The sequence below is a fragment of the Populus alba genome, chromosome 7 (assembly GCF_005239225.2).
Source record: "Populus alba chromosome 7, ASM523922v2, whole genome shotgun sequence".
Classification (NCBI taxonomy): Eukaryota; Viridiplantae; Streptophyta; class Magnoliopsida; order Malpighiales; family Salicaceae; genus Populus; species Populus alba.
In genome coordinates, this window is record NC_133290.1 from 6,680,981 (window position 1) to 6,752,418 (window position 71,438).

Genomic DNA, 71,438 nt, shown 5'->3' on the forward strand with positions numbered 1-71,438 from the left:
AGTTTTGTGGTGTCTTCTATACTTCTTATTTGTGTTTTTTTATAGGCATTGAGTGAGAGTTTAGTTACTTATAGTCTTTATATTTCAATACGAATTATTATTATGTAAAGTTGAATTCCAAACATAATCTTAGGTTTTTTGAAAAAAGTCAATTTAAGTATGAATTTATAAATTTTTATATCTAGTGGATTTACGTCACAAGTAGTTTATGAATGTGTGTACAATGATTTTGCCCCCTCTCTTAGTTTTTTATTTATACAATACATGTTTCTTGGTGTAATTGATGATGCGGCATACTATAGTTACACTAGTTTCTTATAATATACAAAGCTTAAAGGGTGTCAAATCAAAAAAGCATACATCAATCAAGATCAGAAAGTACTTGCTTATGACATTATAAATAAATGAATACCTTAATTAATAAAAATTAAAATCATGATATGCTTGTACAAGAAAAGGTTCGGTTTTGTACAAGCTGCAAATTCATTGGAATGTTGTTCTCTGCCTTGCTTGACCCTGCTTATCATGGCACCAAACAAGCCAGTAAGAAAGTTTATATACAAATGAAAAAAAAAAAAAAAACATTCAGACATATGGTACCATTCTATCAAGAAGTTGGTGCCTCCGTGTCTAAGTAACCTTTTTCCCTTTGGGAATGGTAATTATTCAATTAATGGATATGAACATCACAACCACATCTCTTGCATTTTTTATAATCATCCCTTTTAGTTAATTATTAAAATATTTTTAAATCCATGAGGGGTATAGCTCAATTGATTACACCCTGAGTTTGCTCCTTAAAGGTCATCAATTTGAGTCTTACAAACCTTAGGGTCACTAGAGGCTTACATAGTCGTTAGTTTTAGGGGTCATGAAATTAGTTAAGGTGTTCGCAAGGTGGTCTAGACATCCATGTTAATATTCAAAAAATACTTTTAAATAATATTCAATTAATCATATGTATTTTCTTTTTCACAGCCTTAATTCCAAGACATATAGCTAGTAAACAGTGATAAAGCGCTAGATTTGTGCACATCACCGCCCTAAAAAGGCATAGAAGGGTTGTGAAATTGCTAAGAAAACAAACGAATTTAGGTGATGTAAGGCTAAACAACCTTCATAACCAACCCAACCCAACCACCCTTTTATCTCCTTTCTACTCCACCTAGGAAGCCGACTTTTGGTCCCAATAAGGATCTTTGATTTCCTTTAGGTATGAAATAATAGTGTGCAAATCATGTTTTATTATTTTTTTTTTTTGTTTAAGATTAATTTTATATTGTTTTGATGTAAAAAATATTTTTTTAAAAAATAAAAAATAATCATCACGGGAAAATAATTTTAGATTTATGATTTGTCTTTATCATTTATGTGCTCAATAATATGTAAGTTACTTTATCCTTTAATGACCGCTCTATATGGTAGAATAATGGCATTATATATATATATATATATATATATATATATAAATCAATGCACCAGGAAATATCAGGAGTAATTATAATTTATAATGATCCATAGAAAATCACAACATCTAAAAGTGATGACCTATTTCATCATACCATACAAAATTTGCTTTTGAACATTATTTGGTGAGTTGCAGGTGGTGGCTTTTGCACTGGATAGAAACCCTATATTTTCAAGACCTTTTCCACGTGCTTACCAATTTTAATCTGACGACTCACCTTCCCTACTAACCGTTGACCTAACTGGATTCCAACGAATCTCGAGTAAAAATCAATAGGAAATTGACTATCCAAGATTAGAAAATTAATATTAATATTAATTATTTTATTTTATAAATGGCTTTTCACCTAGAAATGTCATAATAGGAATTTTCTTCAATCTTTTAATGATTGTGGTGGTAAATCTGTAATTTTCAGTGGTTTCTTTTTAGAAAACAAGATTTTTTATATTTTTTTCTCTTTATATTTGATATTTTTATCATTTTATACTTGGTTTATTTATCACTCTTTTTTCTTATTTTTATTTTTTGAATTTTCATTTTATTTTTTTTCTTACAATTTTTCAACATTGTCCAATTTTTTTTATTACATTAAAAATGAGCTTGAGATCTTATAAATTTTTACTAATGTATATGATTTTTATTACATTTTATTATATCTAAGTATTGACTTTTTTTTGATTCACAGTTATATTTTTTATTCCCTATCAAAAAACACATTAAATAACACCTACATATTAGTTTATTTGCATTAGAAAAATAATTTGTTGTGTAGACGCACTAACAACTTCCTTTTTTTTTTTTTCATTTATTGGCACAAATAGTTTTTCATTTATTTAATTAAATGTATGTATAGAATTTTTTTATTTATAATTAGATTTTTTTTTCATAAAAACACATTTTAAAAAGCTTGCATATTTTTTTTTTTTGCCGAAAAAAGCTATCCAACTAGCGGAAAAGTTTAGATCAAATAACTAGTAAAAAGCCAAAACATTGTACACACATGCACTGTTCACCCTCTTACATTTTATTGTGGGCCCATTATTTCAAATTTTAATTTTTTAAATTTGATCCTCAAACCTTTTTTTTTTATCGATTGCATTCTTATTTGGCTAAATTCAAGGATAATTCAATCAAATCTATTGACCAATGACAAAATTAAAAATCAGGGAATCAAAGTAGAAAAGACGCTACAAATGAGTGATGGTCTCAAAGTTCATACAAAAAGTTTAATTATTCCTCAAACTTTACAAATTATATATATTCAGTCCCTTAATATTTTTTTCAATTTAAATATGGTATAAAAATTTATTTTTTTTTATTATTTTTTAGTCCCTGGTTTGAGAGAGAAGAAATGGAAAGATCCTTAGATTTCAACAGTAAACAAAGAAAAATCTCATTGACACCGATTCAAGCTATCAAAATGATCGATTTTTGTGCCAAATAATTTCATTTGATGAAAGGAATTCAACTTAGGTGTTTATTTTTATTTTTCTACCTTGAGTGCCTAAAAAAATTTATCTCAGCCTAAGAAGATTTTCATTTCGAGTTTTGAGATGGTTTTTTGGGTTTTTAAAACCATGGATGGATTTATCAACATTCTTAAAATGTTTTTTTAAATGTTTTGAGTAAAAAGTGGGTTGAAAAATGAGTTTTGAAGTAAAAAATATTCAATCTTGATTTTCCAGCCACCATATCGGTCGCAATCAGGTTTAAGAGCACTGCGTTCTCAAAAAAATTGAATTTTTTTTTGCTTAAAATGAATTTTTTTTTTATGTTTTTAGATCTTTTTGATATGCTGATGTCAAAAATAATTTTTGAAAGATAAAAAAACTTTATTTGATGCATTTCTAAGTGAAAAGCATTTTGAAACCGTCACTGCTACCAACAATTCTAAATATGCCCTCAGTCAAGCTTCACACTTAATGTTTTTCAAAAAACTTAGTAGTTCAACCCAACTATGTTTTTTTAAAAAAGGGTCCACGCTTAGATCTGCTTTTGCAAGCCCTCTTAAATGGGCCAAGCCTAGTGGAACCCTTTCTTTCTTTTTTGGTAATTTTTTTTAATCATGTTTTTTTTTTTTATCTTGTATTTTAGTATTTTTTTTTTAAAAACATAGTGGTTGTTTTTTTAAGTATTTTGTATATATTTTATTTTTTTAATATATTTTTCTAATTCATTTATAAGTTTTTATGTTTTATAATTAAAATTTATTTTTAAAATAAAAAATTTTTTTTTTGGATAGTATTTCTAATAAGTGCAATATTACAAGATATTTTTTCCTTTATTTTATGCAATCAATTTTATATTTGTCTATTTCTACTATTATTTAATTAAATAAAAAAATAATATTAATAAACAGAGTCATTAAATATAATCAAATAAATAAACCGTATTGGGATATCAAATATCTTGATTTACATTCACTTCTTGACTATTTTAGATACATATTTAGTTAATGTTAATAATTTTTTTTATTTGCTAACATATATAATTCTCAATTTATTTAATTAGATGTATGTATAAGATATTTTATTTATATTTGATATTTTTTTGTAAATAAATATATCTAAAAGCTTATGCTTAAATTTTTTTATTGGTTAAAAAAATATCCAATCCGTAATGAAACGCGTAAAAATAGCTAGTATTTACCATGTTGGTGACAACTTTTACTTCAAAGGTGAATAATCAGCTCAATTAGCCTTTGTGTTCCCATTTTTAAAAGAAATAAAAATTATTTAGGAGAAAATGATAGTTATTTTTAGTGAAAATAATCAGTTAGTGCTACAAATTAAGTAAGTAAAAAATAAAAAAAGAAATAAGTAAATGTAAACAGATAGGAGTACTATTTACTGGATCCCAAAAATTAAGCCAAAAAATAACTAATTGTCCTAAACGAAACAATTAACAAATCCAACTGGCCCCTAATCATGACCGCTCCCCCTTCCTTCTCATCAGTGTCCGCTCACTGTCTTTATTAGGTACCAAGACAGCAACAGCAGCAACAACAACAATAAAAAATAATATTAGTAGTAATAATAAAAAATCAAAACCAACCAACAAATTCTTTCTTCAGTTTCAATTCAAAGAAATCTCTCTTCTTCTTCGTCTTCTTCCTAAAAAAAATAAAATAAGAATACAAGCACACCTTAGCAAGCTTGAAACAAACTCAACAAACACCTCTCCTTTCCTTCTCATCTCACAAATCCTCCACTTTCTCTCTCTAAACTAAACTCTAGCACTTTAGAGAGAGAAAGAGAGCCACGAAAAATGAAATTCTCCTTGCTACAGCAGAGCTACAACAACCGCCGAAGCGGCAGTTTCAGAGGATCATCTGCGCCGTTAGATTCATCACCGGACAACACAATCAAATCACCAGCCGCTATTTTCTGGCTCTTTTTACATGGCATTTGTTGTCTCATCAGCCTCGTCCTCGGCTTTCGCTTCTCTCGTCTCGTTTTCTTCTTCCTCTTCTCTACCTCCACGACCACAACTCTCTATGTAACGACACCGTTTCACCCTCTCAGCAAAACATTCGACATTTCCAATCCCTTAACCAGTAGTGCTAATGATCTTCCGGTGATTAACAAAACGGTGAGTTCGAGAGTTGTTGTCGGGCGGCACGGGATCCGGATCCGGCCATGGCCGCACCCGAACCCGAGTGAAGTAATAAAAGCGCATCAGATAATAGAGAGAGTTCAAAGAGAGCAGAGTAATCAATTCGGTGTGAAGAGTCCTAGGAGTCTTATCGTAGTCACGCCTACTTACGTGCGGACTTTCCAGACTTTACATATGACTGGTGTTATGCATTCTCTGATGCTGCTCCCCTACGACGTCGTCTGGATCGTGGTGGAGGCCGGTGGGGCCACCAATGAAACAGCATTGATTATTGCGAAATCCGGCGTTAAGACTCTTCATATTGGATTTAATCAGAAAATGCCGAATTCTTGGGAAGGAAGGCACAGATTGGAGACTAAAATGCGGCTTCGCGCTTTGAGGTTAAGTTTTTTTTTTTTTTTTTTTTCGCAGTCAACTTTAAAGTGAACTGAATTGCTGATTAATAATGGATTTACTATTTTATTTATTTTAATGTAAATTTTGGTTGCTGTGGAACAGAGTTGTGAGAGAGGAGAAGATGGATGGAATAGTGATGTTTGCGGATGATAGTAATATGCACAGTATGGAGCTGTTTGACGAGATACAAAACGTGAAGTGGTTTGGTGCGGTTTCAGTTGGGATTCTTGTTCATTCAGGTGGTGCTGATGAGACGTTATTAACTGCTGCTGCTATGGTTGACAAGGAGGCGGAAGAAAATTTGCGTAATCCGGTAGTGCCTGTTCAGGGTCCGGCTTGTAATGCTTCAAACAAATTGGTTGGTTGGCATACGTTTAATTCGTTGCCGTATGAGGGGAAGAGTGCGGTATATATTGATGATAGGGCTACGGTGTTGCCTAGGAAGCTGGAGTGGGCTGGGTTTGTGTTGAATTCGAGGCTTCTTTGGAAGGAAGCTGAAGATAAACCAGAATGGGTTAAGGATTTGGATTTGGTTGATGAGAATATAGAGAATCCATTAGCTCTGCTGAAGGATCCTTCCATGGTGGAGCCACTTGGGAGCTGTGGGCGACAAGTTTTGCTCTGGTGGCTCCGTGTTGAGGCTCGTGCTGATAGCAAATTCCCTCCAGGGTGAGTTTTTCTTATTCTTTGTATTGCCGATTTTTTCAGTATTGCGAAGGGCTGCCTGTCTTGACTATATAATATCAATTGGAAAAAAGTTTGCGGTTATCTTTAGCATTGTCTATTCATTTTAATTGTTCAGTGTCTAATTTCACAAATTTGTAGACAGTGAGGTCCAGGAAGTTAAATCATAGGAGGGCGTACATTAGAATTTTTGTGTGAACTTCTATTGTGCTGCTCCTGTGTAATTTTGGGCTACAGTTAGTCAACAAGTTACACCTCAAGTGTCATAGCTGGTAAGGATAGTTTCCAAAAAAAAAAAGTTAAAGAAGAAAAGGAAGAGAAACCTAAAGAAATTCTGTAAAGTAACTTGTCTGCCAATTTATGCCACCCAGCCCGTGACATTGTATTGAAACATAATTATAAATGGAACATATCCTTCTACTACTTCAGGTAGGCAGGGATGTTTTGAAATATTGATGATTTGGGACTCATCCCCCACAACAACTGCTGACATGCCTTGAACTTATGCATCTTAGGCAGGCTGTTTTTGGTTCTTGGACCTGTGGTATGGTACATGACATTGTGTAGAAAACAGAAAAGAAGAATGGCTCCTTGCTGAAAAATTCTCCTCCTTGTTATTGTGTCAATTGTGTTGATGAACCAAAATGTTGACGAGCCATTTTAGGCATGCTGCTATTTGTGTCACACCCCTAAAATTGAGCATAGACATGCCTGTATCATTTAGCATTCCACCCTAGATAATACAAAGGCTAACTTTATAAGGTTCACCAAAAACCACAAATGCTAAACCAAAAAGTCTTAAATATCTTCATTTCAAAATGATCACTTAACAATATTAAGTCTTAAACATGATAAAATCCTACTAAAGAGAAAGTACTTTAAAAAAAATATTCCTATTACAAGTCTTTAAAACTATTAACAATGAATGTCTAGCAAGAAGTTAAAATATATCCTTCATTAAACAAAAATCCTACAGCTCAGCTAACAACTTAAATTAGCAATGTAAACTCCATAGCTCAAAACTCTCTAGCACCTCACTTTAATCATCTACCTGTCTAGAGAGGGAAAAGAAGGGGGTAAGCTAACAACAATTTAGAAAGTAACACACACACACACATGATTGACAATAATGAAACAACAACTTAAAATAATTAAAAAAAAAAGTTAATAGTTTATGGTTCATAAAACATGCCATAAAACAAGTCATCAATACATGCTTTTACTTGGCATTCAATTCCATAAACATGACTTCACTCTCATATCAAATTACTACCGCCATACTATACATGTGATCAGGCCATTAGTTGACTATTACTACCGCCATACTATACCTGTGATCAGGCCATTAGTTGACTATTACTAACCACTATTGTAACCTGTAGGCAAGGGTCAATGCTAATTATTATAACCCATTGGCGGAACATTAAAACTAGTTCTAGTGTCGATTACCCCTCTTACTAGAGGTCATTATTTCATTCATAGCCATTTGAGAACCATTATGAAGCCATTTACAATTCCATTCCAAAACACTTTCTTTCATAGATATAGTTTATAAAACACTCTTACAAAATTTCAAAACCATGCGTTCACAAATATCACATATAAGAAAATTAATTTGAACATAGCATGTGCTTTATCTTTTTTTAAAGAATGTAATGCATATAGCAGAGGAGAAATGCACATTTAAGAAAAATACTTATTATGTTTAAAAATAATAGATTGTGTGAAGATTTAATTACCTCCATTGCTTAAACAACCAAAGTACAAAATCTCAACTCGAACAACCTATTCACAAGCATATAATCCGTTAAAATCCCTCCAACACTTGATTATAATAAAATGTCAACTACACACGGCCAAATTGACCATAACTCCTAGAAAATCTAGAATTTCATTTTGCCTTTTGGATTGTAAACTAGTCTCAATTGTTTCCATCCATATATAATTCACTAAATAATTCCTTTAAATAGAATTTATAATAAGCCCCAAAATCATTCCTCGAGGTTGCTGTCAGACAACCTGCACTTCCTTTACTATTTTTACCATAACTATTTGTACAAAAATCGAATTAATGCACCATTTATGGTTAGAAACTAGATAGAATAAGCTTTTCCTATGTATAAAATTTGGGTAAAAAATTGCATCTATTTAATATAATTTTTGGGCCAAACAGAAGCCTGTGTCAAACAATTAAACTAACAATTTCTCATGTTTGTACCTAATTGTTAACCTAATAATTAAGCACGCTTAATCCATTTTACAATATCATAAAATCTATCATACTTATTATATTTGATCATTCATACAAATACCATTTAAATTTCTTAATTTTATGCTCCTTTCATATAGAAAAAAAACCTTAATCAATCCAAAATCTTTATAAATAAAAGAGATTCATATTCTTACCTTGAAATCAAGAAAAATAAAATGGAACTTCAATCATTCAAGGTCAATCTGGTTCAATATTCTTTGCACCCATAGAAGAACAAGTGACTCTGAGGATATGTTTTGTCTAGACTATAAAGTTTGTAAAACTAGGGTAAATAAACTCTATGATTCCATCTTTTCTTTAATGCAGATATAGGACTATACGGGCCTACTTTTATATATATATATATAAATATATACCAAGTCTAAGATAAAATTATATGTAAATTTAGTTCTTAAAATACTCTAGCCTAAAAATATTTGGGTTAGGGTATTACAATTTGTTGGTTGATTTCTATGCAAATTTAATTAGGGTATTACAATTTGTTGGTTTATTTCTATTCAAATTTAATTTAACTAATTAATGCTTATAGATGCGTTGTTCCATTAGAGTACAATTTTGCAATTATTTCATGATTTCATGAACTCCCTATTGTTATAGTCCGGATTTTGTATTTTCTAGTTGGTTAATTCTGTGCATCCACAATGTAGTTGATTCATCATTCTCTTTGTCCGGCAAAGAGTGTCCATCATACTATTTTAAGTTATTCCAAAATACATATCTAGTTAAAGAACCAATCACTTTTTTCATAGTATACTCCTTAAAGTTCCAAATATAACCATTTCTTACTGAAAGAATAAAGGGGCAGTTGTGGGAAAAATGAGCTGGAACTGTGTTTATTGAGCTCTTAAAATGCGTGTGAAGTCAAACAGGACACTCTTTGTGAGAGGGAGGGAGTGGTATTCATCTTTTGGTGAAAAAATATAGACTCGAGGCTACTGGAAAATGTGAACAACTAGATGTCTGAAGTATAGGCTTTAGAATGATTGTTTTGTTAAATGTTGATGAAATATCACATTCATCTTTTATTGCTACTGAAAGAGATTGTTGGTACCTGGGCTCACTTAGAGGTTTTCCAATGAAATACTTCGGCCCTAGTGATGTGTGTTTACCTGGCTGGGTGTCACTAAGTATGGTATTAGACTCTTACTGATACCATTCTGGGCCTTGCATTGCAATTTCATTGCTGAGGCCATCCTGACATGGCCCTTTATAGTCCCCAATTTAATTGGAGGTATATGCTTCATTGTGAACCTTATTTTACTAGTTGTCAAACAAGCTCAACATACCTGGTTTACTGACCTTACCCGTAACATGTTTACTTATATGGATCTAATTGTAAAGATGTCACCCAACCAATATTGTGAAATCAGTTATATTCCGACCAGTACCTGTTTTGCTAAAATTGCCTATGGAAAGAATAATTGATATCATTACATTAGTTTGGGGCCAGCTTTGTAACTAGATTGTATATACATATAGTAAATATGTTTATAAAGACAATTTTAACAATAATGGCAACAGCAACAACACACACATCACTTCCTTTGGTGCAGAGCAAACATCCCAACATATTCTTTGAAATCTTCAGTGGCTGCTTCATAACTAACTAGTATTTAATTTGCTGTAAAATCCTAAAGAAATGGTAGTTGTTTAACTAAGTTATTTGCTAGTTTTCTTATCAAGTCATGATTTGCTGCGCGACATGTTCTTCGAAATTTTCAGTCTTGCTTCACAACTAACTAGCATTTGATTTGCTGTAAAATTCTAGAGAATTGTAGTTGTTTAGCTGAATATCTCTCCTAAAATTCTTATTATCTCATATTTTGTGTGCAAAACTCAGGTATTGACAAACCTAACTGGGTTTTCCATGAGCTAGAGAAGGAACTTAACTAACCTTGTTTCGACAACTGTTTACTTCTTTAAATATTGAATATAAAGGCTGAATCAGGTGCCTTATTCTCAGCTCATATCAAAAAACATCCCCACATAAAACATCGATAGTAGTTCTTTATGTGATGATACCCAAGTTCTCAAGCACTTGTGCCCTCGTGTCAATAGAAAACTTTTGATGATTATTGTACCACCGGCTGCAATCTGTCTTATTTGTTTTGATAAAATAAGAATGCTCCTTTTCATTCAATACTAGCTTGTTCCCATCCACTGGTGTGTTTGCATGAGCCCAGCTCATTTCACGAGGATGACGGTGCTTGGCTACTGGATGAAGAGATTTCAAAATTTAAGTAGTCCTTTCTTGGTGCTCATTTGTAGCTTTATAGTTATCCCCACCATTTGAGTTTTTGCAAAATCTCCAAGCAAACAGTTTCATGTTGCTAAAGCTTCTGTATCTAGGTATTAGTTAGTGCCCACTAGTTTGCTCCTCTTTTTTTTTTTTTTTTTATCATGGAATATAATCTTGGGAATGCTAAATAGTTTCTCACCCCATATTGTATTCTCTTACCAGTTTCGGAAACTGGGTTAGTTTCCTAGAAGCTTAACTCTACTGCTGTCTGCTTACAGGTGGATAATTGACCCACCTTTGGAAATTACTGTGCCATCAAAGCGAACACCATGGCCCGATGCCCCTCCTGAACTGCCTTCCAATGAAAAGATATCAATTAACCAAGAACAGACTGCTAAGCGTTCTTCAAAGACTCGATCACCCAGATCAAAACGCAGTTCAAGAAGTAAGAGAAAGCATGAAGCAGTGTTGGTGGAGACACAGGTTTCTGCAAGGCATTCTGAACAAAACTGAAATGGCAGCTGGGGCACACATCAGAGATACTGCCTTGTGAATTTGACACTGCTGGCCTTCAGGGTGAAGATATTTTATTGATAAAGCAAAAGGCACACGATCTTAATTACCAGGTGGGTGGCAAGTACATCTGGAAAGAAATTTATTAAAGCCAGGCCAGTTGAAAATGTTCGTCGGAGCTTGAATCCACCATTGTTTTGGTTCTTTTATTTTTTTTCCTTTTCTTTTCTATATGTTGGGGTTGATTTGTTGATATTCTATGGATAAGGTATGTCATCACAGTCTCGTTGCCTCTGCTGCCAAGAAACACCAGGTTCTTGTATCTGATAAGCGTCAAATTTCATACATAATCTTCTAAATAGGAATCTAGAGTCTGTTTAGGTGCTGGATTCAGTAAAAATGAACCTCATTGTAATAAATTTTTTTATTTCTTGCAAGCATGATGACGATGATTGTGATGTGCTTCTCCCATTTTGTCTGGATTGATACAAAAAGAGTGAAATCTGGCATGAACCTTGGAGATTTTGGCTAAATCTAAAATTGGTTGTCCAATATGAAACATAATCTTGACTACAAAGGAACGGTCAAGATTCCATGTCTACAGTTAAAATTTTTTGGGCTATGTTTGATCTCTGGAGATTATCAATTCAAGTTTTATAAATTTTAGGGTTGCTGAAAGCTTACATGGTCTTAACTTTAAGGTCCGTAATATTAGTTGAGGTGGTGCAAGCTCGTTTGGATACTTAAATTAATAATAATAAAAACATAATTTGTGATGACAAAAAAGACTTGAATTTCTCCAACTGATTTTTAGGGTAGAGAAAACTAACAAACACCACTTGTAATTGCCAATTGAAGGACTCGGTTTGGTCTTGTATTTCTAGTGACAAAAAATGACCCACGAAACAGCCTTAAGGCGTCATCTTACTCCAATCTTTATGAGATATGGCTTTATTTGCAAATTAGAACCAGACTTGGATTATTATGATCAAGGTCAAGATCATTAATTTCCTTGCCTTTATAAACTCGTAGAACTGAACTCCCTCCTCTTCGTAAAAGCTATCTTCCTTCACCATTATTCTTTCTCCAAACCAGTATTAATTCTTCTTTAGCAACACCAAGTACGGCACTTGCCATATCAACCCTTCTCTTCCTTTTCTTCATTGTATCATCCGCCTTTTACATGTCAGTCTTTAACCATGATGACAATCACCTAAACCATGATTAGTGAAGCTGGAGAAGCGATGAGAAGGTCATAAATATATGGTATATACAAATGATGGCTTCAAAAGCATAGTAAAGCATACAACAAGCTATGAGAGAAGGCAAAAAGGTTTGAAATCTTTAAGAACAATTTGAGATTCATTGATGAACATAACTCTCAAAACCATTCGTACAAAGTTGGTTTGACCAAGTTTGCTCATTTTACCAACCAAGAGTACCATGCCATGTTCTTGGGCATGAGGAGTGACCCAAAGCATAAATTAATGAAGTCCAAAAACCCGAGTGAAAGGTATGCTTACAAGGCTGGAGACAAGCTGCTAGAATTTATGGATTGGAGAGGAAAAGGAGATGTCAATCCGATCAAAGATCAAGGAAGTTGTGGTATAATACATAATTCATTTACTTTTGTTTCTTGATTATGTAATTGCTTTTATATATATATATATATATATATATATATATATATATATATATATATATCTTCTTCTCCTTTGTATTGTTTTAAAGAAATTATTAGCCTCAAGAGTCCTTTCTTGGGGAGGGGAACGTTCACAACTATATGAGCTAGATTTCTTCGTAACAGGTGTCATTTTTAGAAGAAGGAAGGTTTCATGGCCAAATAACAATCACAATACAAATCTTGCACCCCATGTTTATCTAGATCATGAATTCTAGTTTTGTTGTTTGAACTCAAGTTTTAGATTAAAGATGCCATGTTATGTTGTGATTGAAATTGAATTGGTAGGAGTTGGGTTGGTGGCAAGATGCTAGTTATTTTTCTAGACATGAAAAATAATAGTTTTGAGTGGTAGGTTTTTGACCTTTTGGTTGGAATAACCCTTTTTTTTTTATGAAAAAAATAAGAGATAGTTAAGTTAATTTAAATTCTGATTTTTATTTAAATATAGTATTGATAAAAGAAAAAAAATAATGTTATTAAGTGAGAATTCAAGTTGGTGGTAGGGTTTAAGAACTTCTTGAAAAACTATCTCTCTCAAGTTTTATCATATTGTTTAATAAAATTTCTATTAGTTTTTTTTTTTTTTTCACAAAATTTCAATTCTCTCTCTCTCTCTCTCTTTGTTTTTTACTTAGATGATATTAAGATATTTCATAGATTTAAAGGATGAAATTGAGTAAGGGGAGAAAAATGGATAAAAGTAAAACATATAAGGACTGGTTGGAACAAAAATAAAAGATGTGGGGATTATTAAAATAAAATAAAAATAAATATTAGAAAAGAGACAATATCCATAAACATAAACCTCGGGTCAAATTAAAATTTACCCAGAGACAAATCACATGAAATGGGTCGGATAGCCTTATCACAACCCATATCAAATCTTAAAATTTTTGAGTTCCGACCAAGTTTCTGACAGCTTATAGTTTGCAACAACTCGATTTTTAAAGAATTATCCAAAGCTGAAAAAGATCAGATTTTGAGGTAATAAATCCTTAAAAAACTCTAAAAATATTTAACAGGATCCTAAGGACCCCTAAATAATTTTGTTTCATAGTTTCTGTCGCGTGTATGATATTCAAAAACCTAACAAGAACACGTTCTCCTTAAAATTTTATAGGTAAACCAGATAAAAAATAAAAATCATGTTATTTTTAAAAGATATTGATGTGTATATTCAACAATCTTATTTTATTGTGGAATATAAATATATGATAATTGATGCAGTATGCCATGATTATTTAAAAAAAATATTGCATATTGTTAAGTCAATTCATGTCCATTGTTACATTTAACTCGCTTACTAATATGATTAAATTGAGTTTTGACCATATAATAAAAGGCAATGAGAAAAATGACGAGAGTCAAATTTGTGATGCATCAAAGCTTTCATATATAATGAGTACAATTATTAATATTAGTAAGAAAAAAATAGCACTTAAATAAGATTAATGAACCATGTTTGCACAATTTTATATGTAAGTTTTTTTGTGGTTTATTTTTATGATGTTTTGATTTATAGCAATAATATAAAGGAGCATGTTAAACATTTAAGAAATGTATTGGTTGTTTTGCAAAAAAAATGTTTATATGCTAATTTAAAAATGAATGATTTTTACGTGGAAAAACAATTGCGTGTGTTTAATTATTCTATGCATGAATTACTAGTTTGTGGAGTTTATAGGAACGGATTAATAGAACACTTTGGGGTTGTTAAGACTTTAGATATTTTGCATGAAAATTTTTATTGGTTTAAGATGAAAAGAGATGTGTAGGGAATTTGTGATAGATGTATAAACATGTAGATACACTACGTCTAAAATTTTACCTTATGATTTATATACTCTTTTACTATTGTCTAATAAACCTTTGGTTGATACATCTATGAATTTTGTGCTAGGTTTGTCTAAGTAAAAAGGAGTAGGGATTCTATTTTTGTAATTGTAGATAGGTTTTTTAAGATGACATATTTTATATATTGTCATAAAACTGATAATGCAACTAACAAAGTAAACTTATTCTTTTGAAAAATAGTTTAGCTCTATAGGGTGCTTGGGAGCATTATACATGATCATGATGTTATCTCTTAACTACTTTTGGAAGGTTTTGTGGGTGGGTAAATTAAAAAAAAAAATTGTTATTTTCTCCTACTTATCATTCATAAATAGATGGTCAACTAAAATAGTTAATATAACTTAACTATATTTTTAAGAAACTATCATTCAAATTTTTTTGAAAATTGCTTGTCATTTATTGAATTTGTTTATAATAGGAATGTATATTTTACTACTAATCATTCTCCTTTTAAAATTATCTATAACTTTAATCATTCGACTCCTTTTGTGTTTATTTCCTTTATCTATTGATGAAAGTGTTAGTATTGATAGCAATAAAAAAACACAGGTAGTAAAGGCTCTTTATGAGAATGTGAGGCAGAATATATATAATGAGCAATATGCTTTCAAAGCTAATAAAAAGAGGCAAAAGAGTTATTTTTTAACCAAGTAATTAGGTTTCGATGCATATACAAAAAGAGAGATTTTCTAAATAAAGTAGATCTAAGTTGATGTTGAGAAGAGATGGACCATTTCAAATTCTTGAAAGAATTAATGATAATGCCTATAAAGTAGATCTATCAGGCGAGAATGATAATTGTGCTAATTTTAATATTTCTGATCTCTCATTGTTTGATGCAAGTGATGATTCATGGACAACTTTTTTGAAGGAGATAGAGGATGATACAATCAAGACCACACCAAAAGATCTATCAAAATATCCATTGCAAGTTTCAATTAGGCCAATTACGAGATTAAGGGCAAAGAAACTTAAAAATTCATTCGATGGGCTTATTCAAAATATTTGGATCAGGATGAATTTCAAAAAGCTTATATTTTCAATAAGTGATGATCAGATCTTAGTCAATCTAATATATCAACAAGAGGGGTATTATTCATCTACAATATGAGCTTAATTATTTTGCAATAGTGGGTTAATTAAGTTAACCATTAAAGGCGATTTTGGGTTTATTTTTTCTAATATATGGTTTTACTTTAACAAGTTTTGCTACCTATTTTTGGGTTCCCACACAAAAATAAAAAAAAATACATACATACATACATACATACATATATATATATATATATATATATATATAAAATAAAATAAATTCAGAAAAAATTTAAAAAAATAATAGGAGCGTGAAAAGGATGCTGGAATGCCAAAAAATAGCCAAAAATTGGTTGAAGAGGTTCAAAAATGCAAAAGGTTGAAATTTGATAATTTATCATTAACTGATAAGAGTCCTGTTCACAAAGAAAATTCAATTTTAAAAAAAATATATTCAAAATCAGATGTTTGTGAACTCAATTAAATTTTATCAAAGGTTTAATTGAATTTATAGAGGGTTTGATTGCAAGAAAAATTGATTTTTAAGTCAATTTAGGCCTTTATTGGAAGAAATTAAAGTTCTGGGGTCCAATTATAATTTTGAAGAGTTGATTTGGTCAAATTAGAAGCTTAATTGCATAATTATTAAAATTTGATGGCCAATTAGGGACTTGAAACAATTTGAAACCAAAGACCAAACAGGAAAAGGCACTAAAATCAAGGGATCCAATTATAATTTATCCTGGGCTTGATTACAAAATTGTGAAAAAACATCCAAGGACCAAATCATAAATATCATTTTAAATTGCAAAAACGGTGTCGTTGCCTTGAAACACTATTCACTGTCTTCTTCCAGCTATTTCAGTAACAAAGGCCGAGAGACGTTTTCTTGCAGCTACATCGCCAATTCTCTTCAATTATGGGGCATGTGTCACAGCTGTCATCCCTCTGCAAACTGTTACCAAGCCAGCCGTTACCAGCACAAAGCCTTCTCTGACCTATAAAAGCAGCAAAAGAAGACTGAACCAAAGAGGGGGGGGACAGGGACAATAAAAAAGAAACGAAGAGCAGCAGTGCCAGCCAATGCACGAGCATTAGCTACACCAGAGGGGAAAAAAGAAAAGAAAAGAGGGAGGACGAGACAGCGAGGAAAAAACACAGGAAAAAAAAAAAAACGGGACAGAGAGGGAGAGTGTAAGGTGACAGAGGAAAGAAAAGGAAAAAAACGAGAGGGGACAGAAGGGAAAGGAAAGGAAAACAGAGAGAGGGGAAAGTTGACAGAAATTTTGAAGGGAGATAGAATAGAGAAAAAGAAAGAGGGGACGATGAATTGAGAGAAAGCAAAGAAGAGAGGGTAGACTTGAGAGAAACAGAAAGAGAAACAGAGGGGTGAGAACAGAAGAGAGAGAAGTGAGAAACTGAAAAAGAAAGAGAAAGAAGCAAATGAATTAAAACAGAGGAACAAAGACGTGAAGAAGAAAGACAGAGACACCAAAACAAGATAAAATCAAAGACGAGCAGAAGCAAAGACAAGGAAAAACACAAAAAAAAATAAAGGAAAAAAGGAATAGAGGACGAATGTCTTTTACGCCGCAGCAGCTGCCCCCCACCGTCCACGACAGCAACACCAACGCCTGCAACCACCGCCTAACCAGTCACCAGCATCACCGTCAGCTCATCTATCCAAGCTCATCATCCAGGTAATTCTTCCCCTTTTCTCCGTTTACAGGTCATCTTCTTGCATGCAGAACGTCTGCCATATGCACGTTCTGCAAGCAAGAAAATAATTAACTAGTTATTACACTCATGCACAGTAACCAATCTATAATTACTACGGGCAATTAACTAGTTATTACACTCATGCACAGTAACCAATCTATAATTACTACGGGCTGGATCATCAATCCTCGTAGAAAATAGGCCTATTTTATTTTGGGTTGATTTCAGTTTAGTTTATTTTTGGATTGGATCTAGCCTAGTAAAAAAAGATATATATATGTTGGAAAAATTATGATTTTTTCCGCCTATTTTTCTACTGAGTTTTGCTTAATATTAGTTTGTGTTTGTATACCGTAAAGATGCAAATCTAGTATTAAAATATCCTGGTTTTCATCAAAACATTACAAAATAAAAAAAAAAATAAGTTTTTATGCATATAGCCTAGTCTTTCAAAAAAACAAAATCATATCATATTTTCATAAAACAAAGATTTAAAATTTGTATTAGCATGTATTTTGGCTTTAATGACCAGTTTATTAAAGTCACAAGAACTAGGTCAATATTTTAAAAATTTCAAAAAAAATTATTTTGTTTTCTTTTAATATCTAGGGTTATGATCTTATACGTATGACGTATTCCGGATATTAAAATTCTTTTGTTGACGTTATAACAATTAGGTTTTACCTGATAAGATAATGATTTCTTTACTAAAGATGACTTTCCTTAAACCATAGATGGACCAACAACTAGAAAACACGACAAGACCTTAGATTTTATCAGACAATTAAACTATGTAGCCTACCTTAGATAGGGCGTATATGGGGTGCTAAAACATTTCTTTTACGCAACCAGTCCATGTACCTGATCTCTAAGACCAATTAGGGTTCCTAGTAACCAAAATACTAAGTGGTGACTCCCATTCTATTTTTCCACTAATAAAAGAGAATAATTCCTTGTCTCCCTATATTTTCCATATTTTTAGATAATACAAAAAACATATGAGAGTGGATGTTTTCGCCGCAACGTCGCACACATGCGACAACAAGCATAATTTTTTATCATATCATTGACTCAGTTTGAAAGTTTACAAGAAGTTTTCAGAGATCTTGTTTTTTATTGGACTAAATATTTAGGAAATCAGACATTGAAAAGGCCTAGCGATAAGGTCTAGAAATTATTGTGCAATAATTATATTAGTTTCCTAGTTAATTTAGAATTATTTTTTCTATTTTATTTATAACTCTTTTACTATTTTTTCAAAATTATTTAGGATGTTTATCTATTATAAATATGGTTATTTAGCTTATTAATATTGACTCAGTTTTTTTTTTTTTTTTTTTACAAACTTTGATTTCAACAATTAATATTGTGTGTGAGGATTTGTTCATACTTTTTGGTTCTTCATTGAACTACCATGACTTATCAAAGAATTAACCAAGTTTTGTGGTGTTTTCTATACTTTTTATTTGTTTTTTTTTTTATATAAGTATTAAATAATGGTTCGGTTACTTATAGTCTTTATGTTTTGATAGAGATTATCCTTGTGTAAAGTTGAGTTCCAAACATGATCTTAAGGTTTTTTTTTTTTAAATATCAATTTAAATATTAATTTATAAATTTTTATATCTACTAAGTTCACATCACAGTAATTTGTGAATGTGTGTACAATGATTTTGTCACCTCTCTTAGTTTTTTATTAATACAATACGTGTTTCTTGGTTTAATTGATGATGTGGCATACTAGAGGTGCGCTAGTTTCTTGTAATATGTAAGGCTTAAATGTCAACATATATCAATCGAGTCACTTACTTATGACATTATAAATAGATGAAAATCTTAATTAATAAAAATTAAAACCGTGATATGCTTGTACACGAAAAGGTTTGGATTTGTACAAACTACAAAATCATTGAAATTTTGTTCTTTGCCTTGTTTGACCCTGTTAACCACGACACTAAACAAGCCAGCAAGAAAGTTTATATACAAATGAAAAAAAAAAATTCAAACAAATGGTACCATTCTATCAAGAAGTTGGTGCTTCCCTGTCTTTGTGTCCAAGTAACCTTTTTTCCCCCCATTTAGGAATGACAATTATTCAATTAATGGATATGAACATTACAACCAAATCTCTTGTAATTTGTTTAACAATCTCTTTTAGTCAACTATTAAAATACTTTTAAATAAAACTCAATTAATCATATTTATTTTCTTTTTCACAGCCTTAATTCCAAGACATATAGTTAGCAAATAGCAAGGAGGGCTAGATTTGTGTAAAACACCGCCCTAAAAAAGCATAGATGAGTTATGAAACTGCCAAGAAAACAAACGAATTTAGGTGATGGAAAGCTAAACAACCTTTATAACCAATCCAACTATCCTTTTATCTCCTTCGTACTCCACTGAGGAAGCCGGCTTTTGGTCCCAATTAGGATCTTTGATTTCTTTTTGGTTTGAAATAATAGTGTTTGCAAATGATTTTTAATTATATTTTTTTTTTGTTTAAGATTAATTTTGTATGTCTTTAGATTGTGTTTGATGTAAAAAATTATTTTTTAAAAAATAAAAAATATATATATTAATGTATTATTTTTAAAAAATATTTTAAAAAATAATCATGGGAAAATAATTTTAGATTTACGTTTTGTCTTATTGCTCAATAATATATCCAAATTTGGGCAACTAAATCAAGTTACTTTATTCTTTAATGACTGCTCTATATGGAAGAATAATGTATTATAAATATATATTCTTTAAAAATATTTAATAGTCAATTGCATATATTTTTTATCCTATAAAAGGCTAATAGCACCAGAAATATAAGAAAAAATTATAATTTGTAATGGTCCATAGAAAATCACAACATCTGAAAGTGATAACCCATTTCATCATGCCATACAAAACTTGCTTTTGAACATTATTCGGTGAGTTGTAGGTGGTGGATTTCTTACTGGATAGAAACCCTGTGTTTCTATGATTTTTTCAACGTGCTTATCAATTTTAATCTGACGACTCACCTTTCCTACTGACTATTGACCTAACTGGATTCCAACGAACCTCAAGTTAAAATCAATAGGAAATTGATTGTCTAAGATTAGAATATTAATATTAATATTAATTATTTTATTTAATAAATGGTTTTTCATTATAAAAATGTCACTATTGGAATTTTCTTCAATTGTTTTACTACTGTTGTGGTAAATCTATAATTTTCATGGGTTTCTTTTTAGAAAACAAGCTTTTTTATATTTTTTTTTTCTCATTATATTTGATATTTTTATCATTTTATACTTAGCTTATTTATTATTATTTTTTTCTTATTTTTATTTTTCTTAATTTTTTTTTTTTTTTTCTTTATAATTTATCAACAATGTCCAATTTTTCTACTACATTGAAAATAAACTTGAGATCTTATAGATTTTTTTTATTAAAGCATATGATTTTCACTATATTTTATTATATATAAGTGTTGACTTTTTGATTCATGATTATGTTTTTTACTCCCTGTCAAAAAAACATGTTAATAACATCTATATATTAGTTTATTTGCATTATAAAAATAATTTGTCATGCAGACCCATTAACATTTTTTTTATTGGCACAAATAGTTCTCGATTTATTTAATTAAATGTATGCATAAACTTTTTGATTTATAATTATGATTTTTATCAGAAAAAAAACACATTTATTTTTCTAATTATGATTGTATATTTGTAATTATGATTGTATATTTAATTTTCTTTTTTCCAAAAAAGATATTCAATCCATGAAGAAGTACAAATCAAATAACTAGTAAAAATATAAACGATATGGCCAAAACATTTTATGCATATGCATTATTCATCCTCTCAAATTTTACTGTAGATCCATTATTTATTTATTTTTAATTTGATCTTCAAACTTTTTTTTGTGGAATTACATCATTTTTGGGCCAAATTCAAGGACAATTCAAATCAAATTTGTTGACCAATGAAAAAAAATTAAAAGACAAGGGACCAAAGAAGAAAAGACATTATAAATGAGTGATGGTCTCAAAGTTCATACAAAAAGTTTTAATTAGTCCTCAAACTTTACAAATTATACATATACAGTCCCTCAATATTTTTTCAATTCAAATTTAGTATAAAAAGTTTATTTTTATTATTTTTTAGTTTCTAGTTTTGAGAGAGGAGAGAGGGAGAGATTCCTAGATTTCGGCAGTAGAGAGAAAAAAATATTATTGACACCAATTCAAGCTACTAAAATGACCGATCTCCGTGTCAAATAATTTTCATTTGATGAAAGGAGTTCAACTTAGGTGTTTATTTTTATTTTTTACCTTAAGCACCTAAAAAAACATATATAAGCATGAGAATATTTTTTATTTTTTGGTTTTTGAGATTTGTTTTTTGTTGAGTTTTTAAGGTTATAGATGGATTTATCAAGATTCCTATAGTGTGTTTTCTAGGTGTTTTTGAGTAAAAAATGGGTTGAATAGTAAATTTTAGGATAAAAAAATATCAAGTCTTGATTTTTCAATCACCACAACGATCAACTGGATTAAATTAAGCATTACACTTATTTTTGTTCAAAAACCATTGGTGTCATTCGCCCCAATTACCTTCCAAACCCATGCACGATCCCTCTTAAACAGGTCATGCCCGGTGGCGTCTTAACTCTTTCTTTTTCTTCTTCTTCTTTTTTTTTTGGTAATTTTGGTTTTTTTGAAAAAAATCATGCTTTTTTACATGTGTTTTTTTCTAAATGTTTTCTTAATTTATATTTAAATTAATATCTTTTATCTATGATTTTTTATTTTGTATTTAGTATTTTTTAAAAAATACAGTGGTTGTTTTTTTTAAGTATTTTGTAGGTATTTTATTTTTTAATAGATTTTTCTAATTCATTTATATTTTTTATGTTTTATATAATTAAAATTTATTTTTAAAATAAAAAATATTTACCTTTTTGATAGTATTTCTAATAAGTGCAATATTGTTAGATATTTTTCACCTTTTGATTTTATTCAATAATTTTAATAAACAGAGTCATTAAACATAATTATGTAAATAGACCATTTTGAGATATCAATTTCCCTTTGATTTTATTAAATTATTTTTTATATGTGTTTATTTTTACCATCATGTAATTAAATAAAAAATAATTTTATAAACAGAATCATTAAATACAATTGTGTAAATATATCGTATTATGATATCATATATATTCATTTACATCCATTTCTTGATTTTTTCAAATACATATATAATTATTATTAATAATATTTTTTTATTTGTTTGCGTAGGTGATTTTGATTTGTTTAATTAAATGTGTGCATAAAATTTTTAATTTTTATTTGATATATTTTATGTAAATAAATATATCAAAAAGCCTATGTTTAATTTTTTTTATTGGTTAAGAAATTAATCACCCCCCCCCTCCCCAATCGTGTAAATAGACCTCTGTTGGTGACAACTTTGAAGTCAAAGGTGAATAATCAGCTCAATTAGCCTTTGTGTTCCCATTTTTAAAAGAAATAAATTTACTTGGGAGAACATGATAGTTATTTTTAGTGGAAATAATCAGTTAGTGCTTCAATTTAAGTAAGTAAAAAAAAAAAAAAAAGAAATAAGTAAATGTAAACAGATAGGAGTAGTATTTACTGGATCCCAAAAATTAAGCCAAAAAATAACTAATTGTCCTAAACGAAACAATTAACTAATCCAACAGTCCCCTAATCATGACCGCTCCCCCTTCCTTCTCATCGGTGTCCACTCACTGTCTTTAGGTATCAAGACAGCAACAGCAGCAACAACAATAATAAAAAATAATAATAGTAGTAATAATAAAAAATCAAAACCAACCAACAAATTCTTTCTTCAGTTTCAATTCAAAGAAATCTCTCTTCTACTTCGTCTTCTTCCTAAAAAAAATAAAATAAAAATAGAAGCACACCTAAGCAAGCTTCAAACAAACTCAACAAACACCTCTCCTTTCCTTCTCATCTCACAAATCCTCCACTTTCTCTCTCTAAACTAAACTCTAGCACTTTAGAGAGAGAAAGAGAGCCACGAAAAATGAAATTCTCCTTGCTACAGCAGAGCTACAACAACCGCCGAAGCGGCAGTTTCAGAGGATCATCTGCGCCGTTAGATTCATCACCGGACAACACAATCAAATCACCAGCCGCTATTTTCTGGCTCTTTTTACATGGCATTTGTTGTCTCATCAGCCTCGTCCTCGGCTTTCGCTTCTCTCGTCTCGTTTTCTTCTTCCTCTTCTCTACCTCCACGACCACAACTCTCTATGTAACGACACCGTTTCACCCTCTCAGCAAAACATCCGACATTTCCAATCCCTTAACCAGTAGTGCTAATGATCTTCCGGTGATTAACAAAACGGTGAGTTCGAGAGTTGTTGTCGGGCGGCACGGGATCCGGATCCGGCCATGGCCGCACCCGAACCCGAGTGAAGTAATAAAAGCGCATCAGATAATAGAGAGAGTTCAAAGAGAGCAGAGTAATCAATTCGGTGTGAAGAGTCCTAGGAGTCTTATCGTAGTCACGCCTACTTACGTGCGGACTTTCCAGACGTTACATATGACTGGTGTTATGCATTCTCTGATGCTGCTCCCCTACGACGTCGTCTGGATCGTGGTGGAGGCCGGTGGGGCCACCAATGAAACAGCATTGATTATTGCGAAATCCGGCGTTAAGACTCTTCATATTGGATTTAATCAGAAAATGCCGAATTCTTGGGAAGGAAGGCACAGATTGGAGACTAAAATGCGGCTTCGCGCTTTGAGGTTAAGTTTTTTTTTTTTTTTTTTTCGCAGTCAACTTTAAAGTGAACTGAATTGCTGATTAAAAACAATGGATTTACTATTTTATTTATTTTAATGTAAATTTTGGTTGCTGTGGAACAGAGTTGTGAGAGAGGAGAAGATGGATGGAATAGTGATGTTTGCGGATGATAGTAATATGCACAGTATGGAGCTGTTTGACGAGATACAAAACGTGAAGTGGTTTGGTGCGGTTTCAGTTGGGATTCTTGTTCATTCAGGTGGTGCTGATGAGACGTTATTAACTGCTGCTGCTATGGTTGACAAGGAGGCGGAAGAAAATTTGCGTAATCCGGTAGTGCCTGTTCAGGGTCCGGCTTGTAATGCTTCAAACAAATTGGTTGGTTGGCATACGTTTAATTCGTTGCCGTATGAGGGGAAGAGTGCGGTATATATTGATGATAGGGCTACGGTGTTGCCTAGGAAGCTGGAGTGGGCTGGGTTTGTGTTGAATTCGAGGCTTCTTTGGAAGGAAGCTGAAGATAAACCAGAATGGGTTAAGGATTTGGATTTGGTTGATGAGAATATAGAGAATCCATTAGCTCTGCTGAAGGATCCTTCCATGGTGGAGCCACTTGGGAGCTGTGGGCGACAAGTTTTGCTCTGGTGGCTCCGTGTTGAGGCTCGTGCTGATAGCAAATTCCCTCCAGGGTGAGTTTTTCTTATTTTTTTCAGGCTACTGGAAAATGTGAACAGCTAGATGTCTGAAGTATAGGCTTTAGAATGATTGTTTTGTTAAATGTTGATGAAATGGATCACATTCATCTTTTATTGCTACTGAAAGAGATTGTTGGTACCTGGGCTCACTTAGAGGTTAATGGTAGTTGGTGAGAACTTGAGAAACACTCAAGAGAATTTAGCCTTTCTTCATTGTACTGAATATATTTTTGAGAAGCCTGACACTCACCTTTCTTCATTCTTAAGGGACCTAGGGCACTACAGATGTCAAATACTGTTGCATGTGTCTATTGATCCAAATCCCATTATCCTAGGCATTCTAGGAGCTGCACAAACCTGCCTCATTTATCTTGTAGACAGGCTTTTCATAATCGGCATATGCTCTGTATGTTGAAAACTTCTCCTTCCTTTACCTATATCCCATTAGTTTAGGCTTACAAGATTAGTTTGGGTTTTCCGTAGAAATACTTCGGCTATGGTCTTAGACCCTTACTGATTCCAGTCTGGGCCTTGCATCGCAATTTCATTGCTGAGGCCATCCTGACATGGCCCTTTATAGTCTAATTTAAATGGAGGTATATGCTTCATTGCCAACCTTATTTTACTAGTCGTCAAACAAGCTCAACATACCTGGTTTACTGACCTTACCCGTTACATGTTTACTTGTATGGATCTAATTGTAAACATGTCACCCAACCAATATTGTGAAATCAGTTATATTCCTACCAGTACCTTTTTTGCTAAAATTGCCTATGGAAGGAATAATTGATATCATTACAATAGTTTGGGGCCAGCTTTGTAACTCGCCCGTATTTACATATAGTAAATATGTTTATATAGACAATATTAACAATAATGGCAACAGCAACATCACACACATCACTTCATTTGGTGCAGAGCAAACATCCTAAAGAAATGGTAGTTGTTTAACTAAGTTATTTGCTAAATTTCTTATCAAGACATGATTTGCTGCGCAACATATTCAGTGGCTGCTTCATAACTAACTAGCATTTGATTTGCTGTAAAATTCTAGAGAATTGTAGTTGTTTAACTGAAAAGCCTTCCTAAACTTCTTATTATCTCATGTTTTGTGCTCAAAACTCAGGTATTGTCAAACCTAACTGGGTTTACCATGAGCTAGAGAAGGAACTTAACTAACCTTGTTTCTACAGCTGTTTTCTTCTTTAAATATTGAATATAAAGGCTGAATCAGGTGCCTTATTCTCAGCTCATATCAAATTGAAGCCCCACATAAAACATCGATAATAGTTCTTTATGTGATGATACCCAAGCTCTCAAGCACTTGTGCCCTCGTGTCAATAGAAAACTTTTGATGATTATTGTACCACCGGCTGCAATCTGTCTTATTTGTTTTGATAAAATAAGAATGCTCCTTTTCATTCAATACTAGCTTGTTCCCATCCACTGGTGTGTTTGCATGAGCCCAGCTCATTTCACGAGGATGACGGTGCTTGGCTACTGGATGAAGAGATTTCAAAATTTAAGTAGTTCTTTCTTGGTGCTCATTTGTAGCTTTATAGTTATCCCCACCATTTGAGTTTTTGCAAAATCTCCACAAGCAAACAGTTTCATGTTGCTAAAGCTTCTGTATCTAGGTATTAGTTAGTGCCCACTAGTTTGCTCCTTTTTTATTTTATTTTTATTTTTTATCATGGAATATAATCTTGGGAATGCTAAATAGTTTCTCACCCCATATTGTATTCTCTTACCAGTTTCGGGAACTGGGTTAGTTTCCTCGAAGCTTAACTCTACTGCTGTCTGCTTACAGGTGGATAATTGACCCACCTTTGGAAATTACTGTGCCATCAAAGCGAACACCATGGCCTGATGCCCCTCCTGAACTGCCTTCCAATGAAAAGATATCAGTTAACCAAGAACAGACTGCTAAGCGTTCTTCAAAGACTCGATCACCCAGATCAAAACGCAGTTCAAGAAGTAAGAGAAAGCATGAAGCAGTGTTGGTGGAGACACAGGTTTCTGCAAGGCATTCTGAACAAAACTGAAATGGTAGCTGGGGCACACATCAGAGATACTGCCTTGTGAATTTGACACTGCTGGCCTTCAGGATGAAGATATTTTATTGATAAAGCAAAAGGCACACGATCTTAATTACCAGGTGGGTGGCAAGTACATCTGGAAAGAAATTCATTAAAGCCAGGCCAGTTGAAAATGTTCGTCGGAGCTTGAATCCACCATTGTTTTGGTTCTTTTATTTTTTTCCTTTTCTTTTCTATATGTTGGGGTTGATTTGTTGATATTCTATGGATAAGGTATGTCATCACAGTCTCGTTGCCTCTGCTGCCAAGAAACACCAGGTTCTTGTATCTGATAAGCGTCAAATTTCATACATAATCTTCTAAATAGGAATCTAGAGTCTGTTTAGGTGCTGGATTCAGTAAAAATGAACCTCATTGTAATAAATTTTTTCATTTCTTGCAAGCATGATGACGATGATTGTGATGTCCTTCTCCCATTTTGTCTGGATTGATACAAAAAGAGTGAAATCTGGCATGAACCTTGGAGATTTTGGCCAAATCTAAAATTGGTTGTCCAATATGAAACATATTCTTGACCTACACTACAGAGGAATGGTCAAGATTCCATGTCTACAGTTAAAATTTTTTGAGCTCTGTTTGATCTCTATAAATCATCAGTTTAAGTCTTATAAATTTAAGTCTTATAAATTTCAGGGTTAACTAAAGATTATATGATCGTTAACTTCAAAACCTGTAATATTAGTTGAGGTAGTGCAAGCTGGTATGGACACTTAAATTAATAATAAAAAAAACTATAATTTGTGATGACAAAAAAAACTGAATTTCTTCAACTGATTTTTAGGGTAGAGAAAACTAACAAACACTACTTGTAATTGCCAATCGAAGGACTCGGTTTGGTCTTGTATTTCTAATGACCAAAAACGACCCACGAAACAGCCATAAGACGTCATCTTACTCCCACACTTGGATTATCATGATCAAGATCAAGATCATTAATTTCCTTGCTTTTATAAACGCGCAGAACTCCCTCCTCTTTGTAAGAGCTCTTTTCCTTCACCATTATTCTCTCTCCAAATCAATATTAATTCTTCTTTAGCAACACCAAGTATGGCACTCGCCATATCAACCCTTATTTTCTTTTTCTTCACTGTATCATCCACCTTGGACATGTAAATCTTTAACCATGACGACAATCACCTAAACCATGATTAGTCAAGCTGGAGAAGTGATGATGAGATGATGAGTATATACAAATGGTGACTTCAAAAGCATGGTAAAGCATACAACAGGCTAGGAGAGAAGGCAAAAAGGTTTGAAATCTTTAAGAACAATTTGAGATTCATTGATAAAAATAACTCTCAAAACCGTACATACAAAGTTGGTTTGACCAAGTTTGCTGATCTTACCAACCAAGAGTACTTGCCATGTTCTTGGGCATGAGGAGTGACCCAAAGCGTACATTAATGAAGTCAAAAAACCTGAGTGAAAGGTACGCTTACAAGGCTGGAGATAAGCTGCTAGAATCTATGGATTGGAGAGGAAAAGAAGATGTCAATCCGATCAAAGATCAAGGAAGTTGTGGTATAATATATAATTCATTTACTTTTGTTTCTTGAGATATATATATATATATATATATATATTCCTTGGTATTGTTTTAGAGAAATTATTAGTCTCAAGAGTTCTTTCTTGAGGAGGGGAAAGTTAACAACCAAGTGGGCTACATTTCTTTGTAATTTTAGTAGAAGATAGGTTTTGTGGCCAAATCACAATCATAATACAAATCTATATTTGCAACCCATGTTCATCTAGATCATGAATTCTAGTTTTGTTGTTTGAACTCAAGTTTTAGATTAAAGATGCCATGTTATGTTGTGATTGAAATTGAATTGGTAGGAGTTGTTCTGGTGGTAGGATGCTAGTTATTTTTCTAGACATGAAAAATTGTAGTTTTGATTGGTATGTTTTTGACCTTTTAGTTGGATTTTTTTTTTTTTTTATGAAAACAAATAAGAGATAGTTAAATTAATTTGAATTCTGATTTTTATTTAAATATAGTATTGATAAAGGAAAAAATAATGTTATTAAGTGAGAATTCAAATTGGTGATAGGGTTTAAGAACTTCTTGAAAAAAGCTCTTTTCTCTCGAAGTTTTATCATATTTTTAAATAAAATTTCTATTAATTTTTCATTTTTATTTATGGTAATTCATATTCTCTCTCTCTCTCTTTTTGTTTTTTACTTAGATGATATTAAGATATTTCATAGATTTAAAGGATGAAATAGAATAAGGGAAGAAAACTAGAATAAAAGTAAAACATACGAGGATTGGTTGGAACAAAAATAAAAAATATGTGGATGATTAAAATAAATTAAAAATAAATATTAGAAAATATAAATCTTGGATCAAATTGAAATTTACCCAAAAATAAATAACACAAAATGAGCCGGACAACCTTATCACAACTCATATCAAATCTTAAAAATTTTGAGTTACAACCAACTTTCTGAGGAAAGTCGGGTGATTTGGCACTTGCCTTCACTCTTGTTGGACCTGGGCAAGGCCTAAAACACAAGTAAATAGAACTTGGATCATGACCAGCCAATCAAAGTGACAAAAATTATCGATGCATGCAGATAGTTGCTGGCCTTTTTCAACAGTAGCTGCAGTGGAAGGAATAAACCAGATTGTAAAAGGGGAGCTAATCTCTCTATCAGAACAGGAACTTGTAGGCTGTGATAGGTTCTATAATGCAGGTTGCAATGGAGGCCTCATGGACTACGCATTCCAATTCATTATCAACAATGGTGGCCTGGACACCGAAAAGGACAATCCATATCTAGGCAATGATGATACATGTGACAGAGACAAGGTTGGCGTAAACATCCGAATTATAATTAGCACAGAGTATTGGGTTTTGTTTTTTTTGCGGTTAACGTTTATGGGGTTGTTGCCTGTTTTTATTTTCGCACATGAAAACCAAGGCTGTTAGCATTGAATCAGCTTATCTCAGGTATAATGTGCTAGTGATGTTAATACCTTTCCTAGCCTTAACTAGTTTCGTATACTATAAGATCTCTTCTTGATCAGTTAGGATTCCAAACGATCCATAATACTAGATGACGATTCCTTAAATAAAACTTTTTTTCCTAAAAAAAAAGATGTTGGAAATCTTTTTTTTTTTTTTCCATTTATGAAGATTATTTTTAGAGCCAACACGATGTCGAGTGCGACACCTGTTTTTATTTTCGCAGATGAAAACCAAGTCTGTTAGCATTGATGGGTTTGAGGATGTCTTGCCTTTAGACAACAAAGCATTGCAGAAAGTTGTGGCACATCAACCCGTTAGTGTTGCCATTGAAGCCAGTGGCACGGCCTTACAATTCTACCAGTCTGTAAGTGACTCACTCTTCATGCTTCCTAAAACTAACTATTTCTGGCTTTTAACACTTGAATTTGTAAACCTGTTCGTTCTCTTTTGATTTACTCAGGGAGTGTTCACCGGTGACTGTGGGACAGCTCTAGACCATGGTGTTGTTGTAGTTGGATATGGCACGGAGAAGGGACTGGACTATTGGCTTGTTAGGAACTCATGGGGCACAAAATGGGGTGAGCATGGATACATAATCTGACAACTTTATTTTTCATTTCTCAAATTCAATGATTAAAATGTGAACAAAATAAAGTTTTGGACTTAACTATTTAATTCACAAACTAAAAGAACAAAAACAGAACAAAAACAATTCATAAAATCCCAAAAGCCAAGGGGTTGACACAAATTATTATACTAAAAAAAAGCATTTTATTCATTGTTAGTTTTAGTTTTGGTCCTCTCCTTTTTTATTTTTTCCAAACAATAAAATTGAATTATTTTTTATGAAATTGAGCACCATTCCAATAACAAGATGTTTATTTTTTTAAATGATAATCACAAAAGAAGTAGATCGAAAAAAACTATCAACGTCAAACCCCTATTAATATAACATTAAAAGATTAAATTGAAAAGAAAAAAAAATCAATCAACGAAGGTAAAAAAGAGAAGAAAAAGGACCAGAATTGACACCATAGTTTTCTCAAAAACAAAAGTTCTGCCATTATTTATTTGTTTCAATTTTGGTCATCTCATTTTTAATTTCATGCAAACAACAAATTTGAATTCTTTTTTATTAAATCGTGTTCAAACTAAATACCAATATATTTTTATAAGAACACAATAACCACATAAAATGCATATCAAAATAAATTAACAATCCTTAAATCCATTAAATACAATATTAAAGAATAAAATTAAGAGAAAAAAATTTAAAAGACCGAAGTGAAAAAAGAAAAAAAAAGAAAAAAACATTGTGTGAATCCACTATGTTTTGCCTCACAAACCGCCATAATAAAACATTGATGGTTTTTAGTTTTTAGTTTAATTATAATGTTATCATAAAAGAAACTAAAAGATTTAGTGTTTTTCTATGGTGTTTTGTATTATGCACTAAGATACTATGCACTAAGATATTTTTTTATAAATAAAATTTAAAAAAAATTATTTTTTTTTTATTTCAAATTATTTTTTTATCAATTTTAAATGATTTTAATGTCTTGATATCAAAAATAAATTTTAAAAAATAAAAAAATATATATTATTTTAATATATTTCAAAATAAAAAATGCTTTCAAAAATAATTATCTTACAATAACACTAAATAAACTAAAAGAAAACAACTCAATCAAAATAAAAAATAAAAAATAAAAATTCAAAGAGTACAAGAGCGAATGATATGGGCAAAACTATAATCAAGGGTATAATAATTTTCGTGAATAGATAGAATCTAATAATTTAGTGCGGGCTTGAGTTTGATAAAATGAGCTCTGGCATCCAGCCAATTTCATGCGTTAATTAGAAAAAGGAAGGAATTGCGTACAAGGATCATACTTGGACAAGGACTCAGAAAGAAGCAACAAGTACGTGGCATGTTCACAAAAGCTAATCCACTTTTAGCATTCATTTCCACGACTTAATCCATTTATTTAGGTGTTAATCCAGTTCTTGGCTAACAGCTAAATTTATAAATATCGAATTAAGAAACACAAAAAGGAAGTTAGGAAAAAAAAAAAAAAAAAACCCATCCATCATTTGCAATCATTTTGACTAAAAGGGAGAGGGTGTTTGTGATAGTGATAATAATTAAAATAGTTTTGTATTTTTTTAATTTAATTTTTATATTAATATATTAAAATAATTTTAAAATATTAAAAAATAAAAATATTAAAACTTCAGTTCAACAATACTATACAAATTAAAAATAAGAATATTTGTATAAAATATTGTGTGTAATTTAACTAGTCAGATTTTCAATTTATTTTTTAGAAATCATCAATTTGAATTTTTATAAATTTTAAGATTATTAAAAATTTATAAGATTAATTGAGATGTATATTAATTAATTAATTTGGAATATTCATTTTAATAAAAAAAAACAAAATTTCTGCATAAAGCAAACCATATTTTGGTGGAGGTAAGGCACACGCATGTTCATTTCCCACCTCCCAGTCCTAGCTGGCATGATGGCGTAGTGGGTTTCACGTCCCCATTTTGTTCACACGTGAAAAATACTAAATAAATGTCATTAATTATCTTTAATTCACTTCTTCCGCCAACTTGCATGTTCCCAGTCCCTCCCCACGTGGCACTAAATTAATTTTTCATATGTGGAGCTCAGCTCATCCCCAGCACTCTGTAAACATTTTGACAGCAACTGTGTAGTGGCTGACAAGAAATTATATAATTCATCCACCATTTCTGCAAGTAAATACTAACATAAATTGATGCTGACCCTCTGAGATAGCAATCCTGAAACCATAATGAAATAGATAAATAATTCAAGAAAACTAAAATTCAGGTTTGGATAAAAATATTCATCCATAAATAATTTTATATCTACAAACCAAAACTATTGTAAAAAAATCTTAACCTGTTGTTTATAGTAAAACAAAAACTCGAAGTATGTGAAAACACCATAAAATCAGTTATATATATTAATAAATCAGTTGTTAATTTATCCCAACAAAAAAAATATTATATCATGCAAAACATAAATTTATTCAAAACATCATGACTGCTGAATTTTGCTACAAAGAAACAAATATATAGTCTTTCTTATATAACCCTAATAGACCTTTATTGTGTTGCAAATCAATATGCTTTGCTAATAATCAACCAACACAAATATAATGTTTAAAATGGTCCTAAAACATTAATTTTTGACCAATTCAAACCCAAACAAAAACACAAGCCAATGTAAATATCTGAGTCATAAAATAAAACAACAAATAAAATTTTAAAATAATTTAGATTAATACAAATTCATTAAATACTCAAGTCCTCATTTCCTTGTATAGTTATGATAAATAACGAATTCTTATAAAAAATGATTTTAAAACATTATTAAGAAATTCTTATATACATGAAAATTATGTTACTTTTCATTAAAGATTTTTTTAGAACTACAAAATTCTAAAAAATAAATTGTTGAATATCTTTATATTATGAGAAAAAAAAAATCATCTCTAAATAAAAAATTCAAAAGTCAAAAGGTAACAAATAATAAAACTCCTATTGCATATGTTGTCATATATTACAAGATTTTTCTAAACTTTGATTGACCTAGATTTTTAACCTCCTATAAGCAATTATGTATGAAAACTCCCATTAAATTTTAAATCAACAATGATTAAATTGAGAGTTATGAATATAATAACATAAATCTAAATAATAAACAGAATTAATTACTTTAAAATTTAAATTTTCAGGTTAAATATTTTCTTAGATAGTATCATAAATGCCCTTTTATCAACAATAATAAATGAGATCTTTTGAGAAATTTAATTTGAAGTGATTAGTAACACGAGTCGGAGTAGGATGACTATCAACTTTACGAACAACATGTACTCAGATTCAGAGCATTTCCAATGAAAAATGTTGTTTTGAAAAAGCTAAATTAATAAAATAGTATTTTGAATAGTATAAATATAGTTTTTTTTTCATCATATTTACTCCAATAGAAAAAAGCTATTTGAAGAGCCAATTATATTGAAGTGGAAGAAGTGTTTTATTAATTTTTAATAAGTTTGACTTTATTTTTTTTCTACATGGCTATATTTAATTGGTTTATTTTTCTAGTGGTTTCACTTTGTTGGTTTTGGCTCTTTTAAGAGATATGTACAATAATATTTGTGGAAGAGAAAAGACATTTTAATATTTTGTTTAGCACTTCCTTTAGAGCATCTCCAATGGAGCTGCTAAATGGATAATTAAAAATAAAAAAAAAATACTATTTTAGCTTTTCTTTGCTTGTTTTTCATGCTCAAGGGGAAAGTCAAATAAAATAATAAAATGTCTTTTCTTTCTCACAAATGTTATTTCTACATATCTCTAAAAAAAGTTAAAACTGACAAAGTGAGACCAACAAAAGAATAAGCCAATTAAATCTAGCCATGTGAAAAAAAAAAAAACTAACAAAAATCATTAAAAAAAATAAAACATTTATTTATTCCACTCTAATAGAATTAGCTTTTCAAATTGTTTTTTTCCATTGAAATATATATAGTAAAAAAAATTATATTTATACTATTTAAAATATTATTTTATCAATTTGTCTTTTTAAAATAACATTTCACATTGAAGATGCTCTTAGAGTGTGCAAAACAAACATAAAAAAATCAAAATAATACTTTTTAATATTTAACTTTTTATTTAGTACACCCCTTTGGAGATGCTCTTGGAGCCCTTTTCAATTATGAGTTACCAGCTCCTCATTGGTTGTGCAAGAATTTGATCAGTCTGTGTGAACGTGAAAGAAAGTTGGGGAAAGATGAAGTACACGTTTAAGTTGAAAATGATACATTCCACCTAAAATTTTTCTAAAAATTATTATTCTTTCAAGCGAAGGAGTCCATGTGGGCTATACAAATGGTTAAGCTCATCGAAGTAAGGAGATAAAAACTAATATCTAACTCCATTTATATCATGATGTTGGATAAGATCTTATTCAAGTCAAGAGAGCTCTTTTTTTTTCTTTTCTTGTTTTCCACTTTAGAGATAGTTGCTGTCATTGTTCTGTTTGTTGTTTGGAAGGGCATCCAATAAGGCAAGATCAAATTCAGAATTTCTTTTCTTCATTAAAAAATGGTTGCTGTGTTCAACAAAGAGCTCTTAAGCTGGTACCTTATCACTCTCAAACTCAGAGAAACAGTCGAATCTGCGGTTCCAACATCACCTGCTGGTGCCCCATTGCTGGAATTTCCAGAACAACCTCAACAGGAACAGAAAAAACAACAGCAGACACCATCAGATTCCCTGCAGATTGTGATCGAAGGTGATGAAGAAAACCATGAAGATCATGAGGAAACAAGATCACCAGATTTTGACTGGGTGATATCAATCGAAGAAAAACTTAAACAAGCTGGCCAAGAAGATGCAGCAGGTTCATGGTCAAAGTTGTCCATCTATCGAGTCCCCCGCTACCTACGAGAGGGGGATGAAAAGGCTTATGTCCCCCAGATCATTTCCTTGGGGCCTTACCACCATGGAAAGAAACGTCTTCGCCAAATGGATCAACATAAGTGGCGTTGCCTTCATCGTGTCCTCAAGCGTACTAATCAAGATATAAAGCTATATCTTGATGCTGTAAGAGAAATTGAAGAGAAAGCTCGATCTTGCTACGAAGGGCCAATCAATCTTAGCAGCAATGAATTCGTGGAGATGATGGTTCTCGACGGTTGCTTTGTGCTTGAACTGTTTCGAGGTGTTGCTGAGGGATTCAAGAAACTTGGTTATCCTAGAAATGATCCTGTCTTTGCAATGCGTGGTTCAATGCATTCTATTCAGAGAGATATGATAATGTTAGAGAACCAGCTTCCACTGTTTGTACTTGATCGGCTTCTGGGTCTTCAGTTTAACAATTCTGATCAGAAAGGATTGGTAGACCAGCTTACACTCATATTCTTCGATCCTTTGATGCCAACAGATGAGCCACTGACAAAAAGTGATAGGAATAGATTGGAGTCCTCTTTGGGACGTACCACTACCTTCGACCCCTTGTCAGATCAGGGAGGCCTTCATTGCCTTGATGTCTTTCGAAGAAGTCTCCTGCGCACAGGGCCTCAACCTGTGCCCAGAACTTGGATCAAGCGAAGGTCAAATGTCAACCGCGTTGCTGATAAGCGACGCCAACAATTGATCCATTGTGTCACTGAGCTCAGAGAGGCTGGTATCAAGCTCAGGAAACGGAAAACTGATCGATTCTGGGATGTTAAATTTGAAAAGGGGATTCTCCGAGTTCCTCGTCTCTTGATTCATGATGGTACTAAATCACTTTTCCTCAATCTTATTGCATTAGAACAGTGCCATATTGATTGTGGCAATGAAATTACCTCTTTTGTGATCTTCATGGACAACTTGATTAACTCCCCTGAGGATGTAGCCTACCTCCATTATTGTGGCATAATTGAGCATTGGCTTGGCAGCGATGCTGATGTTGCAGACCTCTTCAACCAACTCTGTCAAGAGGTGGTTTTCGATATAAATGACAGTTACCTATCCCCATTGTCTGAGGATGTAAACCGCTATTACAATCACAAGTGGAACACTTGGCGTGCTAGTCTGAAACATAATTATTTCAGCAATCCCTGGGCAATCGTCTCATTGTTTGCTGCTGTCGTGCTGTTACTACTCACTTTCGCACAGGCCTTCTATGGAGTTTATGCTTATTACAAACCAAGTTCTTGATTGCAGTGAGGCTTTCTTGACTCTTTGTTTGTTTTTCTTAGTTGCAGGTTCTCAATGAAGGTTTTCGGACAAGAAAGGGTTTTTTTATGTACAATATCCTAATCTCCCTCATCCTTTGAGGTGAGGATTGTTTGGCCTCAAGGCTTTGAGTTTTTGGCATTTCTTTGTATGATTTTATTAATATACAGAAGTTTGCTGCAATGAAAAAGTAGAAGCCAAATGCTAGAATTTGGAAGTTTTACTTGTTTTCTCCTTTTCAATAAACTTGCGATGCTAAAAAGGCCTGAGTTTTCAGTTAAGGAGTTGAGCATGACTGACAAATTTACTCTCAAGCTCCATGTCCAGAAGAAAATCCAAAGAAATCAAGAGCTCGAGGAAAAAGTTGAGGCCACGAGCAGTCTTTTAAATTCGAGACTACGCTAATACACTTCTGCCATAGCTCTGGATGCCTGTTGGGAGGTTATCATAGAAGCATTCAACGTCAAAATGTCATGCAAGCACGATTCCTAACAATAGCGAAGAACAAGCATACTTTCTGCAATATATCAATTAAAAACCCCCATGATTTCCCCTCTGACATCAACACTATTTCCTTGGTCATATAACTTCAAATGGCAAAGATAAGATGGCAAATGGTGCTTTGAGAAGGAAATCGCAGATATATCATGCTTGCTAATATTCATATTTGTCACAAAAGCTTGACCACCAATAACAAGAATGAAATCATCACAAAGTTCGTATGAGCTCTGCCACTGTCTCTGATCATGTGCAATTAGCAGCAAAACTTCCACTATAAACAGTATCACTAATTTGCAATGCTTTATGCTAATCTGCAAGGCCGCAGGCCAAGTACACAGGTTACATTCAAGCAAGCTCCTCTAGATGTACCTGAACATGAAAACCACACACCAAAACTTGGGATTTTGTGCATGATCAAACCACTGTGGTGCTGCGTCCGTAGTATAAAAGGAACGATTCAAAAGAGTGAAAAATAGCTAGTATCTCATATAAAAGGGTATCCTTGAAAGAGAAAATTGGCATTTCCAATTGATGAGAAATGAATAATGTATAACTAGACTGAGCATAATTCTAATGCACTGCTTGACTGGCATTTCCCTCAGTAAACTACAAATCAGTAAAGTAACAATACAGAAACGAAATGTGGCATGCCCTCTTCTATAAAAAAAAAAAACAAAATCCTTCTGAAAAAAGAGCATCATGAGCCACGATGATTTTTTATACTAAACTTTCCACAGGCAAGCGGGGGGATAAAAATGTGGGGAAGTCTTGGTAAGAAGAAACAATCATTCAACGAACCAAAATTGGTCTTCAAAACATCTTCTACAGCAATCATAACCTTCATAATGCACTGTCAGTCGAAGGTGCCTTCTTTCCATCATATCGCTGTTAAAGAGGAGCAAATAACCGGAATTAAAACCAGTAACCAATCAATCACAGCAGCAAACCCAAGGAAAGAATGGCATACAATGTCAGATACCTGTTTACCGGTAGAGAATGGAACATATCTATACTTGATCATATGCGAAATCTGTCTCCTCATAGTAAGAACGAAAAGCACGACCCAGTAGGTAAGTAATATAGGCCAGAACACAGGCACATCAAACACACTGAAAAATGTCATTACAAAGGCAATACAAAACGCCTTGGTAATCGAATACCTACAATCAGTACCAACATCAAAATCAGTTATTCAAGCACACATGCATGACCCCTTAGCTTTCGCCAAACAAACAATCAAATTATCCAATTAATCAACATTTCTATCAAATCATGAAACCCTAGAAAAGGTCAAAATCAAATCAACGATGACGATTGGATGGTACCGTTAAATTACCAGAACTTGAATTCCAGTAACCGGCGGACGAAGGGGCGAAACTCGTCGGATCCACGAGTAGGAAGAGAGGGCCCGTCATGGATCTCAGGGTCAATTTGGGGAGACAAGAATCCAATCAAGAGATTAAGCAAGTAAATACCAAGACCGTAAGTGATTATGTAGAAACCTTGAACAAGGTAGACGCGGATTACATAGATCAAGACCACGATTAAGCATGCGATCCAACGGTAGAGGATATAGGGGACCGTTTTGTCAAGAAAGTGTTGGAACCGCTGTGAGACGACGAAGGACCAGCGTGAGATAGTGGTTGCTGGGGTTGATGATAGAGAGGACAGATCGTCTACTGAAAGAGTCCCGCTTGGCTGCCCGGCTTCCATTTCTGTCTCGTTTGATCTGGTTTGGTTCGGGTCCTTATAAGCTCTCTCTTGTGGACAGGCGACTCTGGTTTTGGACTCCGAAGCTGTGATTTGCGCTGTTTTCTTCTTTCGTTGTTGATTGTTTTCAAGGGAGGGATAGCAAATTGGTGATCGCAAATTCAATTGAAACAGAAAATTTTTGCCCGATTAAATTCAAGTTGGGATTTTGAAGGTAAAAACTCGGTTTTGGTCGAGGTATGGAAATTGGAAACACTCTACCCTATCGAAAATCAAGTATGCCCTTAAAGTCTGACAAAATTACATTTATACCAGAAAAAATTAGAAGTTCGCACTTATAGCGCCATCAAAACTCCCTCGTCTCTCTTCTCCAGCCGGTGGTAGCAGCTCCAACAGTCAGTCATTCTTAGCCCCAGCAGCCCGTCTAATGATGGGTGGTGGTGACCTCTCTGTTGTTGCTATAAAAGGTCGGGTCTTTTTCTTATTCTTTATTTTATTTTGGCTACGCAGGACCAAGGGTTTTGCTTTTTTTTTTTTTTTTTTTTTTTATGGGTTATACTTAAATTTTCAATGAGATAGTTTCTGTATATGAGTTTTCGGTTGATTGGTCTTTGTAGGTCTTTCCATGTAAGAGGGATGCAGTGAGGTTGAGGAAGGGGAAGCGGAATCGCCATTGGTTTTGGAGGAGTGGATCAAGGACATTGACAAGGTGTTCGAATTGTCGAAAAGAGTTTTATTGCTTGCATTGCATCAAAGAGAAGCATGCTTTTTTTCTCCATATTAATTTGTTTAAATTGGCTTGTTTTATTCGTTGTTGGGTGCCTGGCGGCTTACCCCTTTTGTGTAAAAAGTTATCATTTTTGTATAGAATAGGCAGTCATTACAATTTGTGCTCAAATAATCACGCATTATGTCTCTCTGATTTCAGCTCGGTGCTGTCTTTAGCAGTAAAATCTGACTTGTGGTTCTTGATTTTGAAATGAATTTAGGTATTTAGAAACACGGGAAGAAGCTAGGATGCAATGTCCTGAGTCGTGGAACTTGCAGATGTAAGGCTTGCTCAGCAATTCTACGCAGGGACATGGAATGCAAGGTCTGACTTCTAATTTTGCCAACCCTACGTGCTTTCATATCTCTACACTAACAAAATCTATCTATGTTTCAGGACTTGTCCAAGGAGAAAAGTAAAGTCGACAAGGTTTTATATTTTCATTATTTGATCTGGATGCTTCTTCCTATACTGAAACAAATAAATCAAGATCAGAGTATTGGAATAGAAAGAAAAAAAGTAGTCATCTGCCTGCTCATAATTCATTTTCTTAGGATCACTAGGAATACTAATGACTTATTGCAATCATTGCAAAGATGTTAAACTTTTTTCTGTTGCATAATCATGACTCTTAATGCAAGATAGCTTTGCAATATTAATATATTAGCATGTATTAGTTGTAGCTTCCACATCACTTGTTGAACTGTGCTTGCTCTTCTATCCACATGTTAATGATTTTGAACTCTATTTATGTGTTATTTACAGAGTTATATTTGGGGTGGTAATTGCTTTACCAATCGCACTGGTTAACTAAATTTTACTAGGACTTTGAAGGTGAGGGCATCAATGGAGATAATGAGCAATAATTAGTTATTACAGTAGCAGCACCTAACACATTTGGCCAATGGGATTTTTTGGACATTCTCTAACAGAACATGAATGAACTTAGAAAGAAACTCGGGAGAGAGGGCTTTAGGAGGAGATAGGAAATGGAACATTGTGTAATTGTCTAAGCGGAAGAAATCTTTATGTCTCTTTGCTTTTTTTTCTCATCTCTAAAACCTTTTGCCTTTTGTTCCTATGATCAAAGAAAATGAAGCTTGTACTTTGTGGTTCCCCTGCTTATTATTTATCAACCCTTTTCAAGATTTAAAAAAAAATTGATTATATAATATGTGAAATTAAGTTTATTTTCATAATGATGTTCTAATTTATTGATTAGTGGGGGAAAAAAAAGAACATATATATATAGACAAAATCTTGGTCGTGATGCCTAAACCCACATCGGATAGGATTGGTGAAGATTTGGGCGTGTCAAAATTTAAGTAAATTACTACCGACAACTTTAAATCAAACCAATCCCCCGACATGGCTCCGCTTGGCTGTCTGGTTTTCATATTTTTTTTTTTATTATTACAAGAGGTAGGTCCTAGATTTATATATATATATATATATATATATATTTTGGAATATTTTATTATCAATATGATAATTTTTTGGATCAATTATAATTGAGAATTTAATCTTCATTAGATATTAGATATTGGTAACAATTTCACAAAATCAAACAGAATGTGAAAAACTAAACCTTAAACCTTAAAAAAATTATTTGTTCTATCCACCACCATTTTGTTCACCATCATGAATGGAAGAAAACATATGTTTAATGAAAAAAAATGAAATTATAGGAAAAGAAATAAATGCTACTTGAGAAAATAATGAAAACAGGGTAAAGAAAGTAGTAAATAAAAGGGAAAAAATATTGAATTGAAATTGTATATTTAGACCTCGTTATAGCTTATAATAACAATATGATCTTTTATACATGGATACAGAGTTTGAATCCTATAAGATATGTAACTTTGATCCTATATATATAGAAAACATTAATAATCCTAATACAAAATAATTTTTTTCTTTATTGATACTTTCCAAATCCTAAACTAATAAATAACTTCTAATTAGTTATTATATTGAATATTCTTGCTTTGAATATAATTAACCTTTTTAGTTTTAATGCACATTCAAACTCTTATAGTTCATTGTTTTTTTTTTTTTATCGATCATAACTCTTGATCATCTGGTTGTCTTTTTCTTTAATTTTCCAAGTCAATTAGGATTTTTTAAATGTGTTTGATCCCATTATCATAAATTGACCTTTTAACCTCATTTCTCCAAGTCAATTAAATTCTCCAAGTTAATTAACCTTTTTCTTTGATTCCACTATAGTAAATTGATTTCACCTCATTTCTCTTTTAATAACATGAACAATCATTGTTCTTCTATGATTGACACTTAAATGTCTATTTTTTATATAAACAATACCTTTTATATTCTTTTGTTTCACAAATGAAAGAATATTTCTCCCATCATATTATTATTATAAACAAAAACTAAAAAAGATTGTGTTTTTATTGTGTACCACCTCACAAAACAATGTCTTCAGTTTTTTTTTAAAAGAAAATCTATGTTTTTTTTTTATCCTTCAACATTTAGTTTATTAGATATTGAGTTTTATGATTTGTTGCACTTTGTTTTCTATGTTATTATCATAGTCTCATAACATGTGTTACAAGTTTAGCAATTTAACCCAGTTGATTCAAGTTTTTCTTTTCTTTTTTTAATTGATATTTTTTTTAATTTTATCTTTCAATATTAGATTGATTAGGAATTAGGCTTCATAGTTTATTTTGGTTTATTCTCTATTTGGTTATCGTAGTCTAATAGTTTAGATCACGAGTTTTGCAGGTTAACCTAGGTTGACTCAGATCGTTTTAGTGTATAATTTTTTTAGATTGATTTTTTTTTTTAATTTCACTCTTTAACAATATGTTGATTGAGAGTTGTTCTTCATAATTTATCTTGACTTTATTTAGATCGCAAGTTAGGCAAGGCTATCTAGGTTGACCTATGTTATTTTTTTTTGTTTAATTTCTATAAGGTTATCTCAATCTCATGACTTGGATCATGAATTTGATGGGTTAAACTATTGAATTAGGTCATTTTTTGTCTACCCTAGTTTGAAATTTGTAAAACAGTATGGTAAACATTATAATAAATTGAATAAATCCCAACTAGATAAAACACTATTAATAACAATTTTGTTAGTTAGGTAAAAATCCTTAGAGAACAATATAATGGAACTATGAGTAAATAAATGTATAAATTTACTCGTGAATAATACTGAATGTCGGCATAAACCCTACATTTTAATGGGTAAATTTTAAACCAAAAATGATGAAAAACTCAAAGAAAAATTTTATTCTGATTATGGTGAAAGTCCTGACACCAAGATCAACATTTTTCATCATGCAACAACTTTCTTTCTCTTCACTTGTATTTCGATGACTTGCTCTCTCCTCTTTCAAACAAGGAACAAAAAAATAAACTTAATGAATTCAAAGGGAAATTGGGGGACATAAAAGAACTTTTTGCGTGAATTCCAGAGTGGCCATGCATTCTTATCGTGTCCTACACTTTGGTCCTTTTTTCTTTTTTTGAATCTCTTTTAAAAAAATTGGTCATTAATTTGGCCATAAAAATGTGTAATTGAAGAGAGAAAAATCAATGAAAAAAATATATATAAAAAAAGGGAAAATTATGGATTAATGTGGAAAAGCTTTATGATTTTTAATATATTTTGTAATGCATCTCCTTTCAAAACTTTAGTAACAACATATGAATCCTCCTAATTATAGAACCACTTGTTAGATTTTAGATTTGTATGGCTAATTGAAAATATATCCTTCCATACCAAATTGCATGCTAAGAAATTTTTCAATCAAACATGTTATTGTACGTTGTTTCAACCTTGATCTTATGTGCTTTTGAGTGATCCAATGTATGGAATCTCATCTTTTTCAAATCCTCTAACTCTTCTTGCATGACGAATTGATAATATGAATTATTTATGTTACCCTATACAACCTTTCTGAGTAATTGTTTTTTAAGCTAAATAGGTTGTTAGCCTTGTGGCTACGTTAATGATTTAATTATATATTTTGATGATAACATAAACATTGGATAATAAAACATTGATATGATAGTTTTGATATATGCATATCATATTGATTACTCATGATGATTTAATAAAGAATATATCAATATGCTACATGTAACATGGTTGTGTCCATATGTATTAATCTTATTTTAATTGTTAAGTAAAACATAATGTATGCATGTGTGTGTGTGTGTGTAGGGGGGGTACACAAACCTTTGGATGATTTAGATATGTTTCTATCATTGAAGAAATTATTAAACAAGCAAGGAAAATATTTGCGAAGGTCAAGAATGAAGAACTTATAAACATAACGGTTATCGACTTTGCTTATCAAGACTTTGTAATAGGGTTTTCCCGTATAGCACCAGACATGTTTTGGACATCTTATAATACCCACAAAATCTAAACAAACCCAAAAAAACTAAAGAAAACTAAGAAAAGATCAAAATACAAAAATGAGACAAAATCTAGATAATAGCTAAAACGATCTCACCGTTTGGGAAACGATAAGGTAATAGTTAAAATGGTCCAACCATTTTGAGAAATGGTCTGACCGTTTCTCAAAACGGATAGTCCATTTCTGGAAAAATTCCAGAAACTCTTAGGATTCATAAAAAATGATCTAACCAATTATAAAATGGTTTAATTGATTCTGCTAACAAGCAGAAAACTATGTCTAATGACTAGTTTCTTTTCTAAGCATATAACTAACCTTTTACTTGCCCAAAACAAGTGTGAAACTCTTAAGAAAAAAAAAATATAAGCATACTACCTCTCAAAAAACAACCTATAACATCATTTGTTTCACTTGTAATCATTAAAAAACAAAGTTAGACGTGAATTGAAAAAAAATCTTCCTAAAGAGTTTAATTGTTATTTTAATCAACTCTACTAAGAGAGTATATTGTGGAAAGTGTAAGTAACATGCTAAACACTTGGAAAAGTCCCCTAAAGATAAAATTATGAGTGGTTTAATACTTATCCTTCAACAAGTATTGATGTAAGGCTTTTTAGTCTTTAGCTTGTAAAAATATTAGGGATAATAATTTGATCCTAAACTTGTAAAAAGATTGGGGTTGATCTTGCACCCGTCAAAAGATTGTGTAATGATTTGGTCTCACTGACTAAGAAAACCGGTATGTAATAGTGAAACTTTTGAACGAAAGTTCAAGGAAAGAAATATGCGGTTTCCCAAACCTTTGTAAATCTTAGTGCAATTTCTTTAAACTTTCACTCTTTAATTATAACATTTATATTGTTTATTGCTTCTATTTTGATTGAGTATTTAAAATTGCATGTTATTAGGTAAAAAAAATTTCAATTTATAGTTTTACTTTGCATACTTAATTCACCCCCTTTTAAGTGTTTGTGTTGACTTAATTCTAGAACAACACACAGCCAACATGACATTGTAGTCATATGTTAGGATAAATGTTAAGGTTTCTAAAATATTCTTTTATTAAATCCTATATTCCTATAGATCATGCTAAGCTTTAAGATTGTTTTAAACTAATTTTTGAATGTTAAGGATTCGAGTTTTGTTGGTTGATTATGTTTACCTATTGATTTGGATATAATATGGAGTAGAATAAACTATTTTGAATCTATACTCCTATGTAAATTGCTTCGTATCTTCCCTAGTAAATATTGATTTTTAGTTAGTAGTAATAGCTTCTAGGAGTCCCAAACTTGTGGATGATTTGTTCTTTGATAAATTTGATAATTGTTTTTTAATTGATCAATTGATAAGTGATAGCTTTAATATATTTAGTGAAGTGATCCATGGCTACAAGGATATAGTTATCTTTTTAATCAAGGTGGGTGTACTTTGCCGATAATATATATCATTTATCCTCTAAATGATCATGGCTTAATCACTATATTAAGCTCAATTGATGGTATATGTTGGATTCAACCAAATTGCTAGCATTATGAACACCCTTTTATTTAACTAATATAATCTTTGATTATACTTGGTCCATAAAAGTCATGGCTCATGATTAATCACCTCATTTTAATTGTGTTATAGACATTAAAAAGAAAAATATTATTTGTTTTTTTTTTTATCAAAATCCTCTTTTTTTTTTTTTTTTTAATATCTCAACATTTGAAAACTTGTTAACAAGAAAATGATAAACAAAAATGTTACAATCATAAAATGGTTGAGAATTAGTTGAATTGTGTCAAGAACGCAATTTTCTAAAAAATTCTTATATTTTTGTATTTTTTTTATCTTAAAACCAAAATAATAAAAAAGTGAATCGAATCAAAGGTTAATATCAAGATACAATGAAAACTTATTAAAATGATAAGAAAAATATTAAAATAAAAAATAGTCTAATGCATTTTCATTGGAAATTTTTATAATTTTGCATTTTTTAAAAACAAAATAATAAAAGAAGTAATTGAAACAGGGGTGAAAACCAAGTTACAACAAACTCATTTTGTTTTATATAGTATAAAAGTAAATATATAAATTTATTTAGCAGAAAGACTGAATAGATTATAGTTATGGATAATAAAATTAAATAGTAATTATTGAAGGTTAATTGTAGGTGTTTAAATACCAAACATGAGTAAAAAAAAAAAAAAAAAAACAAGGTTTAAATATGAGCATTTGGTTGATTTCCAAAAATGCACCCGATCCAAATTGAAGGAGTCCAACTCTGTTTGCCTCCGAACCAGAACCCAAGGGATACAATGGCGTCTGTTTGATACCTGATAGCCACCCGGCAAAACAATACGTCACGTCTTCGATTATGATGTGCGTGTGAGAGAGATGTGATTTAATGTGAACAGGCAAGAAGAGAAGAGACAAGAGAGGAGAAGCCAATACTTTTATAAAATCTGGTGAGTAATGTGAGAGAATCTTGTTTGATTTTGCTAAAATGCTAGTCAGTCATCAGATCTCATTGTGTTTCCTCTATCAAAATGAAGCCGCCCCATATCCATAATTGATTGATCTTTTACATTTCTTTCTTTAGTTTTGATTATGAAATGCTAGTGAGAAGGGTTGTTTTTCTTTTTGGTCTTCTTCAGATTTATCATAGCTTTGAAACTGAATGGCTTCCTTTCGTTCATTCTCGGCCTTCTTTCGCAGTTTATAGGTGACGACACTATGGATCCTGACCCATCTACTCAACCTCCTGTTGTTGAATCTTCTAACAAAGACTCTCGTAATCTTGAACAACATTCTATGGCTGCGGCCACCCGAAATCATGGTTCGAGTTCGAATTCGGAGACTGAAGGTTTTGGAATTTCTGCATTTTCTCGTTTTACCAGTGGCTTTGGATCGCTGCTTCCTAATACCGGGGAGAGTAGTCAAGGCAACGCAACATCTACGCAAAGTGGTGTTTTTGAATCATTCACTAAAGGTTTGGTTGATTCGTCTCGAAATGCTGTGAAGGCCATGCAGGTCAAGGCGCGCCATGTTGTTTCTCAAAATAAACGGAGATACCAGGTAGCTCACCCATGTTGCTGCTGTTACTGACACGTTAATTTCTGTTTGAGTTATAGCTGAATAATGGATTTCATGGCAATTTAAAATTTTCTCACCACTTTGTTTTGTCTTAAAAGTGCTGGCATCAATGAAAATGTATTCAAATTAGTTAGCTTACAAAGCCAAATCATTTACCGATGAGTAAATATTTAAACGGTCATAATATAAGCAAATCAAACTTGCTCTGTTGGTGGACTTGATTCTTTATTGTACATTTATTGTCTTGTACCTGAAGATTGATCGATCAAAATCCTACATTTTTTTTTTCATGTATTTATTTTCTGGATAGTTATTGCTTCTAAATTTTTTCTCACAGGTCAGGTTATTGATTCCCTTGCCTTCTCTTGCATGAAACAGCCTAGCAAGTATTCTTCATGTTTTACTTTTGACATGAATATCTACGTTTTCACCAAAATTAATGTTGATTGCATCATCACATATATACAGGAGGGAGGATTCGATTTGGATATGGCTTATGTCACTGAGAACATAATTGCTATGGGTTTTCCTGCTGGTGATATAAGCTCTGGACTTTTTGGATTCTTTGAGGTGAAAACATTTTCCAGTACGCATTCACAATTTCATTGTGAAGTTTAATTTATCTTCTAAACAATTATGAACTGAAAATCGATACAGGGATTCTATCGAAATCACATGGAAGAAGTGATAAAGTTTTTTGAGACCCATCATAAGGTATGACGTTGTTTTAATTTCTGACTAGATGCGTGACAGTAAGAGAATGTGGTAACAATTTATGAGGTAGAAGAAAAAACTGTCATCTATTTATATAAAAAGGTTCAAAATTTCTGATTGATTAGTTTAAACTGTAAAGTTAGGAACTTTGAATCTGGATGTACCTTAAAGATGGTGTGATTATGGATCTATCATAAACAATGTGCAAGAATTTTATTATAATCTTGAGGAAAGAACACAATCTCTATGTAACATGCACAGGATGGATAAAAACTAGATTGAGAATGTTGTTAATGATTCAGATGGAACTGGGGTATTTTCAATATTTGCATGTAATAGATTGAACACTGAAAAATATACTTTAGGAGGTCAAGCATACTTAAACCATGCTTGAATAGTCCAGGTCTCTGATCATTAAGTTGAAGTACTTCAAGTGGAATACTTAATATCTTACACGTGATATGGCTTTATTGATTAGACAGTACCTTGAATCATTCTGGTCATCGACTAAGAACAGAGTTTTTTATCCAAAAGCATTGTAAAACGTTTTTAGCTAGGTATTGAAATACTTTACTTTTATTACGGAAATTTTATTCCTGCTATCAAACCTCTAGAGTAATGGCTTTAGGTGCTGTTTGTTACAGTTCTGATCCTGAACAACCTGCATTCTCTTTAAAATCACTTTGTTTTATACCAACCAATACTCTTAGTCTGCTGTATTATTTTCAGGATATATTACATCCATTGTTTTTGTATGCCTATTATGGTTCATGGATTCACCTGTAAAGATTCTGCTTTGCATTAAGCCGGGCTTTATGTTTTGGAGTCCCATTTTGCTGATATCATCATGATTTCTGATCAGGGAAAGTACAAGGTATACAATCTTTGTTCAGAGAGATTGTATGATGCATCATGATTTGGAGGAAAGGTGTGGTTTTCCTCTTCATTTGTATTTATGTATTCTGATTGTCTTGGATATCAACATCAAAGCCTGACATTACAATGGATCTGAAAAAGATTAAAACTCTCCACTGGCCAGTCTAATTTGTTTGTTCCTGGTATCAATGGCTCCCAAAAGTCTTTCCTGGTTTTGTATTGATCCCAATACTGATTTTTGGTTACTTGTTATACAGACTGGAGGACTTTTTTTAATCTTCATTTGTAGATGAAAAACAAAATCCATTTATTAAAAACACTGCCAGCATAATTTCTTCCAGCAACACGTTACCATTGTCCTGATGCTCTTGATTATTATTATCATTTTTTTTCTTAAAATTCTCTTGTTGGTGAGTTTTTAAGGGTTTCCTAGCTATTCAAGTCACGTGATAAGAAATAATTGACATCATGTTTGTTTCTGCTATGAAGAAATTGTATTGTATATATTTTGTGCATGCCATGATATTGTAAACATATTTGAGAGATAGGAATATCATGGCTAGTATAAACTGTGACCTGTCAATGACAATATCTTTCCAAAGTATTAATATTGATTTTTTATGTTTAGGTATAATAGAAATCTATTGCTCCCAAAATGGAACAGTGTTAAAACCTTTTAGGTGATATACTATTCTGCCGTCTTCCATGGCTGTTTGAATTTGAATAATAGGGGTTGAGGGTGGGATGGACCAGTTTAACAATTCATTAATTTTTTTTTCAATATTTGTTTTTGGGATTTTTCTAAGTATTTCTTCCAGATCTTTTCCAGGTAGCGTGCTTCCCATTTGATGACCATAATTGCCCTCCTCTTCAACTAATAACATCATTTTGTCAAAGTGCATACTCCTGGTTGAAAGAAGACATTCAAAATGTGGTGGTTGTTCATTGTAAAGCTGGAATGGGCAGGACTGGTTTAATGATATGTAGCCTTCTCCTTTTCCTTAAGGTGCCTTTTGGTATTTCATTAAGAATCTCTCTGCTTAGTGAAACTCAGTTGTTTCCTTGGTTCTGTAGGTTTCTTTTCTTTCAATCATAGTCTTATTTCATTTTCCTACTCTGTGCAGTTCTTCCCAACTGCTGAGGAGGCCATTGATTACTTCAACCAGAAAAGATGTGTGGATGGGAAGGCTCTAGTTCTTCCAAGTCAAATTGTTAGTCAATTTCATTTTTGTAATGCTTATTAAGGAGTGTTTTTTGAAACTTTGATGGGGTTGCTTTTATTTGCATTCCACGAAAGTAATTAATTTCTGCTGTAACCAGAGGTATGTCAAATACTTCGAGCGGATCTTAACATATTTCAATGGAGAAAATCAGCCCGAACGAAGGTGTAACTGTGGGCCCTCTTCTTTAACACACTTTTAAAAGTTAGCTTTACTTGGTTAATCAAGTTGTCATTGACAGGTGCATGCTTAGGGGATTCCGGCTTCACCAATGTCCGTATTGGATAAGGCCCTCTATTACTATCTCTAACAACAGTGGTATGCTTTTTCCTGCAGCAAATTCTTCTTTCCACCAGTTGATCTGTATTGGAGATGTCTCAATGTTCACACAAATATGCATGATAATAAGTCCTACTCATAGAGTCGTTCATTTGTCAATTATTTTTATTGTACTTGTATTGTGTTTGCCCCATAATGTCCCTGACACATTCTGACCTGCCTACATATGTGATTTGGCTTTGTGTATAAAAATGTTTACTAATCTTACAAGCAAAACCCATTTTAGTGCTAACACTGATTTTACTGCTTCTGTTTATTTTCACTAAAATTTGCAATAGAAGACTTGTTTTATGCGAGGAAGGTTTTATTATTACATGATACTCTTTTTTGTCTCTTGGTTACTCGTGTTTGGATGATAGCATAACCAGAGATGTTTTTCCTTATTTCTCACAGGGGTTCTGTTCTCAACCAGAAAGCATCCAAAAACCAAGGATTTAATGGTAGGTATTTATTGAATTTATTTGGCTATGGTCTCAATAGTTGGTGTTATTTGTTACTTTGTCCAAACTAATTTTAAATTTCTCATCAAGTTTTCTCAAACATACTTCCGCAGCCAGAAGATTTCTGGATCCGTGCACCTAAGAAAAAGATGGTAGTTTTTGCTCTACCAATGGAGCTAGGTCTAACAGAGCTGGCCGGGGACTTTAAGATCCATTTCCATGATCGCCAAGGAGATTTCTACTGGTTTGTGAACATCCACACATTAAACATGTGTCTGTTTGCAACTTGACATTTGTGAAGAAATAAGCTGAAAGAATTTTCCTCTATCCAATGCACTCTAATCAATTGATAAGCCAAAGTTGATAAATTTTTTCTTGTCATTAATGCTTACAGGTCCCATTTGCTTCCTTATAGCTTTGTTATTCATAACTCCAATTCTTGAGGATTAATTCTTTTTTTTTTTTTTCATAATGCAGTTGGTTAAATACTACAATGACAGAGAATAGAAAAATTTTAAATGGCTCTGATCTTGATGATTTTGACAAGGTATTTAATAATTCAATCTTTCTGGTTTACTTATTTAGTTGTTACATCATGCAACAAGAGATAGATCGCTTACTCTAATTCTTAGACTTGCTTTTGATGGTTTTCTGGCTCTTGTTTGCAGAGAAAACTGCCTTCTCCAGGTTTCCAGGTTGAAGTTGTGATGATAGACCATGATGGAACTTTACCTGCAAGGTCTAAAGTTGATTCGGCCTGCAATGGATCTGATGTTACTAGCTCAGGTCATGTTGCAGCCACAGATGGTGGAGTTGCAGGCCATTCCAACAGAAGTGACATAGCTGAGAATGACGATGTATTCTCAGACAGTGAGGGAGAGGAAACTGGGGTTTCAAAGAGCAGGCAAGCTCAAGCTGCTTCTGGAACTGGACTTGCTCATCCCGATCATGCATCTAACACCACAACAGAAGAAATGAGGAACTTAACACAAGGAGCTGAGCAACTGTCACTCAGAAGTCATGAACCTTCACAGATAAATGCTTCTAAGGAACCAACTGCCGGCGGGGCTGGGAACCCTGCCCCTGGCATCGAGATCCGTCACCTGGACTCTGGAGGAGCCAGTGACATCAAAGCAATTGCTGCTGATGCATCTGTTTTCACTTTCGGAGATGAAGACTATGAAAGTGAGTGACGCATTGTAAGGTTTACCTCTCATGTGAGTAACTTGTGAGGATCTGCAAATTCGCAAGTTAGATAAGTATATTGAATTCATTGTTTTCGTTCCCTTAATTTGTTATGTCATTAACCCTGAAAGTTTGTACCATTTTCCTTGCAGCAACAGCATATTGCCTCAAATCTCTCCTTTTGACTTCTGTTTCCATTACTCAATTATGTTGATGAAGGCTTTTGACACTGCTTGACGAATGCGTCATGAATTGGCCAATACATATTCAAGTCTTGAAGTTAATCTATTGATTAATGAAAAGGAAGTTTCTTCATGTTTTTTCCAAATAAATGCATGACCAGACCAGTTAATATATACAAATACTAGTCACAGGGATTGCCAAACAGGAAATTAAAGAGAGTAATTTCCATTATCGTGGGACAGGAAAATTCAGAGTGATTCCAGTTTTTACTGGCGTAGGTTTCCTCCTTTAGGATAAAACTTTTTGGCTGGTAATGGCGCGCGCTCGCATTTGAGAAAATTTTGCAGCTATAAATAAGATATTATCACGTCATTTATTTTTTAAAACTTAATTATACAGACGCATACTTCCTGATTTAATCCTAAGAAGTAGGTTATATATGTCCATATCACCATATCTACTTAAAAATCGCATAAATCCCTTTCTGAATATTCTTAGAACACTTCTTCATCTACTTTGATCACCTTATTACAATGTTCACGTAAATTAAACATATTGATAAGAACTCTAAAATGCGTAGGTTTTTAAATGTAGTAGGTTTTTTTTTTTTTTTTGGTTTTTTTTTTACATATTTTTTTTTTTCTTTTTTTTTTATCCAAAATTGACTTTTTTTTTTTTTTTTGAATTTTTTTTTCAAAATTATCTTTGCTAATTTTTTTAAATGTTGAGTTTGTTAAAAATTTAACTATGTAGTTTTTTTCTTTAAAACATTGTGGATTGCTATAATATTCTCATAAATTGTTTTTTTTTCTTTTTATGATTTATTTTTTTTAAAATGGTCTTTGTAGATTTTATTTTTTTATATATATTAAGTTGGTTAAGAATTTAGCTTTGTAGCTTTTTTTTTTTTAAAAAAAAAAAAAACAATATAGATTGCTACAGTATTTCCACCTACATAGTTTTTGTTTTACTGCAGTGTTTCCCCATATTTTTTTAAAAAATTATTTCTATCGAATTTATTTTTTCAATATTGAGCTAGGCTGATAATCTAGCTTTAGCTTTCCTCACATGTTTTTTTTATTTTTTTTGTTTTTTTTTTTTTCAAAATTGTCATTTTTTACATATTTTTCTTTTTTTTTTTGTTTTGTTTTTTTCAGAATTATTTTTGTTGATTTTTTTTTTTTTACTATTGAGCTGGTTGAAAATTTAGTTTTTTTGTTTTTTTCTTTAAAACACTATAGCTTTCCCCACGCGTTTTTTTTCCTCGCTTTTGTTTCCTTTTTTTTACATGTTTTTTTTTTTCATTTCTTTTACCCAAAATTGACTTCTTTTTCTTTTTTGAAAATAATCTTTGTTGGTTTTTTTTATATATTGAGCTGGTTGAGAACTTAGTTTTGTAGCTTTTTTTTTTTAAAAAAAAAAAAAAACACTATGAATTATTATAGTGTTTTCCCTTCCATAGTTTTTGTTTGGTTGCAGTGTTCCCCCTACATGTTTTTTTTTTTAAAATTATCTTTGTCGAATTTATTTTTTCAATATTGAGTTGGTTGAGAATTTAGCTTTAGTTTTCCCCATGTTTTTTTTTTCATGTTTTAAAATTTTCCCCACATTTTTTCATTATAATTATAATTATAATTATATTGTATTATATTATATTATATTATATTATATAACTATTTTTTTCTCTTTTTTTCTTTTTTAATTTTTTTAATGATTTTTTTTGTTTAATTTAGTTTGTTAATGTTAAATTTTTTTTATTTAGTTATTAGATTTTCATGATATGGATCTCGGGTTTGATGGGTTAACCTGATTTGATGAGTTATTTTTTTCATTTAGTTTAGTTTGTTAAAGTTAATTTTTTTTTCTATTTAATTATCAGACTTTCATACTTTCATGATACATATCCAGGGCTTGACGGGTTAACTTGGTTAGATGGGTTAACCCAGTTAATTCTGGGAAAACCCGTCATTTTTTTTTTCTATTTAGTTATCAAACTTTCATGACACGAATCCTAGGTTTTACAGGATAACCTGGTTTAAAGAGTTAACCTAATTAATTCAATTTTTTTTTCTTCATTAGTTTTTTCCTTCCTGTTGATTTTTTTTCTTTGTTTTTTTTAATTAATCTATTTAATTATCACACTTTTATCACACGACCTTATAGCCAGACCCACATCCAATATTCTTGGGTCCAGTGTTACAGCCAGACTCACTTAAACTTGGGTCATACAAGTTTAATTTTATTATTAATATTATAAATATTACTCTTAGGTCAGACATTGCAGCCAAACCCAAGATTCTTGGGTATAGCTTTGCAGAAAAACTCAAGATTTTTAAATTTTTATTTTTTTTTAATATTTTTTATGCAAAAAAAAATGACCCACGGCATTGCGCGGGTCATGTATCTAGTATAATAATTTAAGTTGTGTTGAGAAATTAACATTAATTAAAAGAAATTTAAAAGAGCTTGTGAATTCACTAATAATATCTTCCTCACGAAGACATTGTTCATTAAATGTTATTTTACCCTCTCTTTTTACGGGGTTATTTTTTAATTTTATTGTTCAATATTAAATTCACTAAGAATAAAGCTTCATAATTTATTTCAATTTATTTCCATTAAATTATCCTAATATGTGATCCAAGTCGCGAGTTTGATGGGTTGATCGTGCGGTCATGTATCTAGTATAATAATTTAAGTTGTGTTGAGAAATTAACATTATTTAAAAAAAATTTAAAAAGAGCTTGTGAATTCACTAATAATATCTTCCTCACAAAGACATTGTTCATTAAATGTTATTTTACCCTTTTTTTTTACGGGGTTATTTTTTAATTTTATTTTTCAATATTAAATTTACTAAGAATAAAGCTTCATAATTTATTTTAATTTATTTCCATTAAATTATCCTGAATATGTGATCCAAGTCGCAGTTTGATGGGTTGACTCGATTTTTTTTTCGATTTTTTTTTTAATTTCATTCCTCAATATTTGGTTGATAATTTGGTCTAATTTACTTTTTATTGGGTTATTCCTGATCTCATAATCTAATTTATGAGTTTGATAAATTGACTTAAGTAATTTTTTGTGTCCTTTTTTAATTGATTAATTTTTAATTTTATCTTTCAACATTAGATTAATTGAAAGTTAGATTTCATACTTTATTTTGAATTGTTTTTTTATAGGGGGGTTATCCCAATCTGATGAGTAATGAAAGTGGGATGAAAAGAAATGAATAAATGGTAGAAATAATAAAATATGAGACAAGTAATGAAGTGGATGACCTCCATGAATAAATTTGGAGAAATTGAAAAGTGAATAATGAATTTTGGGTTCAAATTCCATAACGTCGGCAAAATTGGTAATGAGTTTTGATAAATAAAATATAAATAAAAATAAGAAAATAGTTCTAGCTAATTAGTATGGTAATAAGGAATAAAACAAAAGAAATGATAGTACAAAAAGGAAATGTGATAGTTTAAGCATCAGTTAAAAATTGGTAACATTATTGTGAAAATAATAATAAGCCCGATAAATAAATAAGGGTGGAAAATATAGAATAAATATATTTTGAAAAAAAAAAGGTCTTGAGGGTTTTGAAGAATAATCGATATGATTTATGTATGGATTGAACAAAAAAAATTAGATTTTTTAACAAAAAAAATCACATACGAACAAGTTTTATAGTAACGTGCAGAACTTTCAATATGACCAAGCTTGAGAGGGTGAAAGTATTAGAGATAATTCATGAAATTAAAGGGTTTTGGGTGATTGAAAACACAAATCTTCAATGGAAAAAAGAAATTTGAGAGAAAAAAAATGGAAGATTGAAAAGTTAGAATATAAAACATGAAAAGAGGAAGCTTAAAACTAAGAGAGAGGAAGGTTACATTTGAAAAAGAGAAAGAAGAAATGGAGGAAATGGCTTAATCTTGCCATTGAAACTATGGTTAATTTATTTATACTTGATTTTTCTTGTTTTGATAAGTAAAAAGTTGAAAGATGGATGTTTTGTTGGTTTAAATGTGATAACTGATTGTGAATGCTTTTATTAATGCTTGAAAAAGTGTTAGTAAACAAAGAAATTTCATGAAGGGTAGATGTCATGATTGGGCTAAAACTTTTAGAAAAGGAAAGATAAAATTTTCTTGTTATGGTTAGTTGAAATCATGTTATATGGCCATGTATAATGTTATTAATATATGGAAAAAAGGAGGGGGGGGGGGAAGAACCCAAGAAGAAGACTATAATCTTAAACTTGGCCGAAACTTAGTAATAAGGATGGAGTTAATTTGAAGTTCTTGATTAACTGGCTTTGGAATAAATACTTGAATGCTAAAAAGATGTGTTTTAAGAATGGATTGGGTGAAAATTTCTTCGATTCTCTTATTGAGATGGTTTAGCCAGATGGGTCATTTAAGGAGGAGGATAGATTGACTTAAACCATGTATGTAATTGTCATTGAAATGTACTATTGAACTTAGTTTTCTTGAGTTATGTCAAGTCATGGAATAAATTTCAAGAAAAATCAACGAGTTGTGTCGAATTTAGATTGATCATGAATGATTTCAGTATCCAACTTCTAGCTAAATTTAAAGCTTAAAAATAATTTAATTAGGAGTTGGTTTCTTCATGAAAATTATAGATATGAACGTTAGCTTTTCAAATGAAATTGTTCCTAATTAAAATTGAATTATATAACTTCAGATATAAGCTAAAAACTAAGTAAAGGTCTAAATTGACATAACTCTTAAGAGATTTTGAGCGCTACCGTGATTGTTGATTTTGAGCTTTAAAACGATGGAATTTGGATTAAGTTTCCTATTAAAAGTTATACATATCAATGTTCACTTTCAAATGAGATTGTTATTGATTAATTTAGAGTTATATAACTCCAGATATGAGCTAAATACTAAGGAAAGGTCTAGAATAATATAGTACTGGATAAATTTCTTATGCTACTATAAACACTGGGTGTTTCTTTCTTCATGAAAGTTTTAACTCTATGTCTTAACTTTCCATAAAGACAAGTTACGCTCAAAACCAAGTTCTAGAACTTTAGTTACAATAAATACACTAAACAATGTTTGGAGTTGGGTGGATTAAATGAGCTAGGACTAATCAGTTTCTAATATTTGCTTGGAATTAGTGTTGATTAAGGGTTCTAACATTTGAGTTGATAAGAATAAATATAAACATGAAAAATATATGCGTGTGTTGGATTTTAAGGATTTTCCTTGCTAATGGTTTGAAAATAATAGTTGAATAAGAAGTTAATTGAAATAATAGTGTTAGATGCATTGTTGATGATAATTGTATCTCCGATGGTAAATGAAAGGCTATGGGAACATGACAATAACACAAAGCAGTAACACGTACACATGCTTAAGGTAGATGCACTACATCTTTTTTTGCTTATAGAATTTCTTAAGCTTTTAGAATTGTAGATTCTTTAAATGTGAATGTATTTATATGAATGTTAATATTAAGAAAAGGTTGAATGACTAGTTGCTCTAAGTGGAGTTAGTGATGTCAATGTGATTAACTATCAAGTTATTGATGAGTTATTTGGAGTGCAATTCGATAGTTGTTATTTGAAAATGTATTTATGTATAAAGTCTTGATTTTAATTAGTACAATTCATAAACAAAGAAAACTTTATTGAAATTTTGATAGAATTATTAAGAATTGAAATTGCATGATCATTTAAAGGAATGAGTTGTTGTATGTGTGTGTGTAAATGCAATGTTTTTACAATTATCATAAAAAAGAATAAAGAAGAAATTGTATCCAAATTTCAAGGTTGTTATATTTGAATTTTGATATAGATTTAATTGACCTTAAAGAATTAAGAATCATGATAAGCAGTTCATTTAAAAAAAAAAAGATTTATTTTATTTTTTATTGAGTTCAAGGCTCAAAGACTTTTAAAATTACATAGTTTTACATTAGTAATAAAATTAATATAAAAAATATTTTGGGTGCAAAACTGATAATTTCTCAATGGTTTGGTAGTATATTTTATATTTTCTCTTTCTTTTTTTAAGCATAGTAAACCCTTTTCTTAAAAAAGTAAAAAAAAAAAACCACCATAGAAAAACTTTTTAAGTTTATATGTACATCAAAACATCATAGAAAAATATATTTTTCCCTTGTTCACATAATTTATAAATTATAGCTTCCAATTTTTAAAATTCAAATAACTAGAATAAGACTACAATATTGCTCGACAAACCCTTCGAATTTTTTTTTTTTTTAAAAAAATTTATATTGTTTTAATACTAATGACTTTTTTTGTTGTTAAAATCTTAGTTAATCAATAATTTCCTTTTCTTCGTTAATTTCTAATGATTATCTGAATCAAAATGAAAACAAAATAAAATCTTTAACCAAAACACTTGATCCCCAAATTAAAAGATCCATAAAAAACTTGGACAAAACCGCTTATACAAAGCTGTCCTTTTGTTTTTATTTAATTTTAGTTCTTTCATTTTTTATTTTGTGCAAACAATAAAAGCAAATAGATTTCTAAAAAATAAAGTTTTGTTGAGGCTAAAATAGTCCCATAAAAAATAAAGAAAAACAAATTACAAAGACCAATATGGTCAATAAACACAACATTATAAAATTAAATAAAAATACTCAAAAAGAAATTGAAAGGGAAAAAATAAAAACCCTTGTTCCGACAGAGAGCTACAGGAAATCAAGCAGTTCTTTTAGGGTTTTGTTAATATAATCAAGTTGAACATCTCCTTTCTATGCAATTAAAAGCTACATAAACAACAAATTTAATTGGTAGGCAATCAAATCCAAATGGAAATTGGAAAAATAAAAAACGGTAGAAACATCCGCCTTGGTGACATCTACCTTGGGGCCCTTCAAAATCCAGGATTTCTCAATCGCATTTCTTTTGCCCTGGTAATCTATTCTCTTTGGCAGCCTTGTCAATAGCAAGCAAGGTTTGATTACCTACCTCGTGAGCTGCAACAGACTTAAAAATGCGACTGACAATTCTTAGCGTTTCCTTATTCTTTTTTTTCATTTCTTCCAATTTCCTTTTCAGTTCGGTTATGATCTTATCCTGGGCGGTGATTTCAAAATCCTTTGTTTTTATTTCTTGCTTCAGTCTTTCAATCTCTTTCGAGTGGTCATCACACTGATTTAACTCCTGTTTCTCCAGTTCTTGCTTCAATCTTTCAATCTCTTTCAAGTGGTCATCACATTGGCCTATCTTCGGTTTCTTGGGATCGCTTGAATCCTCGCCCTCAAAAGATCTCTTTTTCTGTGAAACATGGCTATCATGTGTCATTTTGCGAACCCGTATGCCAGCAGATCCTCCCGTGTCAAGTTGAAGTGCTACTAGTTTCTGTGGCCGGCCAGATGTGTCCTGAAATATGCGAACATTCATTCAGCATACCTAAAATCCGAAAATTTGCGGGCAGTCTCCCAAACAAGCATAGTTTAGTAGGTGCATGCATTCACAGAATTTGAATTCACTCATTCAAGCGTATTTAAGGCAAGGTTGCAGCAGAAAATAGAATCTCACAGCAGAGCACAATAGCTCATGATGCTTTGTATTTAGTGGATCAACAATGAACTGTTTGAAACAGAACTTATCTTCCAAAGACATGAAAACTAGCAGTAAACTAATACATGTATGCATATTTAGATATGGCACAGCAACTAACACATACCTTTTCTAGGCTGCCAATCAAATTTTCAAATGCTTGGCATGCCTCTTCTGGATTCTTAAAGATGGCAAGCACAGAATATCCCACTCCCTGAATCACCTTATGTGTCTGCCACAAAATTATTCATTACGTTAAAAACTAAGCATGGAGATGCATACAAAAGGGAATGAGCTCGATAAATCAAAATTTAATAATTCTAAGATTCAACCAAGATGCTAAAAGTTCACTATTGGCCACCAACAAACCTGGAGAAAGGCTGTCTGAGGTCAATTCGTTTGAAATTGGGTAGGCTGGGAGGAATGCAATGATTCAAATTGTTTCTTACAGTTATCACACTAAATAGTGGATTCCTTTTCAAAGCAATATTGCAAGATCCATACAATTTTGATAGCTTCTCCAGGTTTGCTACAAATGTGTTAAATATGGAGACATATCAAAATGAACTCTTTTCTCTACTTTCACATGCATGATTAAAAGGGATGAGATATAAAAAGCTTTGTCTCCACTGAAAAATCATATCAGTAACTCTTTTTCATCACCGTCATCATGATTATTACTTTGGTGGCTATTTTCTGCTGGCAAATGCTAAAGATATTGTAAGATGGAAATTCTATGGACAAGCAAAATGCAGTTGCTATCATGATAAGCAGAGACAACATAAACAGCCCTACAACCTATAATTTACAATGAAAACAAGGTGACAGGTATTGAATACAATCACGTATTATCTTCTAAAGAAAAATTACAACCACATTATCATTATCATATGAATAACTTCATCAGAAGCCATTATTCTTCGAGTCCTATGTTCTCTTAAATTATCCAGGTATTGAATACAATCATGTATTTATCTTCTAAATAAAAATAAAAATACACGCAGAATATACTCAACCTTGATTTCAATTGTATAGTTTGCAGGGAACAGTCTACGTAATTTTTCTCGGGGGACAGTAACCGGTATTTTGTGAAGTAGCAGCTTTGCCATTTCTATTTCTGGAACCTATAATTACAAAACAAATAAATAAATCATTGATGAGCACATCAGTCAAAATTAGAGGTACACAGGAAACATACATTGTAACTTGCATCTTTCACATCTGGTTGAATCAATGGAATGTAATTATCAACTCCACGCTCGATCTTAGCAAGAACAAGTTTCATTGCAGCACATGCATCATCTAAGCAGTTGTGTGGATCACCTGCTTTGCGAAGTTCATAGCCCAGCACAGACTGTCAACAAATAGATGAAAAATCAGCCTTGCATCTACAAACCACCAACAGTTGCTTTATTTGCCTTCTGATGAATATGTGATGGTTCAATTTCTTAACTTTTATCATGGAAAGCACAGAAGCATGCATACACAGAAGCAGCTTACCTTACACAAATTATTTAAGGAAGGTGAACGTCCATCTGAACTTTTGAAAATAAATGATGTATCAATCACTCTTGCATGGTCTACCTTTAGTGCTGTCAGCAATAAACAAATTGCAGAAGGGAGAGTGTCAATGTATGACCACATTGCAACACAAGTTCGAACATCAAGTTCTATCATCATTTACCCAACCAACAAAAAGAGCTCAACATAATACCTTGTAGGTCATTATATAAACTATGGCCCACTAAAATAGTTCCCCTCGATAATAACTTCTTCATGGATATCTGTAAAATGCATGGATTAGCTTCAGACAAAGAAGACCAAATGACAATCTGATATAATAGGTCACCCATTACCGAACCTGTATATCTCCAAATGAACAAGACGCTCCATCCAAAACTTCAGCAGTAACTCCAGTAATCTCAGTTCTATAATCTTCAACTGGTTTGCATGGATTCACTAATTCATCAAGTTTTACCTGAGTGGATAAAGTCCAAAGTTACTGTATTGAAAGGTGCCAAAATAATCATGTATATTTTAGGACTCAATCATTTACATTTCAGTTAGGCCTCAATGATTAAAAAATATATCTCTGAAGGGCTTAAATTATACCCAACAAGCAAAAGCCAAAACAAATGGATCTTTTATACCTTTAAATCTGCATCCACCACACACACCCTCACTAAAGCATCGGTACCATCTTTACAGAGAACCATCTCACAATCAACAGCAAGCATTTTATTACATCTTAGCAGCTTGGGCTTTTTCCGGACCTTCGTTACTGCCCATCCCTGCTACATCATTTCCACAAGTTAACAAGAAGGCAAACCAAACTGACTATAAGCATCATAGCCACAAAGTGTCTAACAACATTTAACTATAAGCATCACAGCCACACAATGTCCAACAACATTTAACTATTATCGCAGACCTTCTCATACGTTGGAAGTGCATACTTTGACAGGTAAAGTGGATGTTCAAGAGTTGAACGAACCAGCCTCTGCACAGCCACAAATGCAATACCCATGATTAAAACAGATCTACGCATGAGAAAACGGAGAAACACATTTAAAAACTATAAGACCAATTGCTTGATGGACTATACCTGTTCAGGTGATTCATTTTCCAGAGATTCTTTCATAGTTTCTTTCAACGTCTCACAATTCGAAAGCGACCGAAGCACATTATCAACAAACTGAAAACAAAAACATTTATAAAATTCAATATTCAATAACATCTATTTTAAAGAAGTGGTAATAAATTAATCACCTTCAAGCCATCCTCATCAGTAAAAGTTTGAAGAAACGCAACGAGTGAATCCCGTGACCTTCTCGCCGGATCACTAAAGCCAGACCCAAACTTCTTCTCATAAACATTTAAAAACTGCTTCCAGGTTCCTTGACTACCTCTCCTTCCTTGCTTTTGAGTTAACTTCACCACTTCAGCAAGCACCTGTTTCACATTTTCTTTTTATTAGAAAATAAAAAAAAAAAACTACTTTCATAACAAGCTCAATATCTGCAAATCACTAGCCTTAGGTGAAGAAAAATCAAAATTAGTATGTTTATGAGTACGGAGACGGGGACGGAAGTCACCTTATCCGACGCGGCGGCTACTCTGTTGGCGAGGAGGTTTTTGTCCATGATTTTTCCAAGGAGAGAAAAACTAAGGGAGACGGAGGAGAGAGGCGGCACATACCTATTCCTTTTAATTTTGGCTATTATGTAGCAACTAATTACTGTTTTGGGATAATAAAGGGATGAAGACAATAAAATAAAATAAATATTGAAAAAATATATAAACATAAATTTATCTCAAGGTAATTTGTAAGTGAATTTTTGTATTTTCAAACATGAGGTACAAAAAAAATATGTTTTTAAAGCATAGTTTTAAGACCCGGTTTAGTGGCCAACCCGGTCCAAGGTCTGGGTTTCGGGTTTTAACCAGATCGGTCGATTCAAATTGTTTTTTTTTTTTTAAATCAAAACTATGTTGTTTTAGTACCAAAAAAAAAAGTCAACGGGTTTGCAGCGGGGTCTTGTCAGGTCAACTAGCCGATACACAGTGGGTTTTTCCTTTCTTTGTTTTTTTTAACCCGACCCGGTTCTTGTCCTGGGTCGACCCATCAAACCAGGCCGGGTTTCAAAACTATGCTTTAAAGATAATTTTTTTTTATTTTTTATTCCTAAAATATCCTTGTAAAAAACTCTCAATTCCAAAATTATCTAAATAAAACATGTAAAGATAAAAATAGTTATTTTCATAGTTTTAAAACCTAACTCTGGAGTCGATCTGGGGCAAAGATTGGGTCATTATTTGAGGCCTAGGTCATAGGCCGAGTTATATTAATAGACCAAAAAGGAAGGGTTTTAGGGTTTGCGAAGTTTTCGATTCTTATGGTGTCTCAGATAATGTTTGATATTGTGATACCGGTTGTTTTTTAAAGTGATTTTCACTTGAAAATACATCAAAATAATATTTTTATTTTTGACATTATCACACTAGAACAATCTTAAAATACCTAAATAAATTAATTTCAAGCAAATAAATTTAATTTTTTTCTAAAGCATGGTGCTCCCACAAAAACAAAAATTGTCTTAAAGACTTTAAAGCCACATGCCTTTTCCTTTTAATTTTGTCTACTAGGTAGTGATTGATTACTATTTTGGGGACAATAAAGAGATGAAGACAATGAAAACAAAAATATGTTTGGTTGAAAAAATAGAAATAAAGATATAAATATAAATTTTATCTTAGGGGTAATTTTTAAGTGATTTTTTGTCGATCCGAGACAAAGCCCATGTCAATATTCAAGGCCTAAGTCATGGGTCGAGTTAACCTGAGTCAATATAAGAATAAAGTGGTTATTATCACAGTTTTAAAAACTGGCTCGAGAGTTGACTAAGGGGAAGGCCCAAGTTAACTTTTAGAATAAAAGAATTTAAGGGTTTACCTAGGGCAAGTGTCTAGTCACGAATCAAGAGAGTCAACCTGGTTGATCCAAATCAATATAAAGATAAAAGTTCTTATTATCATGGTCTTAAAACTCAACTCCGAAATTAATCAGGGTAAGGCCCATGTCACGAGTCTGGATGGTCAACCTAGGTTAACCCGAGTCAACGTGTGGATAAAAATAATTACTTTTATAATTTTAAAACCTGATTCGAGAGTCGGTCCAAGGTTAGGTTTAGGTCATATGTTGGGAGGGTCATTTGGTTGACCCAAAACAATTTAAAAAATTATCAAAAGAACCTTGTTTTGACCAAAACAAATTAAAAAAATAACAACGGGTTCTTAACTTGTGTTTTATCTCGAGTCAACCCGATTTTTTATTAGATGAGGTTGAGTCAATTACTTCTTTATTTTTTTCTTAAACTCGAACTAGTTTAAGCCCTAGATCTGTCGGTTATAAGTCAACCCATCAGGCCAATCTTGGTTTTATACTTAGGGTTATTATTGTATTATTAATTTCAACCCTCAATATAAACTAAAGTAAAATAATAATAATAATATATAATTATCTTTTTAAATATGTAAGTTTGAAAGTAATACATATTAAGGGTAAAATAATCTTTTTCATATTTTATTTTATCTTATCCACTATAACCAAATATAATAGAGAGAAAATCATTTTGTCTTATATATCATTACCGAACACAATTCTATATTCATATTTTCTTTTGTCTTGTCTCCTATATTTATTATCTGTATCTCTTATCTCCTAAAACAATAATCAAATGATATCTTAGTTTCATTGCTTACACAAAAAAACAATGATACATTATTGTTTCTGAAGTTCATTATCATTGTCTCTAAAGTTCACAAGATTTTAAATAAGTCTTAAGATAATAAATATTATAAGATTAACATAATTTTTCTTTCTAGTTTGGTCTTTAACTTAACTAGTTTCTTTACCATTTTATTCTTTCTTTATTTAATATTTATGACAAGTTTTTAATGATAAATATGTTTAGTAGTTAATATTTACAAGTATAAACATAATATAAAAACAATCACCAAATGATTCCCCTAAAAAAACAACTAAGGTCCAATTAAATTAAATAATGTGTTGAATTTCAATGTAATTTTATTATTTTTTGGATTTTAATTATATATGGGGAAAAAATTAAAAAAATGACATGAATAGAAATTTTATAAATCATTTTGTTTAAAAAAGTCTTTTTATAGTTGAAATTATAACGACGACATTGTTTAGTTTTTTTGTATATGATGTGATTTTTATTATTTTTAATAATACTTTCAAAGTTTTAATGGTTAAAATAACGGGTTAATATGGTATTGTATAAGTTCAAGGTGATTCAAACTATATGATGCATAAATAGACATATAAAAGAAACGTGATGCAAGTTAAAAACAAAAGATAATGGAGTTTGTTATAAATAAAAACTTTTAAAGATCAATAACACCATAAATATGAGAAGACACCAATCTAAAAGATCGGGTCACAAGTTTTCAGCCTATATACTGATTTTTTAAAAAGATCAAAGAAATAATATAAACAGATTTCTGATGCGAATGAACAAGGCAAGACTAACAATGTCAGGATCCTTGATCAAACACAGAGCATACTTAACGTACATAAAATATAACAAGAATGTAAATAACAAAAATAGAATCTTACTTAAATTTGTAATGTAAATTAACACAAGAGATATTGGGTATAAAGGAGAATGGATATAGGTTATAGGTTATAAGTTATAAGGGAGAATATGGTTTTTTTTTTTTAGGAAAATGATAGTCTGCCTCCTAAAGAATTTAAAGTCCCCCTTTATAGACGAGTTGACATGGAAGAGGCCAAAATATCTTGTTGGGAGAGCTTGGGGATTCCATCAGTACCCATGTGGTGTTGCTTGCCATGATTAGATGGCGATAAAAAAGGAAGATGCCCATGTTTTTTGTGGGACTTTCATCTGTTGTCTTCTTGCCACCAACACTGGTTTTGTCTGTTTGTAGTAGAAGGTAATATTTGTAAAAAGAAATCCTAAAACAAAAGGGCTTAAAAAAAATAAAAAAGAACTCAAAACAAGTGAGTCGAAAATATGGCTCTAAATAGATAAGCCTGAGAAAGCTTAAAAAATACTGTTTTTTTTTTTTACTTAAAGTCGCTTGATAGGTGGTAAAATACCAAAACAGTCATCTTCATTATCATCTCCAAGGGAAATGGCAGGAGATATCGATCCAGATGAGCTAGATTGGGACAAAACCGTTTTTGGGTCTTGGCTTTGTATAATGTTTTGGACTATTTGTAAGTATTCTTCCTCAATTCTAGCAGAGGCAAGGAGAGCTGTCATTTAAGCCTTTCTGGCTAGAAACTTTGATTGAGGATGATGATTAATGATGGGAGTTGTTTGATGTTTTTGTAACCATTCCATAACTACTAATTTAGAACTTTTAGATTCAGCTGCAAAAGAATCCTACCATTTGATTTTGAACTTACGAACAAGAACTGGATATCTGTTTTGTAAATTATAATCATAGAACCATGAACATACCCATGGCAAAAAAAATTTTGTACAAAAAATGAGTAGGGAAAAGAACTTCCTTCCAGAAGGGGCTGGTTAGAAGTTGTTTTTGAAATGGAGGTAGCCATTTTCAACCAAATGATGGTCTTTGAGGTAATCAACATGACAACCATAGTAGTCCCACCATTGGAGGAACCAGAGGGGGAGGTTTGTAGTATTCATGTCATTATGGAAGTAGAAAAGCCAAGAATGATTATGGTTTGGATTTTGTAGGAGGAAAGTATTGAACCATGTCTGTTGGTAATCCCAGTACGTATAGTATTGAAGTCCTAGGGGTTCATACGAAAGTGTATGGGGAAGGAAAAAGGTAGATGTAAGGGTTGTCCTCAGTCTTTAGGGTGAATGATTTTGTGAATGATACATGTAGAATATGTCGGTTCAGTGTGATCAGTATGAAGTTTGAAGTTTTTGAACTTGACAGATTTAATAATCTCAAGGATTGCGGCATAATAGGACTGTGGTTTGGCTAGATTCCTGGGTTGTACCAATTTGAAGGGAAAATTTTTGAAGCAGCAAAGGAAGGGTTTTCATGATAAAATCCTTCTTCCATAGTTAAAATATTTTGAAAAGTAGTTTTGAAAATATATTTGGATTTGGTTTATGAAAAACTAGTTTGTTGTGAAGAAAGAAGGGGTTTTGAAGTAGAAATGCCTCCTTGATGTTTTGAAAGTGGTTTAGAAATACTACCTGTTTGAGAGACAGAATCACTAGAGGTCTATTGAGACACTTTTTTGTAGTGCTAGGAGTAATTCAGGTGATTTGGAAATGGTGTCAACCCAATGTTGAATTGCGTCTATTTGGTCCTGTTGGGGTTTTATAGTTTCTTCTTCTTCAATAACTACCTCATACCAAGATTTGATTGGTTTGGCAGCTGAGATAACTGAAGACATGAGTTTTGTAGAGGGTTTGGGGCTCTCTAGTTTTGTAGGATGGGTTTGAGGGGTTTCCCCTTGTCTTTGGCTTTTGCTTTCGGAGGCATCAAAACCTATTTTGAAGGAATTCTTGGGTTAGGAAATAAGGAATGGAATTTGAATCTCCTTTAATGTAGACAATATCAAAATAAAAAATGCTTAAAATAGTTTGCCATCTGGCAAAAATTTGTTTTGAAGCAAGATTTTGGACATCTTTTTGCAGAACTTCTTTTGCGGATTTACAGTCAACACGTAAAAGAAATTTTTCATTTAGTAAATCACTTTGAAATTTTGTAATATAGAGAACAATTGAAAGGATCTCTTTTTTCATAGTAGAGTAATTTTTCTGGCAATCATTCCAGTGGGTGGATGTGTATTGAAGGATCTGTTCTTTGTCATCTTGAACTTGTTTGAGAATTCCACCATAACCTAGGTCAGAGGCATCAGTCTCAACTATCTTAGGAGCTAACAGGTTAGCTAGATGGAGGAGGGGAATGGTTTGGACCTGTTTCTTAATCTGTTTGACTAGGTTGGTATGAAGGTCAGACCAAGAAATGGGGTTTGTTTTTAATCTATCATGTAAGGGTTTTGCTAGACGGCTAAGATTAGGGTAGTAGTCTAAAACATAATTAAGACTGCCTAAAAAGCCTTTGCAATTGGGTTTTATCGGTGATCTTATTAGGAAATTTGTTTGTAAAGGTAAGGGACCTCTTTATTGGTGTTACAATGTCTTGGCAAATATAACGGCCCAGGAAACGGATATGAGTTTGAAAGAGAGAAATTTTTATTTTAAAAACAACTAAACCATTTTGTTTGACAGTATGAAAGAAAATATGTAGATGTTTGAAGTGTTGATCAATGGAATGTGAAAAAATAAGCATATCGTCAATGTAAACAATGTAGAATTTTGAACGTGCATTGAAAATGTCATTTATGACGCGCTGAAATTTGGATGGAGTGTTTTTTAGTCCAAAGGGCATGACATTCCATTCATATTGGCTAAAGGTTGTATCAATCTTTTGGATCAATCTGGATTTGCCAAAAGCCGGATTTCATATCGAACTTAGAGAATATGAATGCAGAGTGCAATTTTTATAACAAATCTTTTTTATTGGGGATTGGATATCTGATCCATTTGAGAGCGGTATTCAGAGGTTTGTAATTGATCACAACTCTTGATGTGCCTCTTTTGATTTCAGAGTTTTTATTCACATAGAAGGCGACACACGACCAGGGTGATCAAGATTTTTGGATAAAACCTTTAAACTCGAGATCATGGATTTCAAGTCTGCAATGCTGTTCTAAATCAACATTCATTTGTATGGGCTTTGCTTTTGTAAGTATTAGTTTTTTCTGAAAAAGTATCTTTATAGGGAAGATCAACGATGTGTTGTTTTCTTTTCCAGAAAACATTAGGTAAGTCTGAACAGATCTGTTGTTCAATCTTATTTTGTAAATCAACGATTTTCTTTTATAAATCAGGGTTTTTCAGTTGTTTGGTTATACGACAAAAAGAAACATGGTTTTGTAAATCATGTAAATGGAATTGTTTTTCATGAATTAGTGCATTGATATGATAAGTATGTATAGAGCATGCTTTAATTAAATTCAAATTTCTAGTCTTGGACTTCTCTAAAAATGGGAAAACAAGTTTGATGCTATTGATTTTGGAAGTAATGCAATTATAATGTGCTTGGTATGGAGTGAACATGTCAATGGATGGAGTACCAATAATGATGGTATGATTAATATCTTTTGTAACAATAAAAAATGTTTTAAGAGAGAGGCCTTTGTTGAAAACAGAGGCTTGAGTTTTTCCTGCAATATCTAATTTTGAATTATTAGCAGCAGAGAGTTTTTCAGAGGTATTTTGCAAAAATCTTTTTGGAACCACTCCTTCTTTGATGCAGTTCAAATATGCACCTGTGTAAAATAAGGCAATGGTGTCAAGTTTGAAATCTTCTGAGAAAATAAAAGTAATTCTAATTAAATATTTTTTGAAAGATATTTCTGCTAATACATTTAGGAAATCATCTGGAATATGCTCAATATTTATAAGTGTATGTGGTAATGCATGAGATTCAATGGTTTGATCTTCTGTATCGAACTCACTAGCAGACTGGATTTCAATTTTGGACAGAAAATGTTGTAGTATGGCAGAGTCTTTTTGTTGGCTTGTTTAAGGGATTGTAATTCGGATTTGAGGGTTTTTATCTCAGAATGTAATTTTGGAATGGTAACAGTGGTTTTGGATTTCTTTTTATTAAGGATCTTTGTAAGATCATAGGTATTGGTGCTGGTAGAGGGTGATATAAAGCGGTTTGGAAGGTTAGATGATGGAGGGTTCTCTGGTTGGTTGAAGTCTTTTAACAATTTATCCAAATAGGTCTTTTGAAGGTGAGGATCATCAAGTCTTTTGATAGCCTCAAGAATGAATTCCTGGTCTTGGGTTAAGACGTTGATTTGTTTGAAATTTGTAGAGGTATCGGAAGCGACACTGGTAGTTGCTATTTCATCGATTTGAAATTCTTCTTCAGAAGTGTCTGAAGAAGAGTGGTTGGTGTTTGTAGCTTCAATATAGAGATTTTGTAGTTGGTTGATGATATCTTCATCTATTTGAAGCTCATGAAGTTTGGTATTGAATTTGCAAAAATAGGACGTATGTCCTTTCTGGTTACATTTGTAACAAGTAATGTTTTTGGGGTTAAATTTTGTTTTGGGGCTTGGTAAATTTGTAGGGTTTTTTTTGTAGTAAGGTGGATCCAGTTTGGAATAAAACTGTTGTCGATTTTTATGGGCTGATCGTCTATAAGGAGGTTTGTGGCTCAGATATTTTCTTAGTTGTGAGTAGTTTCCTCTGCAGGAGGGTTTTTTGGTGGAAAGGTCGAACTGGTGACAGAAACTACCAAGTTCTTGTTTGGTACGTTTCATTTCCCACTTTAGGTGTTTCTGAAGTTATGATCCTGGCAAATTTTAAGACCTTCTTTTTGGGTGAAACTTACAAGTTCACCATATATGAGCTAGTCATATGGTATGGTTTTTGTTGTAAAGGTATCTTTGATTTTGTTTCTAACCTTTTCTCCCAAGAGAATAGGTAGACCTGCAAGGAATTTCTCTTTCCAAAAGGGTTGGTTTGAATCTTCCCTCAGCATGACACAGGTAAGGAAGGTGTTTTTGTACTATTAAAAGTCACTTAGCTCCTTACATCTAAGATTGGAAAGGAGTTCAGCATTTTTGTCTTTCAAATGAGAATGGTTTCCAACAAAATGCAAGGAGATTGTAAGAATAAGGGTCGATACAGCGTCTTGGATAGTGTTTCTAGATGGGTCAAGGACGGGGGTTTGGTCTTCATATGTTTGGAAGGAGTTTAGGATATGTAGGTGATCAGTTTCAGTGAGATGGTAATCCCACCATCCTTTTAACGGACCAGAGAAACCAGCAATAAGGAGTTCAGCAATAGCATTGTCTGAGGTTCCTGTTTGGGTTTTGTAGGTATTGGCTGCCATAGTCATTTACTGGAGGGTGTTGAGGATATTGTATTCGGACATTCCATCTATATTTCATTCATAGAGGGAAGAGGTATTATATTTGTGTTGAGTAAGGATAGTTGGTTCAATGGTTATGGAAATGTCTGGGGCAATGGATGTTTTGGGAGTTTGCCATGTAAGTTTGTTGAGGGTAAGAGGTTGGTTTGGAGAAGTACTTTCATCAGAAGACTC

At 31.9% G+C, this 71,438-nt stretch overlaps 7 protein-coding genes and 1 long non-coding RNA gene across 10 annotated transcripts; 6 read left to right on the plus strand and 2 right to left on the minus strand.

Moving 5' to 3' along the window:
* The first annotated feature begins 4,500 nt into the window (after window positions 1–4,500).
* LOC118047787 (beta-1,4-xylosyltransferase IRX14) lies at window positions 4,501–11,645 on the plus strand. Its single transcript, XM_035057163.2, has 3 exons — window positions 4,501–5,463; window positions 5,582–6,148; window positions 10,953–11,645. Exons 1-3 carry the CDS (start codon window positions 4,736–4,738, stop codon window positions 11,185–11,187), a joined length of 1,530 nt encoding a protein of 509 aa, XP_034913054.1. The 5' UTR covers window positions 4,501–4,735; the 3' UTR covers window positions 11,188–11,645.
* Window positions 11,646–23,306: 11,661 nt separating this feature from the next.
* Window positions 23,307–27,431, plus strand: LOC118047786 (beta-1,4-xylosyltransferase IRX14). The gene is made up of 3 exons (XM_035057161.2): window positions 23,307–24,257; window positions 24,378–24,944; window positions 26,761–27,431. Exons 1-3 carry the CDS (start codon window positions 23,530–23,532, stop codon window positions 26,993–26,995), a joined length of 1,530 nt encoding a protein of 509 aa, XP_034913052.1. The 5' UTR covers window positions 23,307–23,529; the 3' UTR covers window positions 26,996–27,431.
* Window positions 27,432–28,096: 665 nt separating this feature from the next.
* Window positions 28,097–30,622, plus strand: LOC118047838 (cysteine proteinase mucunain). Its single transcript, XM_035057242.2, is given in 5 exon segments — window positions 28,097–28,406; window positions 28,409–28,570; window positions 29,627–29,862; window positions 30,245–30,385; window positions 30,482–30,622. Coding segments are annotated over 5 exon segments (990 nt in total).
* Window positions 30,623–34,873: 4,251 nt separating this feature from the next.
* LOC118047788 (UPF0481 protein At3g47200) lies at window positions 34,874–37,752 on the plus strand. The gene has a single exon (XM_035057164.2). It carries the CDS (start codon window positions 35,167–35,169, stop codon window positions 36,766–36,768), a length of 1,602 nt encoding a protein of 533 aa, XP_034913055.1. The 5' UTR covers window positions 34,874–35,166; the 3' UTR covers window positions 36,769–37,752.
* Window positions 37,753–37,786: 34 nt separating this feature from the next.
* Window positions 37,787–39,000, minus strand: LOC118047789 (protein RER1A). Its single transcript, XM_035057165.2, has 3 exons — window positions 38,624–39,000; window positions 38,267–38,447; window positions 37,787–38,172 (listed from the first exon to the last, which is right to left on the minus strand). Exons 1-3 carry the CDS (start codon window positions 38,998–39,000, stop codon window positions 38,128–38,130), a joined length of 603 nt encoding a protein of 200 aa, XP_034913056.1. The 3' UTR covers window positions 37,787–38,127.
* Window positions 39,001–39,331: 331 nt separating this feature from the next.
* LOC118047790 (uncharacterized) lies at window positions 39,332–40,455 on the plus strand. Of its 2 annotated transcripts, none has more exons than XR_012170378.1 (4): window positions 39,332–39,464; window positions 39,615–39,706; window positions 39,987–40,090; window positions 40,163–40,455. It is a non-coding gene; the product is annotated as an uncharacterized lncRNA (long non-coding RNA). The 2 variants fall into 2 exon arrangements; XR_004687376.2 differs by having other exon boundaries at window positions 39,356–39,464; window positions 39,640–39,706.
* A 5,930-nt stretch (window positions 40,456–46,385) lies between these two features.
* Window positions 46,386–52,252, plus strand: LOC118047791 (phosphatidylinositol 3,4,5-trisphosphate 3-phosphatase and protein-tyrosine-phosphatase PTEN2A-like). The gene is given in 13 exon segments (XM_073410304.1): window positions 46,386–46,616; window positions 46,867–47,226; window positions 47,713–47,814; window positions 47,902–47,958; window positions 48,821–48,886; window positions 49,664–49,840; window positions 49,959–50,045; window positions 50,155–50,219; window positions 50,296–50,372; window positions 50,787–50,833; window positions 50,947–51,077; window positions 51,311–51,380; window positions 51,502–52,252. Coding segments are annotated over 12 exon segments (1,746 nt in total). The 5' UTR covers window positions 46,386–46,616; window positions 46,867–46,884; the 3' UTR covers window positions 52,027–52,252.
* Window positions 52,253–58,847: 6,595 nt separating this feature from the next.
* LOC118047792 (small RNA degrading nuclease 1) lies at window positions 58,848–62,968 on the minus strand. 2 transcript variants are annotated; one of them, XM_073410297.1, is made up of 12 exons: window positions 62,861–62,968; window positions 62,535–62,717; window positions 62,371–62,460; window positions 62,197–62,265; window positions 61,916–62,056; window positions 61,627–61,743; window positions 61,480–61,549; window positions 61,266–61,357; window positions 60,976–61,119; window positions 60,782–60,889; window positions 59,893–59,997; window positions 58,848–59,585 (listed from the first exon to the last, which is right to left on the minus strand). In XM_073410297.1, exons 1-12 carry the CDS (start codon window positions 62,906–62,908, stop codon window positions 59,094–59,096), a joined length of 1,659 nt encoding a protein of 552 aa, XP_073266398.1. In that variant the 5' UTR covers window positions 62,909–62,968; the 3' UTR covers window positions 58,848–59,093. The 2 variants fall into 2 exon arrangements, with proteins under 2 accessions (XP_073266398.1, XP_034913057.1); XM_035057166.2 differs by having other exon boundaries at window positions 60,964–61,119.
* Window positions 62,969–71,438: the final 8,470 nt, after the last annotated feature.

Coding starts and splice junctions, on each gene's coding strand:
- LOC118047788 (XM_035057164.2), top strand. CDS start 35,167: ATGGTTGCTGTGTTCAACAAAGAGCTCTTAAGCTGGTACCTTATCACT.
- LOC118047789 (XM_035057165.2), bottom strand. CDS start 39,000: ATGGAAGCCGGGCAGCCAAGCGGGACTCTTTCAGTAGACGATCTGTCC. Junction 38,448..38,623: donor TTACTGGAATTCAAGTTCTG/GTAATTTAACGG, acceptor TACTGATTGTAG/GTATTCGATTACCAAGGCGT. Junction 38,173..38,266: donor CATTCTCTACCGGTAAACAG/GTATCTGACATT, acceptor CCTCTTTAACAG/CGATATGATGGAAAGAAGGC.
- LOC118047787 (XM_035057163.2), top strand. CDS start 4,736: ATGAAATTCTCCTTGCTACAGCAGAGCTACAACAACCGCCGAAGCGGC. Junction 5,464..5,581: donor ATGCGGCTTCGCGCTTTGAG/GTTAAGTTTTTT, acceptor GCTGTGGAACAG/AGTTGTGAGAGAGGAGAAGA. Junction 6,149..10,952: donor GATAGCAAATTCCCTCCAGG/GTGAGTTTTTCT, acceptor GTCTGCTTACAG/GTGGATAATTGACCCACCTT.
- LOC118047792 (XM_035057166.2), bottom strand. CDS start 62,908: ATGGACAAAAACCTCCTCGCCAACAGAGTAGCCGCCGCGTCGGATAAG. Junction 59,998..60,781: donor ACTATACAATTGAAATCAAG/GTTGAGTATATT, acceptor ATTTTGTGGCAG/ACACATAAGGTGATTCAGGG. Junction 59,586..59,892: donor TGATTGGCAGCCTAGAAAAG/GTATGTGTTAGT, acceptor CGCATATTTCAG/GACACATCTGGCCGGCCACA.
- LOC118047786 (XM_035057161.2), top strand. CDS start 23,530: ATGAAATTCTCCTTGCTACAGCAGAGCTACAACAACCGCCGAAGCGGC. Junction 24,258..24,377: donor ATGCGGCTTCGCGCTTTGAG/GTTAAGTTTTTT, acceptor GCTGTGGAACAG/AGTTGTGAGAGAGGAGAAGA. Junction 24,945..26,760: donor GATAGCAAATTCCCTCCAGG/GTGAGTTTTTCT, acceptor GTCTGCTTACAG/GTGGATAATTGACCCACCTT.